The sequence below is a fragment of the Anastrepha obliqua genome, chromosome 1 (genome assembly GCF_027943255.1).
Source record: "Anastrepha obliqua isolate idAnaObli1 chromosome 1, idAnaObli1_1.0, whole genome shotgun sequence".
Lineage (NCBI taxonomy): Eukaryota > Metazoa > Arthropoda > Insecta > Diptera > Tephritidae > Anastrepha > Anastrepha obliqua.
The window spans coordinates 183933486-184005574 of record NC_072892.1 but is presented as its reverse complement, the minus strand read 5'-3'; the positions used below and the strand labels follow the sequence as shown (position 1 = coordinate 184005574).

Below are 72089 nucleotides of genomic sequence, written 5' to 3'. Positions count from 1 at the left end.
ACTTTGTCTAGGCGCGTCTTTTGAAGGACCCTTTATTTATTTAAATTTTTGTTTGAACTTGTAATTATCTAGAGATCAATAAAACAATAAGATATACACATACATAACAATTAAAATGAACAATAAATGTATTAGGAAAAATTCTATAGCCAATGTGAAGAGCACAAGAGGATTTGTGATGCCGTAGGTAATTAGTATGAACATTCCAGTACTCGTTAAGCAATTCATAAACACTCGAATAAGTTTACATTTGCATAAGCGACTTTTTTATATGTAAATATGTAAGTTGGTAATATTTTTTAGCAGACGATGAAGTGGGCGGATTGAAGAGTACCCCACTTCGGAATAATACGTCGCCACTACTCCTGAATAAACAGTGACAGTTGCTTGCTACGTGAGCTTTCAAATCGGTTTGGTGTTTTTATATCCATTAATGCAATCAGACCAATAGACAAAATGCCAACTAAGAAAAATGTTATTAGAACGCCGGCCCAAATAGGTGCTGTGGTAAAGCCGACGCAATCGTAAACATCGCCAAAGCGAGGTATGCCGTTCAACCAGGGTTGCACCTAAGAATGTAAATTGTGCATGAGAAATCATATAAATGTATACTACGCCAATAAAATGTTGGGTACTTGATAGTCGATTATGGTGAGGCTGTCGTTATCATTGCCAAATTGTAGACTGCGTGAGGAGCAGCGGTACGAGAAGCCAATCGGTGCAGAAGGAATGGTATAGAGCGTGCCCACAACAGGCAATACTGATTTGTACTCATTGTACTCCACCTCAACGGCCTTCATGTTCCAATAACCGCGGCTCAATGTGAAGTTGAAACGCAAGAATAGTTTCTGAGTGTCCACCGAGAATATGACATTGAGACGTCCATAGCCTTTTCCCTTCTGATCATCGAAAGTGACATCCTTGTTGTGCGACACAAGCTTGGTGTTGTTGAGCTTGCCGTTGATGTTGATTATCGGAGCAGAGGTCACATATAGTACAGCTTTGTGGCCTACGAAGGAAGAAGTGCACAATACTCAAATGAAATACTTTGTATTGCGCGTTCAAGTGTTGAAATTATGATTCGATAAATAAATAACTGAATAAGAAATAACATAATAAATAAAAAATATGGACCAGTACAAAAGAAATGATTGGGTCGAATAAAATCGAGAGCCTGCAATACTCACCAAGTGCTTCGTATATGAAAGTTTTGTCTTCCTCCTCAGCAGTTGGTGTTTGAGAAGTCGTTGTTGCGCCCCGTTCCTCCTCGGTGCGTTCCTCACGTTCTTTGGTGTCCCTTTTAGTAATGTAATGGGTGTCATCCTCGCGACTAGCTAATATGGCCAATACCTCGCCACTACCGTAAATAGCGACCGCATCGTTGTAGCCGGAAATGAGCGCATCGTCTTCTTCCTCAGCAGAGCCGCTTAAATTGATGACCTTCGGGTGCAGAGAAGAAGAAAAAGTTTAAAAATATTTCATTCTAAACATTCCGGATGATTGGATGCAGATGTGTCGGAACGGGCAGACAAAAATTGATTGCCATAAGTGCATATGCGCATGGATGCACTTATAATTATGCTATTTTATGTAATTATGCATATATGCATGTTTGTATGCAAGTGTGCGTTTGTGTGTGTGTGTTTGTGACTAAACACCCATGCAAAAACACACACATACTTGCACATATGCATGCAAATATGAACACTGCGTTTGCACCACATATTGGCCAATGCATGGCAATGGCAAATCTATGTATGTATGTATGTATTTACTTCTATGTTTGCATTGTAGTTGAAGGGTTCAGCGGTGAGAAAACGTTGGGGCAAGTAGGACCAAGCGTTATTCTTCACCAACTGCTGGAATTTCGGATAGGCCTCGCCATCTAGGCGTCCCGTAGTGTTTCGCACGAATATCACTATAGCTTTTGCGTCCTGGAACAAATTGGTGAGGTCGTCTTCGCTGGCCTCGACAAGTGCACGCGGCTGCAATGTAATGACACTCTGATGACCCCAAAAGAGATATGGGCCACTTAGAACGGTAGCGCTGCAAGTTGTAACGGCTAAACTCAAGCAAAATGCTAGAAAAACGCAATTCATTATTGAATTCAAAACTGTTAATTCTTTGCTATACTGCTGCTTCACTCAACGGCTAGAGAAAATTTTTTCACGACAGCTGCCAGGCAAAGACTTAGAATTTGTGGTGTATAAAAGAAATTGTCCATTTTTCAATCGATACTAAAGGCACATGTTTGCGACGCAGGCGCATTGCATCAGAGCAGCTGAATGCGAGTACATACATACAAACCTACCTACATTTATTTCCACATTTAAGCGCTGCTGCACGGAAAAAGAGAAATTAGGGTGTGAAGAGCATAGGCGGTGCTGCTTGAGAGCGCACCATAGTCGCGGCGTAAGAGACTTGGAAATCGTAAATGCGTTTTGTTGGCAGAGATAGAGAGAGAGAGATAAACAAAACAAGATTCTAAAATAAATTATGTTTATTTATTTATTGTATGAATACAGAAGGTATGTTTATATATACACAAGAAAGTTACATATTTAACAAACACTGGACTATATTTGTGTGCACATCACGAAACATCAAAGCGAAATGTTTATTGACTATACAAACTGAATGAGATTAAAATTGCGAATATGAGATACTTTGGAAGCGATCGATTTGAGGTGTTGTAGAAGCTGCCGGTGAATGATTTAGTACCTGAAAATATACAAACGAATTTATTGATAAACAAATGTGACGTAATTGTATGTATGCATACAGTGGCTAAAATTTTGCAAATATGTGTGTATTTATTACCCCAACAATGTTGTTTTTTAATTTCATATTTTTACATACAGTAAAGTACTTAAGTCTGCATACAAGAGCTTATTTCTTATTTCCCAGAAATAATTGAAAAAAGTATTGAAGCAGCTTTATTTGAAATTCATGTTTATACATAAATTTATAAAAAAATTTTTTACAGGAAACTTGCTGTTTCGATAGGTTGGATCCAAAGAGAGAAGGGTGTTAGATGAGTGGGTTTTATGGGGCATGTGAAAAGGTGGTTAGTGTCGTGCGGGGTGCCTTCTCATGTCGGACATATGCATGTTTGGTATGTCGGGGTCAAATCTGGATAAGTAGGAGTTTAACCTGCTACAATATCCCAAACATAATAGTGATACAATACAATTATAACATTATTTGGTTCCATCAACTCTTTTTTTAGCGACTCTGTGTCGAGTTTTCCGCTCTAAAAGCTTCTAATCATGCTCAATTGGATTTAAATCCGACCTCTGCGGCGGACCTCTCACTCTCAAATGGATTTCAATTCGATAAGCCAGTAAATAAAACTTTACATCAGAAATCCATTCCCTTGATAATATATATCCGCGCAATTGCCGTACAATTTATTTTCTTTTCTTTGCTTAACACCAATTTTCTTAAATCAAACTGCTCGCAAAGTCCTAAGAGATGCTTTTTTTTAATGAACAATGAACGAATGAGACCATGCAGTGCCTGCGTGTATGTTTGTGCGCCCGTGACACCACGCATTTTTCAAAATTTCACTTGAGTCCTATTTTTTTCTCATCATTTGTACGCAATTTGAGAGATTTTGTTTTATTTATAACCGAGATATAAAGTTTTTTTATTTTTGAAAATTCCTTTCATATGGAGGGTGGGCGTGGTTACTAACTGATTCCGCCCTTTTTCAATAGCAAGTTACCATGGACAAAAAGTAAAATGTGTGTCTAGTTTCATTGAAATATAGTAATTTTGGCTCGAATTAACGGGCGAACGGACAGGCGAGATTTAGCCTTGCCTCACTCTTTTCTCATCATTATGAGCATTCGGAATACATACTATACGTGTCTACTTATAGGTATATATTCGATTCCTTTTTGCTGTTTCATATAACCGTAAAAAGTATCCAAAAAACTCACTGATTCAGAAAAACAAACCACGACCCAAAATTAAACTTCCGTGCCTCAACTTTTTATGTGTCATTTTAGCATCCCTACACTGTTTTTTAAAAAAATTCATATCTAGTGCTGAACTGGACTGGTCGTGTGTGTTGATTGTGTATATTTATTGGAAATTGTATTTTTCAGTTTTGAAAATCCTTCGGTAAGTCAATCATAAATAAATACTGTCGGAGGCACAGGGTTACTCACGTTTTTCATTTGGATCTCGTACACCACAAGTCCTATACGATATTGTAGCCTTTCTTTTAGTATTCACGTAACCTGGAACGTATAAACTTGGTGCGTCTAGACGTCCAGCGGCGATTAGTCGTGACATGTCCTGTGAAGGAAGTAAACAAACGATATGAAAATGGTTGGTAACAAATCGTCAGGTTCAAATAAAAAATCTCCGTTCTTTACGTCACACTAACAACTCTCTCTACCTTCTCTTCAACAAAGTTCTATTGACACAAGCATTACTTTCTTACCAGTTCTAAACGATGAGCTATGGGACCCTTGAAATGTATGATCATTTGAATGCAAGCACCGCCATGCAGCTCCTTAGTTTTGCGTGCATCCACGTCCAACATCCATTCGGGTATGCCCATGACGGACCGAAGTTCTTCTAGGAACTGAGCTCTGAAAAGGTGTAAAAATCCAAAGGTGTTATAAGAAAAATTATAAGAAATGAAACTAATATTAATAAATTGCGCGTACACAACAAATCTTGGGGGTTTCTGCAAATTGACATATTTGAAAACATTATGATCCGGTTCAATGTTGGCACAAGCAAAGCGTTCCGAAGAATGATCAGGTCCAAAGAGGACTATAGAGCGTCCAATAGCCCCCACAGGACCTTCGAGAGGAAAGTTAGAGTCCGTAAGAACCACGCGCTCAACGCCGAGGTCTAAGAAAAAATGTATTAGTTAAGTACAGATAAGGTTAGCTCGGAGTTCGGAGTAAGCGATGAAATTATACATACGAGTGTTACATACTTATAGTACCGAGGCGTGCGCCTACATCGCCTACATAACAGCGTAGTGGATTATCGGGACCGCACTCCTGCTCGTATAAATCACGCTATAATTAAGGAAATTCTGGTTAAATTTGTATGTTCAAAATTAATTTATCTAAGGCAAGCCTACATTCAGGGGATCTGCTAGTTGAGTATAGTATGGGTTCCACACATAACCACCGGCAACACATCGCGTTATTGTGGGCTTTACTACTGCATCCACACCTACAGGGTTCACATATATCTGCCAATTGTGATCATATGTCTGGAAGTACGAAACTTTTGTATTTCATTTCCTAGTTTAAATATATCTTTCCAACCATATTTCGATCGTTTTTCCCTGGGTGTCTTAGTTTGACCTCGATAACCGTTTCCGATTGACTCCCGTCGATATGTACCAATTGTGTCATTTTGATATAACCATAAGCATATCCAGTGGGATGATGAAATGATGCAATCGCACGTATCTCCCGCGCCTCGCTAGGGCTGTAGCCGCGCTCCAAAGTGCTGCAGGCCCAACGAGCATTTCGGCGCTTTTTATGTATCACCACTGAACGACCGATTACGCTATTGTAACCAAACAGCGGCAAATTGGTATCATTGTAGGCATCTTCGAACTGTGTGACGTCATCAAGGGTACCGAATTTCCCACTCAAATCACCCATTTCATACTGATCGGTCGTCCCTTGCTGTGGCGGCGGTGAGGATTTCACATTGATGTTGAATGGATTCCAGTGGCCATAAAGGGTGGTAGCTTCGCAAGGAAACTCAAGATTAGCTTCCACTGGGGTCTAAGAATAAATTCAAAATTACCACATTGACACTGATTAAGGATCCAAATAATGTGTCTTACCATATGTATATGATAACCGCTGTTTTCTTTCAGTCCTTTGAACTGCACCTCAATATTGCTAATGTCATATTCCGATTGTTGTGTGATTTCTAGGCGTCCACTTACTGTCAATTCATCTCCATTCGCGTACCATTCTTTCGCCACTACTTTGCGCCGGAAGTGTCCAAAGATGCTATGCGGACAAAAACTCGTTCCATTACAAACTTTTATTAATGGAAAAATCTATTTTATCTTACATTGAGCATGCCAGTCGTTCCCCGCGTGCCTTTGGACCGAAATCATCGTAGACTACTAATGATTTTCCCAGGATGCTATGCCTGCCAGACAATGGCAGATTTGTATCCGTAAACATTAGTCGACTTAAGTGCTCCGCATTTTTCTTACTACCCGCTATTGTCAAAGTTCCCACGCGGGTATCCAAAGCTCCCACACGGCACATTGCCGGTAGATGAGGTTTACAGTAATCGTCAACCGAATGATTTCCCCACTGTACTTTATGAGGATTAAAGACGTTGCCTGCAGAAATGCAACGGTTCTGCCAGTCATAGAAATCCTTTCCGGGCGAGTTACTATGTATGGCCCAACGGTGCTCGAAGGTGTTGTTTTGTGTCGATCCGTCGGCGTGTATAAGATATTCAAATATGACAGTGGTGTCCTGCCAAGGCTCTTCAGCCGGTTGACGGAAAAGTACGCGGCCCACCAACGGATAGCGGAACAGTACTTGCGCTGTAAGCATTGGCTTCTGATAGACACCATTCTTTCGGTATTGCGTTATAGTCGAACAACTCCAAGGTGTTTCTGTTATATTGTCTACGTCGGTACGGTTGTATGTAAAGATTACCATGCCGCGGTGTGCGATACTATTAATACCCTGCAATGGCAAGAATGTGTCCCAGTAGAGTCCACTGAGCTCTGAACTAGCATTTGGTAGTATATAATTATGATAGTAATCTTTATTGCGGCTCTGCAATTTTCCACTCAAATCGCCGATGGGATATTGATCTTGAGTTCCAAAGCCCGGAGGGGGTATAATTCCAGTTTCGAGGGAATGTGGATTAAATATCTTTCCGGTGGACTTACAATAACTTTGTAAGCCTTTGCTGTGCGGTATAGGTGGGAGAGTGTGTATGCGAAATGCCGAGACGTCTTCGGCAAACTTTCGGTTGACAAAGCGTGCTTGCTTGCCAGCTGATTCAATTGTGAAATTCAGGAAGGTGGGATCGAAACGTGAACGTTGAGTAAATGTTATTTCACCTTTAATGCCGCCAGAGTTTAAGAAGGTTCTGCAAAAACGAAAAGTTAGAACGACTACACAAATAAAGCGGAACGTGTTTCAACTTCCAATCTCTTACTTGTATGTCAGTTGCTGCACATGGCGAATTTGTGTGCACGCCAAAAAATTGTCCGGATGCTGATCATCGAATAATACCAAGTACAGCGTGCGATGTGGTATCGATAAATCAGAGGGCAACAATACAAATTTATCATCTCTGTAAACAGCGCGTTGTGCTGTATGTAACGCATTCTTCGCTACATTGATCTTTCCCAATCTGGCGTCGAGATCACCAATACCTTTGTTCTCCCCGTAACCTTGAGGATCAAACACGAGCTGCAGAAAATTGCAATTGTCTTCGGTGCGGTGATGATCGTTTTTGAATATATCCGTAACAAAAATTTTCCAACTGTGACGTGTCATCGGCTTGCTACGATCGTCATTTGCGGGCTGTGCTTGTATATGATAGAGGTCAGAGTAGATGAGTGTATCTCCATCTGCGCCGCCTGATGGCGCCAACCAACGAAAGTGCACTGAGCCCGCTATAGGTGTGTTGAAGCGAGCTTCTGCCATATGCTCTATTGACATCTGGATCGTGGTGATAGTAGAACAAATACGAACATTTGAGTTGACCTCCGTAAGAACGAGAGATTTTCCCCAAATCCCAGATTCACCTTAAAGGAAGGAAGAATTTGATCAACAAATTTTGCGTGAAAATGTGTGTACTTGCCGTACCTATTAGATTCATTTCGCGATGCCATATGGCAGTCTCATTTCCAGGCAATACCAAATAGTCCAGACTCTCATCGAAACTCAAAACCTGAGCACCCAATTTCTCCAAACTACAACGTGTTACTGGATCGGTATCAGTATAGTCTACTGGAAACTTTCTTACGCCCCAACTCCACACTTGGTCCGGATACTGAAGTGTGGTTTCTAGTTTTGCTTTAATTTCCACAAATGTTGAATTGGCTTGCCGGAAAGTGATCTCCCCATGCAGACCATGCTGAGAGATATACGCTATCAGTTGTTGCGCGCCGACTGTTTACGAAATACAGATGCGAAGAGAAGTAATTAAAAAGTAATAAAAAGCGAAAGAAAGCGAAAGAAAGCTGCAGGTATATAACGAATAATGCGACAACTGTACATAAATATAAAAGCATAAAAAATGGAAGTCGAGCTTTTACAAGTGAATTTAATCCGGAAACACATAAATACATACATACGAGTACATATTTGAATTAAGATATCTGCAGCTTTTATCCAAACTTTTTCGAAACTGGCATTCACGTTTACTTACCAATATTTTGCGACAAAATTGAAGCAGCCATGACCAATAAGTATGGAAACTTCATTTTGCTTCTCTGCTCGCCCCTTTGTATTTTGTTATAACAAGAGAATATTCATGCAATACATGCATCCATTTGTACATAACATGAAAAGGTTTCCAAACTAATGTTTCACAACCTCATAACAAAGAAACAGAATTAATTATTTTCACTTTCACATGTTGGTCAAACCACGCACCGTCGCTATTGACTGAGTCACAAAGTAGCGCTTTAACGTTTCTCGTACAACTAAATCTGGTTTTCTTCATCGCAGTCATCGATGGCCTGCAAAAGTTGACTTGAAGGCGTACTTGTGTGCGAGCTGGCAGCAACCGGTGTGGTGAGAAAGAGGTTTTATAACGATTTTCGCAGTCTGCCATTTCCACTGTGGTTTGCTGCATGGTTTCGCCGGCATGGAACTGGTTTGAATTACATCAGCTGACTAAGTTACCTGGCCGAAGCTAGTTTTCAGTGTTATGCCGTTAAATTTGGGCGTACAAGTATACACAAGCAGAGTTCTATCAGGCAATCATAAGCTACAAGTAAGAATTTATTATTGGAGCTCAACGTGTTTCAATGAAATGCTTTAACCCATTGAGCTCTTCATCATTCAAGCTTATTTCGAAAGAAAAATATTGCACTCTTTACCGCATATGAGCCCAAATGTGGTATTGCAGTTTCGACTCAATTTTATTTCCAAATTAAGTAAGTATTATAAAATAGTTCAAATTATTTTAATCTAGCAAATACATATTTAAAAATATAGGTTTTTAACTTCAAATTGAAGTTTTTTAGTATCAAATAAAATTTTTTAAAATTCAAATTTAAGTTTTTTTTATTTCAAATTAAATTTTTAACACACTTTGAGCTTAATTTTCACTGGCTTCTAAAAATCTGATCGACTTGAAATTTTGCACACCTATCAAGGACCGATGACAATGCAATAATTTGATAAAAGTTTTCCATTATCCTTGTTAGGATTGCCAGGATTAATATTTTCTTTTTTTACCTGTGGGCAAAAAGTAAGGTGAATTTGGTTGTAAAATGAAAAATCTTTATTTATTCTTGTAAATCAGTTTCATCCCCTTCAAAACAATCCCCTCTCGATGAAATATACTTATGCCAACGATTTTTCCAATCCCCGAAACATGCCAAATAGTCCATTTCCGGTATGGCCATCAGCACCTTCTTCGATTCAGCTTTTATCTCCTCAATCGACTCGAAACGCGTTCCCCGGAGTGGTCTCTTGAGTTTTGGGAATAGCCAGAAGTCACACGGAGCCAAATCAGACAAATACGGTGGTTGCGAAACGATATGCGTGGAATTTTTGGCGAAATGGTCACGAAGAACGAGTGCAGTGTGAGACGGTGCATTATCGTGATGCAAAAACCAAGAGTTGTTGGCCCATAATTCTGTTTTTTTTAGATTAATTGCTTCACGTAAACGACGCATAACGCTCAAATAATATTCCTTATTAACAGTTTGGCCAGGTGGAAGGAATTCACAGTGCACTACACCACGAAAATCGAAAAAAACTGGCCAATGGAGTGGGGTAGCCGTTTCTCAGGCTCCCTCCACGATACAAGTTCTTCATCCCAATTACTTCTTAACTGCATAGCTTTAGACTCACAGTCGATAAGAAAGGAATTAAATATAACACGAATATCTCGAATCATTAATTCACTGACTGCAATGATAACAACAATTTTCATTCATAATAAAAAATAGTTAAAAAAAAAAAAACTAAAAAACACGCTTTTTTGCTAATTGAACTAAAAAGTAGAAAATAAAAAATAGTTTAAAAAAAAAAACTAAAAAACACGCTTTTTTGCTAATCGAACTAAAAAGTAGAAAATAAATTTTAATGACAAAGGGACCTATAATGAAGTAATAGCAAATCGAACGATCAGTCATAGTCAACTACCTCAGAACAGAATTATAACAAAAATTAAGATACAAATAGAATAATTCAAATTAGAGTTAAAAGCGTGGGATGCATTTTGCTTCACTTTCATAACCTTCTGTACATAGGTAGTTGCTAATAGAATGATTGTAATATTTACTATATCAAGCATCCCACGTTTTTAACTCTATTAGAATAAACAGAGTAAAACTTATGTACTTTGTCGAAAAGATAATGATTTCATGGAGTCTCCAAGGATAATAATTTGCCCGCTTTTCAACTGTTTTCTATACTTTACAACTAGTTTTCGGATATGGTTCGTGAGAAAAGAAGTTCGGGGGTAGTTAGAGATATACATATATGGTAAAATGGTTTATGGAAAAAAATGGATTTGGAAAAATTTTGAGTTGTGATTCTTTTGCATTTATTGTGCTATGTGCTGAGAAATTCACATTCGAATGTGTTTTTTTTCATTGTTAGCGAATGCGGCACCCATTGTGCGCATAGCTTTCTGAAACCCAATACTTCAAAATATTACTTACATTGCCAATGAGATGCCTAGGGCTTCTAAAGGGTTTTCCAATAAAAAGTGTTATGAATGAATGGATTGCGCTATCGATTTTTTAATGCCGGAATTGGATGGTATTGATCTGGACAACGTTTATTTTCAACAAGACGGCGCTACGTGCCACACAAGCAACGAAACCATTGATCTTTTACGGGAAAAGTTTCCGGACCGTGTTATCTCTCGAAGAGGTGATCACAATTGGCCACCGAGATCTTGTGATTTAACACCCTGTGACTTTTTTCTTTGGGGCCACGTGAAAGAGAAGGTGTACGCCAACAGCCCAGGGTCGATTCAAGACCTCAAAGATGGAATTCGTGAGGCTATCGAGGACATAGGGCAGCCACTTTGCCATTCGGTTATGGAAAATTTCATGAAAAGGATATTGTCCTGTAAGCGTAGTCGTGGTGGTAATTAGGCTGATGTTATTTTCCACTATTAACGGCATACCTTCCTCTTTATAATGAAATAAACATCCGACCATTTATATTGAAAAATAGTATTTTTCTTTGAATATCAAAATAACACCTCTTATTGGAAAACCCTTTACTAAATCTCTTTCAGTCACTCGATGATTTTCCAATGCGATATTATGTATTTTTTATTTTCTGGTGTTGTTGTAGTTTTTGGCCGTCCTTGACACAGATCGTTTTCACGGCTTGTACGACGACCACGTTTAAATTCAGCAACCCATCTTTCTACTGTCCTAATTAATGGCGTCCTATTTTATTTAAAATTTAATTACTGTACGATACTTAATTTTTTCTATTGTAGAAAAAACTGGGACGCGCCGATACTGAATGGCTTGTAAACAAAGAATAAATTGACAGATTGAAATGAGGCTTCACATACTCGTACGTTCATATGTCTAGTGTACCAACAAAAGAAAGGAAAAATTATTATTTATATAATAATAATTAATAATTTTTATTAAAATTTAGCTCAAAATGGTTTCATTCAATCATAGAACGGTATTTTTGATTAGTAGGAAAAGGAAGTTGTATACTCACCAAATATTTAAATTAAATTACAGAATTCATTATTTATTTCGTTTTCCATGTTTGCAATAATGTATTATATATTGTATATGTAAATATATAATTTATGCTAAAAAATGGAGCGACCTACGCCATTTTCGGTCGATGGACGATCGCTAATAAAAATCACTTTTTCTTTTATTTGGTGCTTCATGTCCAGGATTTTGAACCCGTTTGCTTCCGTATAATAGTCACACCCCAATCTATTCGGCTACGGCGGCCGCCTAATATATTAAGGGTAATATTAGTCAGGGAGCCAGGGGTCGTTTCTGGACTGCGTTTTTATACCGTTAAATTGTTGCTTATATTTGTGATTTAGCTTTCATTAATAACGAAAGTGAACGTCAGCTGGCGCAACCGCGGTGGGTGTAATTGTGGGAGGGTACGAAACGTGTCGAAAAAAAATTTCTACCAACTCATTTTATACCGGCTGAAATTTGTTTCATGTATATTTTGACATTTAGTAGAATAAAAAAAATAGTCATCTGCGCCGTAGAGGGGGGAAAATACGTCAGCTGAACGCAATGATACATTCTTGCTTCGTCTGACGGTCTTCCCACGCTATGAACGCAGCTGACCATCATTATTATATTTTCACATGTGTCCAAAATGATGTAAAAAAAATTTCAATCGGTATAAGTAGTTTTACTTTTTAATTTATTTTACAAGTTCGCCTGTTCAACTGACGTTTCAAAAAACGACGTTCCACATCCCTTCGTTTTAACTCATAAGGAACCCAAGTCCCCTGTTTCTGAATCATTCCCAAAGCATGCAATCGCTTGGAAATGGATTGGCGGGTAACTCCTAATACTGAAGCAAGCTCTTCTTGCGTTTGACAGAGATCCTCATTGAGCAATGCCTCCAATTCAGCGTCTCCGAAGATTTTTGGCCTTCCTTCACGCGGACGGTCGTCAACATTAAAACCACCGTCTTTGAAGCGACGAAACCAAACTTAAAGCAGCATCTCCATAAACTTTTTGTATCTCTCGATGCGCTTCAGCCGCCTTTTTTTTCGAATGAAAGAGGAAAATCAACACTTCCCGCAAATGACGATTATTCGGCACAAAGTCAGGCATTTTCACCAAACCAAAAGTATATGATACCAAAACAAAATCACTAATGTGTCGAAGCAGTTTTTTTATTATATGTCTAAGCTTTATGTCTGGTTTCTGACGTTTAGGTTATGTTAGAATCGACTAGCACACACTGCTGGCGGCATCTATTGACAAACAGCAGGAACTTAGTTGTGCACCTAATAAATGAAAGAAAAAGCTAACATTGGTCATCCCTGAGCGGCGCATTTCTGCCATGAAATAATTGCTCATATAAAACTGAAATTAAATTCTACTAATCCATGTAGTAGGGTTGTAGTTGCTTCTAGTTAACGTATCTTTAATCGTCATCATCGTTTTTCCGACTATCAAATTTTCTCTACCGGTCAGAGGAACCGGTGTCACGGAAATTAATCCATCGTTCTATTCGCTCAACGCAAATCGGATATGCAGAGCAAGTTGAATGATCTCGCAAAACACTCTAGTGCCGCTGGACTTAAAACCAATGCAAAGAAAACCAAATATTTGGCAGTACACAACAAACGATGCATTCTACAATATCGGAGAGGAAAATATTGAAAATATAATCGTTGGAAGGCAATTCACTGCGGAAAGCGGATGCAAAAATGATGTATCTACAAGATTGCAAAAAGCAAGAGGTGCATTTGCAAATATTCGTCCGGTGTGGCAGTCCAAGCAAATGCACATTACAACAAAAATACGGATTTTCAAATCCAATGCTAAACCAGTTCTGCCCTACGCCTGTGAAACATGGTGTCTGTCTGTAGAAATTGTATAGAAGCTTCAAGTGTTCGTGAACCGCTGCTGGAGACGCATTCTACGCATCTGGTGGCCAGACAACTGGATATCTAGCACCGAATTGCATCGACGATTAAAAACCAATCGCAACTGAAGTAAGGGAACGTAAATGGAGATGGCTTGGCCATACCCTACGGAAAGGTGGCACTGAAATCAGCAGACAAGCGCTGGACTGGAACCCCTAAGGACAGCAAATTTCAGGGGAATACAAAGCCGTGGACAAAACAATGACTTGGCAACAAGTGAAAAATATATCCGGAATCGCACAAATGGAAAAATTTTACTTTGGCCCTATGCTCAGCAACGGAGACTAAGGAATGATGATTATGATGAGTGGTGGATGGTTTCAATTAGCGATGATCAATCAGAAAATTGATATTTCAAAGATGGTATCTGACAATTAAAATATTTAACATGTTTCAGTTTGTTGGGGACTATAAACAAGGATGAGAAGGAAAAGTGTTATCAAACACAACCTGTCACATTTGAATTATTTCAAAGAATAGTTTCAAACATTTTTGTTAAGCACGAAGTGCGTGTGATTCTCAGTTAAAATTAAAGATTATAAAATTAGCAGAAGTTGCCTAGGCTCTGCACATCCTATTTTATGACCATGGACTCATTCGTAAACGCAGTATAAAAGGGTTTGTTCGAACTGTGTTACTTTTTAAGAGATGGCATCACGTTCTGGCATAAAACTGTCAGTAAAATGCTGACAATCTGATGGCGATTGCTAGCTAATCAAACGCAATACACACCTTTTCACCGCGGAGTTGAAATGGAAGAGGAAAAGTAAGTTTTTATTTAATTAATACTACTTTGATGTTTAATATCGTTTATTTATTGTATTTAGCGCAGAATAAAGTTCAACCTGACCTCCTTGGGGTGCTATTGCGGTACATAGCCTTTCCTATTCAAATGTCAACCTCATCTACACGCCGGCGCACCCTGCCAATAACCAAAGAGGCTATGACGACCGATCAAGGGCGGGATAACCCTACCTGACACCAAATTCAGAAAAGGCTATTGGTCAGTCAGTGGTCTAGGGCAAATCTGACTATCTGACGGCAGTAAGAGACATCTGTCCAGCAGAAGTTACGCCGACAATCTACTCAGCGAAGCAATCATGTCATGAAAGCTAGGCAGAAGCCTCGAAGTGATTCTAAACATCTTGAAGAGCTATAGCGCCAAATGATGATGGCGATGCAAGTTCAAATGAAACGAAGCTATTGGCTTATATTTCCATATTTTCAATACGTTCGGCGCGCAATAACTTCTGCAATATTGCGGTAACTAATCAGCCTGGCCATCATTGCCGAATGAGTTGGTGCGTGACTACCATTCGGAATTCAGAGAGAGAACGCCGGCTCGAATCTCGGTGAAAGATCAAAATTAAGAAAAAGTTGTTTCTAATAGCGGTCGCCCCTCGGCAGGCAATGGCAAACCTCCGAGTGTATTTCTGCCATGAAAAAGCTCCTCATAAAAATAATCTGCTGTTCGGAGTCGGCTTAAAACTGTAGGTCCCTCCATTTGTGGAACAACATCAAGGTGCACACCACAAATAGGAGGAGGAACTCGGCCAAATACCCAAAGAGGGTGTACGCGCCACTTATATATGGACCTATATATAATCAGCCTGATACGCAGCCATGAAAACGGGCCATGAACAAGTTAATTGAAATGCAACACTGCTATAATTATTGAGTGTGGTGTTCTCTAATGCAGAATACACGCGCTTCAACCGTTGTGCAATGAGTTAGACGACTATTTAGTATACACGTTCCAACATGATATACAACGCGTTGTCCAACTGTATTATTCTCATATTCGTGGTGTTGAACATTTTGTAAAATGCAGGAATCAAGTGTGTTTGTTCAACAATAATAATTGAGGAAATTTTATTTTATTTATTATTTATTATTCATTGCTTGTTATTTAATTTTTTTCTTGCTTTTCTCAATTTTAATTTTTTTTTAATTTTTCTTTCATTTTTTTTTAATTTTAATTTTTTTTTTGTAATTTATTTTTTGTGTAAATAACTAAAAAGAATAATGTAAGCAAAGTTGGTTGTACAATCTGCGTATGCAGGTTCAAACTCATTGTACAACCGCTAACTCCGCCTCCCAAAAATTAAAACATCTTAATTTTCATGCCTTGACCTTATAAAACCATGTCTATGTTGATACAACAGTTGGAGCATGTCGCTTCAGATGTAATAAACAAGAGAATGGACTGCAATTCTGGTGACTATTCCCTCTGTAGACTTGTGTTTTCGCAGCCAAACCATTCAATTATCTTTATAAGGCTTTTCCGTTGCGAAGCGCTTTCAGTAACGCAGCTGTTGTCGACTCATCGTTGAATTGACGCCTGCTACAGCGCTCCACTGTCAATCAGGAAACGTAACAGACACTAAAAATATATTACTTTGAAAAACAAAAATGGTCTAACGCCAGTACACCAGGCCTGCTACTGACACGTCTTCCGGATTAACCTCGACAGCCCTGTACTGCTGACCAGTCGTCAGAAGCATTTGCTTACTAAAGTTAAATGAAATCTGTGTATGGAGTTGTTACTGGGGTACATTTTTAGTTAGTTTGATGGTTTTTTAGTTTCGAAACTTGGAAAATTGGGTTTAGTAATGAATTGTGTAGCTATTAATAGAGTATGTACAAGTAAGTACCTGTCAAGCAGCAAAAAAAAAAAAACTAAAAAAAAAAAAAAAAAAAATAAATTAAAATAAAAAAAATTGGGAATTAAATAAATTAATACATAAAATTAAATTTAAAAAAGTACTAGATAACCTCTTAAAAGCACGCAAAGGAATAAATGGTTTTTATAAATGAAACAAGCGTTCGTTTTCTTTTGCTGTTCTATAGATGACTTTAGATGTTTTATTCAGCTTGTTTTAGTTTTTTTCTTTTCTTTTTGTTGTTTGTTTTAAAGTCATCTTTTTGTTTTACTTAAAAATTTTATACGTTGGATATCATTTTCTATGTACAGTTGTTTGATGTTTTTCAACTGCTATTTTTTCATAACAATTTGTCTATAAAAATCGAAATTCGGAGTCATAATATTATTTGGATTAATCTCCATTGTCATGATGTTAGCCCTCCTTCTCACTATACTTGTATATCTACAAACTAATATATTCTTTACGCTTAACTTTCGTCGTTCACTTTGGGATTATGTTTAAGATAATTTGTTTTAAGAGTAAGTATATCTAGAGAGATGCCTCTAATTTTCATATGTATATATTATATGTATATATATATAAATTTGAATAATATGTAATTTAAATAAATTCCTTTAATGTTCTAAAAAATCTCAAGCCAGAGCCATATAAATAGACTCAAAATCAAACAATAAAATATGAATTAAATATTGGTTACGTTATTTGATAATTTTCCGTTTCTGTAACAAGTTGTTAATGCAATTTAATCCATTATTTCCATTTCTGTTTTAGGCTTTAGTTAATTTCCTTTATCCTTCATTCTTTCCGCTTGTTTTGCATTATTCCGCTGATACAAATAAAATACATTTTTCCCTTAGTGCATTTCTATAAATAATAATGTATCTGAGCGATGTGTGTGTATTAGTGCAAGAATGTGAGTTTGCATTGCAGATACATATTCTGATTTGGAAAGTTAATAGGGACAGTTAGACAGATAGATAGTGTCAATAACTAGCAGTAAATACTTATATAAAATAGTAAATTTATTAGTGTTTGATACTTTTTAGTAGCATCGTTCGGTTTTGCCGCTCTTTATGTACTTGACGTACTTGCGTGGTGGTTTTTTTTTAATTATTTTTTTATTTTTTTATTTTTGTTTTTGCATTTTACGTTGTTGTTGTTTTCAAATTATGTTCATTGTTTGCTTGCATGTGAGTGTAACATTTGAAACATTTTATTCGGTTAGTACATAAATAAAATATTTTGATACACATTTTGTTAGTAGAAGGGTTTTCAGGCCTTTGTCGAAGAAATAATAGCTAATACAATATATTTATAAGTGTATATATATGCGTATGTGAGTATACATACATATTATAGTCGAACTTTTTCTAGTTGTAATTTCATTGAATATATGATTTCATAAAGTTTTTTCTCTTTTCAAATAATAGCCTATCGCCTTGGTTATAAACGTATATACAAACAAGTATGTAAAAGTATTAGAGCATAAAATCGTGTATGCCTATAAGTTTCGCTTATGTAGTAACTACGTATATATATAATCGGCACAATGGCGCATGTAAGTAAAATTTATGAATCTTGCATATATTTGCGAGTTAGTTAAATAATATTTGCAACTAAACCGGATTTTGTTTTGTTTTTTTTTTTTTTAATTAATATACACTTCATCATAAGTTGTGCAATATGTATGTGAATAAATAAGAGTGTAAGGTTAAAACTTATTTCGTTTAAATGAATAATTTCTCCAAGGGATGTCACTCTTTAAGAATATTAAAGTAAAGTCAAAAATATTTGAATTAAACATCATAAGGATTGAGTTCTACTCATTCATAGTTCAAATCTAACTTCAATGTAATCGCTTAATATTCGTATATATGTATATAGATATTGAATTAAATCCATACCAAATTGAAATATGGACAACATTTTTTCAAAATTCAAAGAAACTCGCAATTGTTTAGTAAGATAATCGTAAGATAAAATCGTCATAATAATGATCGTTGCATAAAATTGGGTTAGGTTTCAAAAACTCGTGTAATAATATCAATAAATATAGAAATTCTGAACAAAAACAACAAATAGGTGTACGGGCATTAATTTCCCTCAATAAAACTGTAAGTACTTATAAAATATAGTTCATGCACAAATTTCGATCCTTTGATTGATTGGTGATTGGTGATTAGTGATCGGTGATCGGTGATCGGTGATTGGTGATGGGTGATAGGGCTAAGTAATATTTATATAGCTGGATGATTGATGAGTGATAGTTGAACGCGTGAGTGATTTTGTATGATTCTTGTTTGTCTATTTTGTGTAAGCTTATTCTTGTTTTTAAATATGTAAGTAGTATAATACACAAACATTATTTACTATTAGTTTCTAATATTCATCAACTTTTGCTGGTTGCCTTTAAATGTCGAAGAAACTTCCGTGTGTGTCGGTGGAAGCCGGGTCCCTAATTGAGCAATTGGTTGCCAATACATAAGAGCTGTTCGTTCGTTTAATATGGCACAAGAAATCTCCTCAAAAAATAAAAATCTCGGAAAGTTCAGTTTTTTAAGTTTTTTTGTTGATTTCTTTCATTTGTTTTCTAAATAAAATATTGTTGGATTTTTTCCTCGTTTTTTTTTTCTTTTTATAAGTTTTAAATGTAAAATTTAATTTATCAACTAGAAAAACTAACTGTCAGCTGTTGGTTGACGTCGCGGCTGTGGTGTTGGAAAATCCGCGCTAACTGGTACATTGCGTACTAGAACTTTCTTGATTTATCTTCAAGAATTTCACTTTGGGCTTTGGTATTATTTACCCCATTTCAAAGCTCTCTAATATAGGGACTACATTTTTTTAAATAATTTTCGTAAGAAAAACTGTTGTTGTTTCTTTAAAAGAATGAATGCGTAAAAGTACACACAAAGTATGTTGTTAATTATTTTTTAAAAAAGTAAATATACATTTTTTTTTTTTCAAAACAGGATCTTGTTGTTTTGTATTACGGTTATTTTGATATAAATAATTTGTTTACTTATTTTTTTTTTGCTGGTGTTTTGCAAGAGTCTAGCCAGTTTGTGTTTATGCAGCGGCTTCCTCCTCCTCTTCCTCACCCTTGCCGGTGAGCATTTCAATAAGGGCGGCGGTATCGATTTGGTTTTTGTCGTCAATGACCATCTGATCCCAGGCATCGTCGCACTCCTTGGCGGTGAATTTGTCACCGAAGTTCATGAGGGTTTCGCGGAATTTGTCACCATCAATGAGGCCATCGATATCGAATGTTTTGAAGGCAGCAATGACAACTTCGTCTTCATCATTGGCACCAGCTTGGGCCATACGGTTGGCGAACAAGGTCAGCAATTGGGTGAAGTTGATGGGGCCGGAGGCCTCACCCAACATCTGGTCCAACTCCTTGTCGGCAGCGATTTTACCAACGGAGTCGAAGGCAGCACGCAGATCGTTCTTGCCAATGATGCCATCCTTGTCGGCATCCATTAGTTGGAAAGCCTAAGGAAAAAAGGAAAATATTTATAAATTAGCGAACAATTTTTTTCGTTGTGTTAACTTACTTCCTTAATAAAAGTCTAATTATAATTATATTTATTGATCGTTGCATAAACTTAAGAATTTCTAGTAGCTTTCGAATCATTCTTTTAACTTACTTCCTTGAACTCGGCAATCTGTTTCTGTGAGAAAACAGAGAACACACTGGAACCAGCGCGCTTTGATTTCCTTGAGCCACGTGAGCCACCTGACGCTCTCTTCGATCCAGTGGTTGAGGCTGGAGCCGGAGTAGCAGCTGGTGCTGGGGTTGCTGCCTCTGATGCGGCTTCAGAAGCGGTTTCAGAAGTACCTCCCTCTTCCTTGGTCTTCTTCTTCTTAACCTTCTTCTTCTCATCGGCCTATCAAATATTTTGAAGTGAAAAAATTATTACATGGAAAGGGCATTACGCAGGTAAAGTAAAAAATTTAGAAAGGATTTATCAGAATTTTTTGCTTTTTATTTAATTAAAGAGTCAAATATTTTTCTAAACACTTATTAAATCATTGAAAAAATAATAATGAAATGCAGTAATATTCACTGAAGTGTTTTTTTCCGTTGCAAAAAGAATTCAATTGTATTTAGTCATTGGCATAATTAGCCGCGTTTTCAATAGAGAGGGCGAACATGAATTTCAAAACGATTACGCAATTTCAAAAATATTCACCAATAAGACCAGAGTACGAATGTATCCCCACTATATCGGATTACGAATTCCATTTATAGTAACGCGAAGTGGCACAATCGGCTAATGGAAGTGGAACGCGTTTCTATTTCGAATTATTTAAAATAGCGATTACTGGAACGAGGTCTGCTTACACATACTTATGTATACCAGGTAGGTAAATGTGTAAATGCTTTCAAAAAGTCCAATTTTTGCATATTATCTTTAGCACTTGAAAAATGTTGACATTTTGCTTGCAATTTGAGTTTATTAGCAAATACGAATTTTCATTATGCATATTTTAATTTGAGCTTTCACTCATTATTAATATTCCTTTTTTTTCAATTTTTCACTAATTTCACTTTCAAAAACCGTGTCGATCCACTTTAATCATTTAACGTTGACCCAATTACTGGAATCATTACTTAATTCACTTTTCTTTTGCAAACAAAAAAAAAAAAAAAATAATTCTTGGTTGATAAATCCTTCGCTTTGAACAGAAGTCCACAAGTTCACAAGGCAACGTTGGAAGGGTCCTTACCATGATGCTGAACTGTTTTCTGTGTTGTCTAAACGGATCGAGCGGTCAGAGCACACTGAGTGGTCTGGCTGATTTTATCGGCAAGACATCATTTCTTTTGTAGAATTTGCGCCTCGAAACTTTCCACACGCACACACTTTCACATGAATATGTATGTTGGCACTCCTTATGCGCCCCCTGTGGGTTGATCGGGCCGTCGGTTGGCGTTTCGGCCTTCGGGCAGCATTGCCGAGCCACGCCGCTGCCACGTCCAATTTTCCGTCCCCAATCGCGTATTCGTGCTACCTTTTTTAGTAGCTTGGTGGGATATATCGGCCACTTTCATGCCTGTGTGGCATACACATCCCCAGACACATAATTTTCTTTTAGATGCGTATGCAAATGTATATACTTTAGTGCCCGTGTGTGTGTGTATGTGTACATGCATATTTTCTGCGCATTTCATCGATGTTCTAAGAAAATCTAATTTTAAAAAAATTCTTCTTCATCGTTTCGGCTTTCATGTTTCACTCGATCGCGCACTGAAAAACACCAGTGTACATAATTTTAGCTTATACGACTGGCTACAAATGTATATGTAAATATATGTGTGTATATATGTATGTATGTATGTATTACATGTTTGTGCATCTTTCGAAAGGATAGCCTGATCGAAAATTCTGTATCAACGAAAACGAAATTTCGACAGCGCTTTTGAAAGCACAGCCAATTCTTATTTTTTAGTTTTACTTTTGGGATTACTTATGTATGTGTTGGTGGTTTGTGAACGAACTCTAATTTCAGCACTGAAATCGCCTACAAACGGAATCATTCCATGGTGCACAAATTTATGTAGATGTGTATTCTTCTATGTTTGTATGTATATGAGTACTTACCTATGTATATTATGTGCTCCCATGTACACTTACGTCTGAATGTTTACACACACACACTTTTACTTTCCGATACCCAAAATGTGTGTGAGATAATACCTGGCGAATGCGTGGTATTTTAAAGGAATTCGGCCGCGACACGCAATCGGTTGAGTAACTATGCATATACATACATACGTGCATATGTATGTGTGCATGTACATAAATACGGATATTAAAAGGCAAAGTGTTGTGCAATAGCAGATTTTTTTTGCATTTTCAAATCAAAACAGTATTTCTTATGAAATGATGTACATCGATGGGACTAAATGGTAACCGAGCCGAGTTATATAAGAAATACATTTCAAAATATTTAAAGTTCAAGTGCGAGTTTTGCTACTTATATTCCAGGTCATGCAGAAATTTTGACTAGTTCATTAACTTATATCTATGTATATATATATATATATATATGGAACTTATATATAATATATATATATATAAGTTCCATATTTTTTCGCCAAAATATTAAAATGCAATGCTCGTTACTTAAACAAATTATTTCTTTCCTGCCAGTTGATATTTTGTTGGATCCCCACCATACGTCGAGACGTCGACTGTGGTATTTAATTTCTGACAGATGCCCTTTGGAATAGCTTTCCACTCCATTGGAATTATCCCTATAAATACCTTTATATACTATATTAAAACTCTGTAATTTTCCGGATTCTCGCGTAAACTGTGTCGGCAATTGTCCATAACCTGTAAAATATTTGGTTTCACTATTCAAGAAATATCAAATCAATATTTATTGAGGTAAATGGCCAACTCAAAAATGCAAACGGCAAGAAAAGTGAATATCTTAATTGTTTTAGGAATTCTGAAAGTGCATTGCACGACTTCACTGCCTCTGTTCACATTTCGTTTAATAATTACGGTCAATAAAGCAGATTGCAAAACGCCGATAAAAACTATGGTACATAAAAATATTTGCTAGCACGGATTTGTCCACAACTATTTCATAAGTGCAGAAGCAAATGCGATTAAAAGAAATATATACAGCAATTATTAGTTCGCCTTCTTTGCCGGGTTTTATTCGGGGTCTTCATGTGAGATGTGTAGATGTAGTTCTAGTTGTCAGTACTGTAAATTCTTATCCTTTTATTGCCTTCTTTGTCATTTTTATTAAGGGAACAGATACCTGTAATCGGCCATATTTTCCCTCATTTTCATTAAAATTATTTCAAATGAAGAAGTCAATATATATTATTCAAAATTTGCATACAGTTTATTTATACATTAAAATAATATAAAATTTTTTATTATTATTTTAATCATTTAAAATGGCGGATGTACACTCAATTCTTCCAGGAAGGTCGCAGCGGGGCTTCTCAATCGGTGGGCATTGTAACATCGGCGTCAGTGACCTGAATACAAGAAACCAAAAATTTTTTTATTTATTAATGTCATAATTTCTATATGAATTGAACAAAAATGGGAAAAAAAATTGCGGAATAAAATGCTTCAAAAATATGAATTTTGGGGCGAATTTTCCTACTACTTTTGCTTCGAAAAAATTATTTTTTCGAAAAATTTTCAAAAACTTGTAAATTCACATAGAAAGTAATATCATAAAAAATATGTGTGCAAAATTTCAGGGAGATCCGTCAATAACTTTTCGAGTTATCGTGTACGCCAATTCGAAAAATGTAGTTTTGAAAAACGCGCCTAAAATTTGAATACATGAAATTTCCTCTCCCAGCGATCGAACGAAAGAATAGAGTCGTCACGGTTGACGATCTATAATACGAGTATAAGAAATACTTAAATTTACGTTCTATACATTTTTTGACATATTCTTAAAGGATTATATTAACATTTTATGAAAATTTTTTTTTTTTTTTTTTTGAAATTTTACAGGTATCTGCCCCCTCAATTGCATATCTGAATGTTTCCATTTCTCTGAGTTTCTTTTATACGTATAAGTCTAAGTCTAATCATTTAATCTCTACTTCATATTTTATAAAGAAGTTGCGTCTAAACGCTCTTAATTAAATTATTGATTTGGAAGCAATCTTTGACTCCATTTTTCGATTTCTTAGTCATTTGAATTTTATCATCACCAATCGTATTCTACACTTGCCTTCATTCGGCTTCAGATTTAATGGATCCACAAACTTTAAAGTCACTATTAACTTCACTCGTACGATCGAAGCTGGAGTGTGCCGTCTTTATTTGGAGGCCATATCGTCATTGCCAATCAGTAGACTTGAACGCATTAAAACGAAATTTCTTCGTTTTGCATTTAGATCTTTAAACTTCACTGACCCGATTCCATCATACAACGCGAGGTGTGCATGACTAGGTTTAAAATCTCTACAAATTAGAAAAGTATGCTTTCGCTCTGCTTTGTTTTCGATATCATAAATAGGACAGTTGACTCGTCTTTATTCTTAGTGCGCATTCATTTTCACAGACCTCGAACAAAACTTCAGGGTAATGATTTGTTCCTCCTAGAGCGGATCAGAACTGTTTGTGCCTCGAAAGCACTCCTTTGATTAGAACATTGAATGGGTTTAATCAGGTTTCAAGTTCCTTGGCTTTTGATTTATTGCTATCGAATTCAACAATAAAATCTATTCAAATTATTACTCAATGAATTTTTTAAATAGTTTCGAAATATGTGAACATAATTGGTACTATTAGTTCTATGGAGTATGTAAGAAACCTTGTAATTCTAGATTTACTAAATGAATAAATCAAATAAAAAATAGACCTTTTTAGTCGTTTTATTCTTGCCGAATTTCCCTTTCCTTTCTCAGAATATACATAGTTTCCTATCCTTACACTTACCTTCCCTTGCCTTTCTCGGAGATTCATGTGTAGATATGTGTGTGTTCTATTTTTATTTACTAATCTCATAATTTTGGCTCAAAAATTACACGGAGATATGGAGAAGGGAAACTTTGTTTTAGCTTGACCATATCCTTCTGAACTTTTGAAAAAAGTCATTCCGGTGAGTATAATTAAAAATCCCGCTTAACTTTCTCTTAGAAGTTAATTTATTTCATTAATTTATTTTCATTTTACTCAAAATACGGCTCGTAAAAATTATATGTGAAAAATGACAACATTTAAATGCCCTCCACGAGCGCGCCTACAGGTATTTTTTATTTATTTATTTATTTATTAGAAATATTATTATGAACAATTATATTACATTGTGAAAGGCACTAGTAGCTAACACCATAGGCCTGAAATAATGCTAATAGATTTTTTACTCAATTACAAAAAATTATTAGAATAAAACTAAATTCTGTAGGAAATCAACAAACAAAGTTATAAAAGAGAAACTAGTCCAATTTGATATAAAAAATAATACGTATTTTTATTATTTGCTTAAGTCTATGATTACAGCAATCTTACAGACTAGAAGCAATACATATATTTACTTATATTTATTTGAAGCCTTGAAGTACAGAATAAAAATTTAGCTAAAGACGGTCTTGATTGCGTGAAGTTAAAATCTAAAGCATTGAAGCAAAAATTTATTTGACATATTTTCTAGAGAAATCTCTTTTAATACATCTGAAGTTGTCCTGCCCTTAAATGTGATGTTTCTGCCGCTGTCTATTATGTGAATAATGGACAGTGGACATTTACACGCTGAACAAGTTGGGGCCGCCATTCCTTTTAGAAGGTCTGGGTGAGTGATATTTGTGTATTCTATTCGGAGTTGGCTGAAGATTTTTGTATGCTGCAGTGTCGCTCCTGTCACTTTTGGGAAAACCCATAGAATATGTAAATTTTTCAAAGCCATAATCTGGTTAATTTACATTTACTCCGATTAAAAAGTTTCAAAACCTAATACCCTTACAATTGCATGAGATATTAGGTGAACCAACAGACAATGAAAGGAACATTAGTGCTTGAAACCAAAATATATAATATTGTACATTTTGTAATACTTAGAAGCATTTCTCACAAATTGTTACTATCAACATGGATTTAATATTTAGCATTTTAATAAGCCTTTCAACTAGATGTCTATTGATGTCCAAGAATATAATTTTGTATTAATTAATTTTCGGTTGACAAGGGTTATCAATGGATAAAATTATATGTAAGTATGTAAGAAAAAATACCAGAAAATAAATATAGAATTTTAATATCAGAAGGGGCAAAAGTCGACTGCATTTTTTAAAAAGAGCCCTTGATGCAATTTCTGATTACTTAGGAAGCAGCATAAATATGTATCACGTACAATGTCAGTCTTGAGATTGCACGAACAGTATAGGTCTTGCCAACAAGTGCTATTTTAAGCTCGCCAGACAGATGCAGGCGATGGAACAATGAGCTGTATGGCCTTTACGGGGACATAGGCAAAGTGCAGCGAATAAAGATCCAGGTCATGTCGGCCGAATGGATACAAACTCTAAACTTTGAGTTAAAAAGGATGGTCTAGCAAAATTACAACCACTGAATAGGCATTTCACTCCCCTTGTACTTCCGCCACTTGACTGCCGTGGTGCTACTTTTAGGCCCAACGAAAGCTATTTAAAAATCTTTAATAGAATTTAATTTTAAGCAACGCAGCCAAATACTTTTATCTGAGCCCAAATACAAATGACAATTCACTATCTAAAAGTTCGAAACATTTTAGGTGTAGCAACAACGGGCGGTGGGTATTGGATAGCCTGATATTGATCAAATAAGTAAAAGTATTCAATTCAGACATGTCTTGCCTATACTTATTTTCAAACTAAGAAAGACGTGAATGCCGTGGATCATTAAAATCCAATCACTTTCATACATAACACCCGCATGTACGTATATATATTTTTTTCGTGCAATTCGGCGATCGATTGCAGTGATCGAAGATACAGAATGCAATCCCAAAGTTTTCACAATCACAAAATATGGCACCTTGCATAAACTACATACATAATTATGTATAGTAAGAGTGTATACATGCATACGTATGTTATTTAAATATATTTGGATTCCTATATATAAGTGCATAACACAAACGTAAGCATTTACTTGTATATAAAATTATTTTTCTAAACGCAAATAAACACCTTAAAATCCTCATTGGCGGGTGGCCAAAATAACTGTTGGCGAGATGATTCAATGGGTATTGAAATATGTATGTATGTTGAATTTTGTTTTTCATTTGATGGTGCCCAGAAAATATTTGAGTGCTACCCATATACAGCAAGCACACCTACAAACATATGGACGCATTAAATTTTCGAAACCACATACGTATATATTTATGGATTTGTACATACATACATATGCATACAGTAGAATCGCGATAATCCAAAAAGTGTTTTGGAGGCCATGTTGACTTATCGAATTTGTCGAAGTAGTGTCGATAACCCGGTCTTTTTTGTAAAAACTTCTCATTCAGTTCGACAAATTAATCAACTCAGAATTAGCAATTGACATTACAAGTCGACCGACACGGACACGGACATATTACCGAGACTCTACTGTAATATTAACGTATAATAATGGTATGTGTTGCCAACATATAAATATACCCGCATATTGGCTTAATAAATAAATATGAAATAAAAATATTTTTTTGCGGTTTACCTCCAAAGGATTGTGTATATGTACACGAAGGTACAAAAGGATTGTGTACATATACTCTATGTATGAGCATTAAATCTAAATTGAACAATAGCAACTTGCCTTTGTGATGTTTATTTTTTGTAAGAAATCTAAAAATCACAGTATCATCCAATTCCTTTTAATTATTATCGAAATTTGTGTATGACTAACGGCTCTTCAAACCTTTAAATGATGCACGATTAAATCGTTTTAGCGTTTCCCTACAAAAAAATTAAAGTATAGCTACAGTAACTCTGCTTGGCGGGTGGCTGCCCTATGCAAAGTGGCTGCCCTATGCAAAGTGGCTGCCCTATGTCCTCGATAGCCTCACGAATTCCATCTTTGAGGTCTTGAATCGACCCTGGGCTGTTGGCGCAAACCTTCTGTTTCACGTGGCCCCAAAGAAAAAAGTCACAAGGTGTTAAATCACCAGATCTCGGTGGCCAATTGTGATCACCTCTTCGAGAGATAACACGGTCCGGAAACTTTTCCCGTAAAAGATCAATGGTTTCGTTGCTTGTGTGGCACGCAGCGCCGTCTTGTTGAAAATAAACGTTGTCCAGATGAATACCATCCAATTCCGGCCACAAAAAATCGTTAATCATCTCTCCCGTTTAACACCTAACGCCTGTTATTGGAAACCTCTTTATTTCATTTATCCTCATTGATATCTTAAAAGGGTTTTTATTGAGACTCCGTCCTTATTAATGCGTAATCTGTTCTTACGGATTTAAAAAAATCCGACTTATTATTAAACATGTCGAACGAGAACAAATTTTATTGCTAAAAGAAAGTTAAAAAACTGTGTTCCATACATTTGATTCGTGGGCACTCCTTTGCCGGGTGTTTCACCGAGCTTGTACGGCGGTCATTTATATAAAAAAACATTGATAATTTGTGGAATTCAAGTCATTTTTATTTCAATTGTATTGTGAAGATGAAAAATGGAACTCCGATATGAAAAGAAAAAAAGCTTGGGTGCAGCGCGGTGAAACTGGATTCGGCTATAAGCAGTCAAAGCTTGGGACAAAGTTATGCTCTGTATCTGAAAGCATAATTGCCGATATCTACCGACAACGAACGCATTTAAAGCGAACTATTGAGCTGAAACGACCGAAAGGCGTGAATAGACGTGACAAGCTGGTTTTTCGCCAATGGAAAACTGATCGGAGGGCCAAAACTGGTATACGGTGCCGCCACTAGACATACAAAATGCAGTGTATACCTCATTGGCGATGGTCGCGGACTTTGATTAGTATGACACCGTAATATACTTGAATGTACTTTTAAAATGAGGCAGTGAAACCAAGTTTAATACTCATTGTATATGTATGCACATATATTTTTCTATGAATACAATTCTTTTTATACAAAAATTAAAAAAAAAAAAAAAAAATGACATGCTTAGCATGGAACTAAACTCAAAATAAAAGCAAAACACAGTTTTCTTCACTTGGAAAATCGCGCCAAATGGTGAGCACAAAGTATAAGTAATTTGAGGAAAAATATAGTATTACTTTTATGCTGAATTACTCCTCCATCACATTAGTTATTCATTTATTCAATTTGCCAGTCATCTTGCTGCGAAGGCCGAAAATAGCAGTCCCAACGCGTACAATAGTACTGCCGGCTTCAATCTGAAAAAGTTAAGAGCATAAAATTAAGTAACATTCGCATTCATTGATGATTTTCAATATACTTATACATAAATTTAACTCATAAACATACCGCTTTTTCAAAATCATCAGACATTCCCATGGATACTTGCACAGCACTTGGTTCAAGTCCATTTTCTGTGCATATTTGGTTGTGCACACTCATCAGTGATATAAAATCTGGATTCGGCCCTTTCGAATAGTCAAATCCAAATGCACCAATGGTCATAACTCCTTCCAATTGTAGGTTCTTCAGATTTTCTTTTATGTATTTGTAGAGTGTTGGAGCTGCATTGGGCTCCACGCCGTTCTTGGCTGATAAAGTAATTTTTTTATTAGCTTCTAGTAATAAACTGCGAAATGTTTTACCTTCTTCGCCACTAGTATTCACTTGTATCAGCACGGGGAGAGGTTTTTTATTATCACCTTGTATTTTCTCCCAGGCGGAATTCAGTCCAGTTGCAAGTTTTTCACTGTCGACAGTTTGAATCATATACAGATTTGGAAGTTTGAGTACCTAAAATTTAAATAAAGCAATTATTGAATTTGCTTCTTCGGACTCTATCTTGAAATACTAATAATCAATAATTAAAAATACAAGCTGATAATTATCAAAACATAAATTGAGCAGTACTGATAGCATAGAAGGATTAGGAATTGAAGGATGGAATTTAGGAACACAAATCCACAGCATACGGCTACATTGTATTTATAATATATGCATATTTTTGCATTTTGGAATTTATTATACGCGAAAAGTCCAGGTGTCCCAAATGGAATTTCTTTCTGTGTAGTAAATTTCGCATCATCACTCGAATAACTTCTTCGGTTCGGCATTTGACATGTCTCTTAATCTAACTCATCTATCACCCCTTGTCCTCTGTACTTACTCCGTCAAAACAGCCGTTGGTTGAGATAAGTGAGATTAAGTGGAGATGAGACGAAGTGGACTCAGAAGTTTCAGTCTGCCAGCCCTTCATCTCACACAATAGCTCTGGTTTAAATCCATAACCTCACACAGTATGTAGATATGAATGTGTTAAAATGAAATCTAGAATATTAGATTTATGTTTTTTCTTTCGTTACTTCAACATCGTTTGCAATAAAACGATCCTTTCGGAATAATTTCGCACTTAAAATTGTATCTTTTTACTTGCAAACATGCTAAATATACATATTATATTTACGCATAATCTAAGAATTGGTTAAGTAATTTCACAATTGATTAAAATGTTTTCACAGGTAAGCATAAAATATTTTTTGGTGTTTATCGTACATATCCACACATATATATATGAAATCTCCTTATGTTGTTTGAATTTAATAATATTAATATTATATTATTTTATAAAGCTTTCTAGTTGTTTACGAATTTTTAATCCCTATATATTTTCCATTCGTTTTTGTAGAATTCGTTTCTAAATAAAACACTAACTCAACACTCAACACAGCCATTAGGACTTTTAGTAAAATGTATATACCTATACAAATATATTCACTGGAGATAATTTCAATATTTTGCTATGGAATAAAAATAATAAAATAATTTATTAGGCTCATCTATGTTAGCTTTTCCTGTACTGATGAATGGCATGTCATGACTTTCGTTTCGGAAACTCCCTGTTGTGTAATGGATCATATAGAATACAATAAAACAGTTTTCTGGTAACTACGAATGGGTAGAAAAATTGGAATTTTTCACCAACTAGTGAATTCATTATATGTTTGTATAGTATTGCGTGCCTCTAACTCATCAGGAAATGCTCTAAGGATTTATTTTACCTTATTGATTTTGTTGTTTTGCAAATGGCCAATAAAATGCCATTTGATGTCCGGACATTGTTGCAAAATATCTGGATGCTGTGTCTTCTCCACCAGTTCCTGCACGTAATTTTCCCCGAAATGCCGCTGACCTGCCCCATACGCCTCGATAATCAATTCAACTGGCTTTGTTTTTCCGACTGCAACCAGTTGCGGCTTAGGCATTCTCGCCAGGTCCTGTGAAAAATTAAATATCAATTTATTATGCTACATCACTACAAAATATATTGAAACAATACCGTGGGCCGACGGGCAAGCGCCTCATCGATGCGCTTTAAAACGCACTCAATGCCTGCCTTAACATTCACCTCAGACATTGCACGTATCATAGAATCACATCTGAACTCTAATTACTTTTTATATGGGGAAAAATACTGGAATAAAAGCGTAGATTATGCCAGATAAGCCATGAAAAATAAACAAACGTATCCGTAAAAATTGATTAGTATTTGAACAAAATATGAAGATAGAAAAGAAATGTCAAAAAAGTGTGTGAATCAGCTGTTCTTAAACATGTGAACTATCAGCTGGTGGTAGTCTAGGACAAAAGAAAAACGTTGCGCGGTTTAATATATAGATGTCGCCGCTGCTTCCTACGTCGGGAGTGTCGTTCCCACGGCAATCAATTCTACGTAACCGGAACGACCCGAATTTATATCCGGCCAAGGACTGTCACTTCAGCAGCATTCCCCCTATACAACAATAACACCAACGTCAAGAGCGTATATAATGAGAACAGGCGAATGAGCGTAAGAATTTAGAAACATTCGAATACAAAAACCACGGTTTCTTGCACGATGTACAGAATAAAAGGATGTGGCCAACACCAAACCGCTAATAGGCGCTCAGCTAATTTGAAGGAAGCAGCTGATTTGCTGACGTAATACAAGAGATGCCAGTTGTTTGTTTATAACAGGGGTAGGAAAAATGAAGAATGTGTCGGTGATATACGAAAAAATTGACGCAGCCACTGCCCAGTTTACTTCGCTGGCGTCGGAATCATCAAGAACCATCCATAACCACATTGATATCAATAAGAATTTGTGTATATTTATAACGATCTCCTACGCGCAATTTTTGTAAAGAAATTACTATTGGACAAGTTTGATGGTGAAGAGAGACTAATTTAGTAAAATATAATAACACTTTACTTATTTTTCCATATTGTTTAAACGTTATAGCGCGAGCAAATATTTATGGATGAAGTAATTGACGAACCCTATGAGGGTTAGTACGTGGAAACTAAATTTTTAAGTACAGGGTGTTGAAATCAATTAACTGGCAGGAATATATTTTAAAGCACTTACATAGATTATAATCACTTTGAATCTGTACCTAGTTTAATATTTTAAAATAAATTTTCATAAAATATCCTCCATTCTATACTTCAATGCGTAAATGCAAATCAGCACCTGAAACGCATAACAATACGAATTAGCTGGGGTGTTAACTATGCTTCAATTTCAGTTAACGGACTTAAGGGGGGACCCTCATTTATCGGGTCAAAAAAATCGATTTTTTGGAAATAATTTTAATCTATTCTACAACTATTTAAGAATATACTTTCAAAATTTCAAGTCGATATCTGTATTTTTGAAGGAGTGACAAAATTTTTAACAGGACGCGACGGGTGGCCTGATCGCCTGTATCCAAAACCTTAAACGCGTTTTTCTCGAAACATCATTTTTCGATTTTGTGTACACAATTGAGAACGCTGTATTGAACCAATCAGGCTTTACAATAGCTCATTTTAAAGATAATTAAATTGTTTTCAATGTGACATTAAGTGTTTTTTTAAAAAAAAAGATTTTCATATTTTTTTGTAATTTTAAAGTCAATTTTTATGCATGAAAAATCACTTTTAACATAAAACTGGGTAAAAAATATCAATTTCGACATTTTTTTTTTAAACCAAAATGTCACATCGAAGGTATTATCCTAAAGTTTAAAAAAAAATTTGGTTTTTTTATTTCAGAAAAAAATTCAGAGCGCTAGAATGTACACAGATAGAATGAGGTGCCATGGACGAGGTGTATATTTCCATACTTAAAATGTTTTTTTTCTTCTCCGAAAATTTTTGTAGACAGTCAAGACATTTATTAAAGTACTTTATGAATTACAAAACGTTTGAAGTTATTTTACCTGAGAAAAAAATTCCCAAAAATGATGCATTTTTCGACCGTCTAAATGAGGGTCCCCCCTTAAATTATTTGGTTTACATGTATTGCATATATTTTAAAATTTACTGCTTAGGAAAAGGGCATATGTGGATGCAAGATTTGAATTCGAAATCAAAAGAAATCAGAACAAAACGAAATTAAATAATTTTTAGAAAAACAAAAGTCCAACAAATAATTTGTCGTCAAAAAATTCGAATAAGTAAATTTATTATTTTTCGGCAGAGTGATAGCCCCAAATGCTAAGCGTGATGGCTTGCGGAATAGAAAAAGTCCTGTGCTTTCTAAGGCTCGTCATAATTAAGTTAACAGTTGGGCCGATTTCTTTTATATTTTTTGAAATTTCTAAGTTTGTACTGGTGTTGGCACTAGCTTTCTGGATCACCATTGGCATATTTTTGATGGTACGTACGGAAAATTCACAATTGCAGTAAAACTTCTGAACGATGATTTGGTTTATTTTTTAGTGGGAAAGCATAATGCCTGAAACAGCTCATCGTCTCTCTGAGGCGGCTGCTGCAGTTATTGCCAACACGAGTGGTCTCACGCCACAAGTCGAGGACAAAGAAAATATTGACGAGTCGGGCAGTTATCCGTTTATTGTAGATTTGCCAAAAACGACATCTTCTACTGCGGAAACGCTTATTAAAGATGTATTATTGGTGCAAACAGCAGAATCCGAAGCACCCGAAGGATCCAGCACTCCTATAAAGGATTCTCTACCCAAAAAGGATACTCTATCAAAAACTCTCTTGGAAGCATCGAAAGAGAAGATCACAAATGAAAAGAACGAGACCTCGGAAGCAGTTGTTGAAAGCCCAGAAGCTCCCAATGCAGAGACTGAACAATTAGACGCAACGGAGTGATTGAATATTTTTGCGGGTAAACTTAAAACTAAATTATATTGCGTGACCGAAGAAACCTAAAAACATACAAGGAAGAAATTGTGTTTGGAAACTCAGAATTTTTAGTAACCCTTTTCAAAAATATACTCAACCAATTGCTACTAAATGTTTTGCAAATATTTATTTGTACTTCGATTGGATTTTTTTCTTTCTATTCCATAACATCCTGTGATAAGAGTGCCAAACATACAAAGAATGTTTGTTGAATAATTTTGCTACAGCAGCAAAAAATGTCATCGTATTAACTTCCGCCGAGTATATTTAGATTGAACTCTTAATTGCCATTTTATAGGATTACATTTTGACTAGTAATAATGGAAGCCAAATGTAATCACAGACTTTCTCAATATTTTCAATGATATCGTTTCTCGCATTGGTATTTCCTTATTTCTTGTTTTAACTTGTAGAATGTAGTTGAATGGGAAAAGAAATGTCCTGTTCAGCTGAAGAATTAAATTTAGGTAGGTATTTTGCGCATGTTTTATACCTGTGTGGCCTTCTTTGTATGGGTCTTATAAATAGCCCATGGAACTTGGTTTTGGCAAAGGAGAAGTAGGTAAGACTCGATTTCGCTCGTTTATAATAAGATTTGCTCCATCGCACGACGTAGGCCAAAATTCGAAATTTGCTCAGAAACCTCTCGTAAAGACGCTCATTTTGGTGCATGGGTGTAGTACAGGCATATGTGTGGGTATATCTTGTTAATGGCCATTGCTGTATGAACGAAATTGTGACACTTCGACATATCTACGCGCGTTTATATTTATTATATGCACTGCCTACATCGACAGACGACATCAACGTCCCGGCGCTAGTGAATTATTGCACAGCTTATTTTGATAGAACTGAAACTTCAAATCCCATCGCCATTGGGGCATCTGGCATATCGATACTATAAAAAAATATTTTTGTACCTTCATCTATAAATGGCATAATTGTCACAATTATGCCCTAAACTGCATAAATATATAAACGAGAAGAGCCACCCAAGCAACATACAATATTTACATACACACACTTGTACTATTTTTACATTGAGGCATTGAGTAAGTAACTGAATTATTACTTGAAGAAAATGAAGACAAATTTGAGAGAGAGTACGGCTATTCGATTGTACGACTGTTACATTCGCCAGACTTTTGCATTTCATATTTGAACTTTGGGTGTTATTTACTTGGGTATGTGAAATTATGTTAAGAAGAACAAATCGCTAATAGGCTTAGCGCTATAGTTTTTGAACACAGATTTTTTCTGCGTTTCGCAAACTTCAATAAAGAGCATTATTGTGGTATTTAGTTTAAAATTTAATATAATAATTAGAATACGAGCAAGATCCGCGGGTGTTTTGCGCTTTAGTCTTCTCGGTTGAAGTTCCATTCCCGGTATTAGTCACACTATTAGGTTTTTGTGCTTTAGTCGCCGCAAGATATGCTTCCTGCTGCTTCGCTTTACTGTTCAGTGTGTGCATGCCGAGGTCGTGGTAAATATTGTCATTTCTTATGTACCAATCTTTACTGGCAGTCCCCCATATTTCTAGTCCGTATGCCCATGTCGGTCTTATTATTGATTATTAAATAAGCTCAGGTTTGAGTAGCCAGTAGGGCTGTTGGAATTTTCTTTCATCTCATTTCTCTTGTTCAATATGTGCTGTTCCATGTGAGTTTTGAGTCAACCGTCTTCCCTAAATACTTTGCACTTAAATGTTTTTCTGTGTATTCTCCGTTAATTTGGATGACTTGGAGATTTTCTCTTCGTGCGATGTTTTGTCTTTATTGACGTCGATGCCCCATTTTTCAGACCACTCCACTACTCCAGCTGTCGCTGACATGATTTCAGAGCAAACATCGTCGTATTTCATGAATAAGTATCAGACAGTTATGTAACTTTTAAGGATATTAAATATGTTAAGTGGTAAGACGTCTTTTAGCCTATGAAGAAGTCCTTTTTGCCATACTCAATTGCTTTTGCAATATACGGGAATGAAATAATTCTTCTAATGGAAGTCATCTGTGATTGTTAACCACTCTGTGAATCTGCTGCACAGTTGAGCGCTGTTTTAAATACATATTTTTAAATGCTCGAAATAAAGTTCTGTTTTGTTTTTTATTTGAGTTGCCACATCTGTTTCATTAGCATTCCCACCATAACGTGCAATAAATAACGTGAAGGTTCCAAAATCTGTACCTTATTTTCAAAAAAGATTATTTCTTTGTAAGTAGATTATAAAAAGTTAACCTTTGTGTGTTTTAGAAAAACGATCAAGATAAAACTCACTTCTTGAGTGAGTTATTAGCAAAATATTAAAAATACATGAATTAACTACTCGCATACTTTTAACATAAAGTGTTTTCCAATAAAAGGTGGTATTTTGATATTCAAAAGAAAATGCTATTTTTTAATATAAATGGTCGGATGTTTCTTTCATTATAAAGAGGAAGGTATGCGGTTAATAGTGGAAAATAACATGAGGCAAATGACCACCACGACCACACTTACAGGATAATATCCTTTTCATGAAATTTTCCATAACCGAATTGCAAAGTGGCTGCCCTATGTCCTCGATAGCCTCACGAATTCCATCTTTGAGGTCTTGATTTGACCCTGGGCTGTTGGCGTAGACTTTCTCTTTCACGTGGCCCCAAAGAAAACAGGCACAAGGTGTTAAATCACAAGATCTCGGTTATTTCTAACAGTTCATAACGACGGATTTTCGACTTAGAAATTACTTTTATTGTTTCAAGTTGTCACATTAATTCAACACAATTTGTAAGCAGCAACAAATCGTGAATATGAAAGTCGTAGTATTTACATATTTTTAAAGAAACCTTTTTTTTGCTTACGAAATATTGGAGTTTTTTTAGCTGCCTGAGAACAGTCGATATTGATAACTATGGTTTAACAACTGAGAATGGCAAACTGTGCTAATATTTCTCTTCAGTAAGGCTTGGCAAGTCATCATGAATCGTTTAACTCCAGAAAATCGCTTCAAAATTGTGGAAATTTTCTTTGAAAAAGAAAAAAACCTGTTCACGAAGCTCATAGAGCACTGGTGGCATCATCGGTCCTTATTTCTTCCGAATTGAGAGCCATGCTGATGAATTGTTTCCAAAAATTAATCAGCTAACATCGACGATATTTGGTGCCAACAAGATGGCGCTAGTAGCCATCAGCGCTCTTAACAATCGATTTATGGCAATATTGAAACCACCATTCACGCCATACGACCAGATTTATTGCGAAAAGTAGTCAACAATTGGACTGATCGCATGGACCAAGAAACTCGTAGCCAAAGCGGACATATGACGGATATCGTAAAAAAATAAAAGTCATGAAATTATCTACCAGATTATATTAAAAAGACAACTCCAAAAATATTTCGATTTTGTATTATCATTTTATTGTGAGTTCTCAAGGTCTTAAAAACCACCGGATAATAATTTTAGCCTTTAACTTTATTGTCCAAAAGTTTTGTACATATATACCGGTACTTTTTGCTCATAGGGTATAATCAAAGGTATAAAAAATGTACAAAACTTTGGTGCAGTTAATACGGAATAGCCCGGTAGTGAGTAACAAATCTTCTTGTGTGTCACAGAAGTAGAATAAGTTCATATACTTATACATGTGTATTTTTGGTCGCTTGCCTAATGACCCCATTTTTGACAAAACAGCCAAACAACTTCAATTAATTTTGCAATGTAATATTAGCTGCAATAATCATATTAGTAAAATTACAGTCGAAAGCATTCAGTGGAAAATTAAGAAGATTTTATGTTTGTCATTCGCGGTTCACAGGCGAGATGATGTCAGCGTCACCTCTTAGTTCCACTTTTGGTTTCACGTGCACGAGCAAATTCTGGCTTGTATTACAAGGTGAAGTCCAAAATATTATAAATAAGACTGGCGTCATAAGAATGCTTTTGATGATGCTATATTTTTAATGGGTTAGTGCGTTGGAAGTTACATCTCTAGCTGACTTCCAGTTACTGCGTCTAAAGTGTCAATATGTTTGCGTCATCGGTACAAAAATGAGTTTGCAACAAAGAGCTAATATCAAATTTTGTTTTAAAATTGGTAAAACGTTTACTGAAACATTTGAATTGATGAAAAAAGTGTATGGCGATGATTGTCTATCTCGTGCCAGAGTTAATGAGTGGTTTAGAGAGGGTGGCGAGGACATAAATCACAATGAACATACGGGCCGCCCAAAATCAGTAATCGCCGAAAACTCCATCGAAATTGTTCGTAAATTAATCGAAAATGAACCGAAATCATCGTTGAAATTCATGGAATCGGAGTTGAATATTTCGAAAACAGCGATTTATCGCATTGTAACTGATCATTTGGGCTTACGAAAGATCTGTGCACGTTTCATTCTGCACAAGTTAACTGAGGACCAAAAACTGCTCAGAATTCAACATTCGAAAGACCTCATTAAAGAGGTGAGAAAAGACGAGAACTTCCTTTACAACATTATAACGGGTGATTAAACGTCGTGTTTCCAACATGAACCTGAAACTAAGCGTCAAAGTGGCGAATGGAAGGCCCCAGACGAGCCATTACCCAAAAAATCGCGTTTGGAGAAGTCAAAAATCAAGTCGATGCTCATTTGTTTTTACGATTCGAAGAGAATTGTCAACAAGGAGTTTGTTGTATTGCATTCGACGAATTCGCCTCGAATACCGCGAAGGAGGAAGCTGGCGTTTATTGCATGATAATGCACGATCACATCGACTGCACCATCTTGTGACTGATTTTTTGACTATAAATCGCATTTTAACCACCAATCACTCACCGTATTCACCTGATATGGCTCCCTCTAACTTCTGGCTGTTCGGAAAATTGCATTTGGCTATGATAGGAAAACGTTTTGTGTCCATAGAAACCATCTAAAAGCCTTGTACAGACATTCTGAAAGATATTCCAGTCAATTACCTGAAACACTCTTTCGATAAGCTTTTAGATCGCGCAGAGGGGACTATTTTGAATAAATAAACTCGAAGTTATTAGAACAAAGCTCCTGTCGTTTCTAGTTTAGCTCAGCCTTGTTTATTTTGGACTTCACCTTGTATATGTATTACACATACATTTACATGTATTTGTTAGTAGATGTTGTGATATGCATTTTAAGACTAGATCTCAGATTAATTTTTTGGTATTTGGCGAGATCTTAGAATATTTGATCTACCATATGCGCATTATGAAAAATAATTAATTGTTAAGTTGGGGTAGGTTGAAATAAAATATTCAATGATGAACACCTTATAGCGTAAACTAAGAAACTTAAGCTCAATTTATGCTCGCTGAACTGTTGATACTCGAATTTCTACTTTTGTCAAAGTAGTTAAAAAACTAAGGAAAAAATAAAATGCGGTAAATATGTGGATAATGAAGTTGTATTCATTTTGTTAGAAACTTAATTACTGGCTCTTTAATATCATAACAAATAAGATAGCCACGCACAATGAAGTTATTAAATATATTATTCTTATATACAGGGTGCATACGGTATTTGAGGACACCCGTTCATTCGTTCATAAGATTCGCCGAGAATAGGAGGGCAGAGCTCCACGTTTCTGAGAGTCTTATCCGTCGAGTTGCCCATGAAGGTCTTCGTTACACGCAGAAAAATACTGAGTTATCGCTCTGAACAAAATTAGACACCTTGAAGCAGCTGAGGTATTATGAGTCTTTTCTGACGAAACAAATTTGCAAATTGGAGGATGTAAGTTACTTGCCTTTTTTGCTTTTGTTTCTGAGTTTTTCCTCTTCCATTTTTTCCAAATTAATTTTTTAATAAACACAAAATGTCACCTATGCATGCACCAACAAACATACATATTTATTCATACATATAGAAATATCTGCGTTAACAGCGCCAAAAGGCAAACTTAAACTATAAATAAATAATTAGTGCGCATTGCACAAAATTTGGCGCGTAGGAGCACAGTGCCAAAAACAAACAATCAACCCAAAGCGTAAATTTGGATGGCTTTATGGTCGCTCGGCAGCAGAGCGGAACTGAGCTGTGGTAGAGTAGAGTAGTGGAGTAGTGCTCCAGTCATGAAACAATTCAATACAATCTTCAAGAACAAGCACACGAAGTTGTGGCTGACAATTGTCAACAACACTACGACACGAGGTGGTGCAAGAAAATATAGAAAATGTCAAAATGCAAAGTAAGAGCAAATGAGTATGAACGGAGCCTAATTACGAGTATATGGTAATTACAGGTAACGCTAAATTATATATGGTAATAAATAGAAGAAGACTAACCCCACTGGTTCACTGATGTGCGTCACACAATGATGATTATGTGAGCAAATAGCATACGGCGATGACACCTACGCCGGTACAAGGTGGCGCAAGCGGAGTACTGGTTCCAGACGGTAAAATGCTTGTAAAGTGCAATAATTGCAAAAGAAATCTACACTACGATATAATGAAACTTCAGGGCGGTGATAAATTACTTTTGCTGTCCCAAAAATAGTTGTGATTATTTTTAAAAACTTTGTCTAACTGTTTGTCTATTTGAACTCAGCAATCTGCGAAATGGTTGGCGAGACTTTCACTGAAAAAATAATGTAAAATAAAATGTATAAGGATGTAACAGAATGGAACAAAAGAAGTGAAAAAGTCTTGATAAAAATTGGTCGGCAAATTGTTCCTTTTGTTTAGCTCCTTATTTCTTAGATATTCTTATAATAGTTGGCTGATGTTTTGTGAAATTATTTGTGTTTAATTGGAAAACAATTATCCGTTGTCAACTGTGTACAGAGAGGTTCTCATCGAAGGTAGCGAACACAGAATTAACTGCCCTGAATTTATAAGCAAGAATCTTTATGCTGAAGCAAATCGCCAGATTCCTTCACATCGTTAGTTTGGCATAAATGCAGGCAGGCAGAAGAATATCAGATTTACTTTTACGAATCGGCGAGCACTCATTTTTATGTGTCGAAAACGCAGGATTTGATACTAAGTATACAGGGTAATTTCAAAGAGTTCAACTACATCTTATCGCTTGTCAGAGATGACAAGGCCTTCTTGAGTAAAAATAGTGCTCCACAGATCCCTCTAAAGGGTATTTCTTCAGACGTTCCTAGATGTAAAAATGTATATTCTTTCAGGTTTCATTATTTTTACTCAAAATAAGTCTCTTAACAACTATATGTGAAAAATGGCATCATTTAAATGTCCACCATGGCACGTCTAGAGGAAAAATCCACCAAACAGTCGATTCATGAATGCCAAATTGTTGAGAACGTCGAGATGTCGATGTTGTTCATGATGGTGGAAGTAACACTTTGGGCTACAACAGCAATATTATCAACAGGGCGACCAGTTTTTGGTTTGCCAGTGCGGTTTCTTTCCTCCACAGGACCAGTTTGCTGAAGCTTTTTCACCAGCCTTTGATTTGTAGTCTTATTCGGACGATTATTTCCACCAAAAAAATCAGGAATTTCGCGATATTTTGTTTTTAAACATCGACAATTTTTATAATTATTTCAATAATTCGAACGCGTTGTTCTCTTGTGTAAAATTATACATCGGCTCACGTGAAAATGTCAAAGATGACATGAAAAAAGGTGACGTCTAGGGATTATTCACTCCACACCTTTAGGCGTCGCTTTTGAAACACCCTTTGTAATTGCAATTGCAGATTGCCCTTTTCATGTTCGGTTCAAGTGGAGAGAGTGCATCCGTTCGAGAAATTGCACTCTGTTTAAGTTTACAATTATATTTAATTATTTTCATCCTTATTTTGTTATACTTCCTTTCTTCAGCCAGTGATTATAATTATGAAAAAGTTTCCAAAAAAAATTCGATTTGGTGTTGCCATAATGGAACTATGGTGAGATATTGCAAAATTATCGTGCTTCAGAAATACCTCGAGTGTTGTATGGAACAACAAAACTACAGATATTTGGGTTTTTTTTTTTGTCGGGACAGACTAATTTTTAATTTTCTTTAAATCTATCAGTTGCACAGAAAGTGGTCCGCCGTCTCATCCTCCTCTCCACAGAGCGCACTGTCTGTAATGCCCACCTTTTCCATGTGCTTTGCCCATAGAAAGTGGCCCGTCATCAGTCCAACCAGCCTCTTATAGTCGCCTCTGCTTAGGCAGGAGGAACTGCGACAGTCGGTCGGACATGACAGGTGGCATCAGTTTTGTCCATCTGCAGCCTGCCAAGCTCGCTTGTGGGTTAGAGTCCCTCGTTTGCTAACCGTGGCTTTGATGGCTGCAGAAGGGAGTGGCAGAACGGGCTCCGGGCCAAAAAAGTTGGCCTCAGAGCCTAGCCTAGCTAAAGTGTCAGAGATCTCGTTTCCCGCGATACCCACGTGTCCCGGGACCCAGGTTAGCAACAGGCTATTATGTTTACCGACTGGATTTACCGGACTCGGCTACGCTTGAAGTGGTTGGGGGGGGCTGTCTAAGGCCATGAACGCAACTTGGCTGTCGCTGCAGACACATATAGATTTGCCTCTCCATTTGTTTTCCACAACAAAGCTTATCACTTCTTGAATAGCATACACTTCCGCTTGAAACACAGATGCATGCATTCCAAGAGCAAAATGCAGTTTTGTCCCGCTGGATTCCGCGTAGACCCCAGAGCCAGAGGCGTGCTCGGTCCTGGAGCTATCCGTGAAAATGCGAAAACAGTGTTTGCCGGGCTCATTTTCTGAGTTTGACCATCTCGTACACAAGTGTTGAACCCACCCCATCAGGGAAAGCCACTCGTGTGATGTCAGAGCTTCCCTATCCACCACCTGGGATGCGCCCGATGGGAGATCAGGCAAATCCTTTTATTTGGGTTACAAAATGTTGAAGCGAACAATTTTAAATTCCTCTACTTCTTTAGAATTTAACATAATTTGTATGCAAGTATTAGATAACTGGTTTTGCTTTTATTCGAAATAGAAAGTGTCAGTTTCAAGAACTACTGAAAATTCTCACTTATATTAGATAAACGACTTGTTTACAAAATATAAGGAATATGTGTAGCACAAAATTAATCACTCTATAGGAAAATTTATAATTTCTGCAAATGGCGTCGTAAGTCAATCATATTTCGCACTTCTGAATTGGACAGCTCCAGTTTACGAACAGAAAAGCAATCAAACGCGAAGGCTAAAATAAAGATTTTCATCATTCAAAATACTCTTTGTTTTCTTTTTTTTGAATTAACGATTCTCATTTATTTTTTGGAAGCGTTGTACAATTGCACCTGTTTATATGAAAGGATACTAATAAGATATTTTCGTTTGATACTTTAACTTGTTTTAAGAAGCTGACATTATTTTTTGGTCGTTGTTTGTGAGCAAAGACAAATTGCGGCGTTACTTCATTCACAGTTGGTACACCAATATCACGATGAAGGTAGTTATTCCTTATATAGGACGGTGCATTTACTATACGAGCAGGATTTCGTTTTGTCGACGTTGGATAGAGTTGATGTACTTTTGACTTTTGACGGATCACCAAAATTGTACACCTTAAATCCAAACCGGTCTTAGTGTTTGTTTGTAAATGATTAATTTGTAGCGGATTGATGAGTTTGAGTGCTTACCAATGAGGTAATACACATAGCTTCGCGTTTTTTCTTGAATGAGCTTTCCAGCGCAGTTTGTCATCAAGTGTTATGCCCAGGTATTTGGTCTTGTCGACGTATGGGATTATCGACGCATCGATGAAGATTGCCTTGTAAGTAGCGTTTTTTAGAGAAACCCCCTAAATATGTTGACTTGCTTTTGGTTAGCTTTAAGAAGTCACTCAAAAGCAAAATTAGCTGTAAAAACATATTTGATTTGTTTGCTTTCTGCTCTTCCATGAAATATTCATATCCACGTGCTTAAGTAATACAAATATTTAGCTACTAATTGAAAAAAAATTCGAGGCACGAGTGAACCTCAGTAAAACCTTGCATCGCTAAGCCAAATAAGAGACGCTCTATTTTTTGGAGCATGCAACTGGAATTTCCGTTTCGAAAACTGTACTGAGTGAATCTGAGTTAGTGCCACATGTTTGACATTAAAAGGCTAACTGAAAACTTGCCAAATAGGCATAAAACGGAAAAAGTTCACATGAAAACAAACTAGTGCGAACCGCCATAACTGAATGTAATATATGCATGAGTATATTAGCAGCGTGTACAATACATATTTAAATTTATCACCATACAATACAAGTTTATATTCCTACATATGTACATATGTATGTGCGCGTGTAATTTGAATTGCTAACTTAGTTCTAATTAAAAGTGTCTTATTCGAATAGTTGGTCGTAAGGCTGGACAACAGTTACTAATTTGTCAGCTATGTATACATACATACATATATGCCAAAATACAAATACATGTGTAAGTAGGTATGCATGTCCAAATTAATTATGTGTGTGTATTGCGAAGAATGTTAATGTGAGCCACCAGCTCTGGTAGTAAGAAAAATGGGTTTACGTCGCAAATGGAATATAATTAACTACTCGATTCGATTTAAAATTAAATATTACAAGGTTTTATTCAAATACAACTATGCGACGATCGGTAACATACAAGTACATACATACATACCTATAAACATAATCTACACACATACAGCATACATTTACATACAGTCCGCGTCATTTGATTAGAGGCAACAATTTGTATGGAAAAAATGGTTATTAAAGCAACCGCATTTCGTCTAGTAACACAAGGGTTTCTGATAATTCAAGTGAAGAATGTACCTTGCTCGAATATAAACATGCATCAAAATACAATTGCATCTAACGGTATTTCACAGCAGTAAAACTTCAGCAGCGCACTCAGTCCGCCTACACTACCTGCGCACTCGTAAAGATGTGAAAATTGATCGTTTCCTAAGCATTCATTGGACTTGGTCGAAAAACAAAGCGCTCCTATGGCAAGAACTACAAAGGCAGAACTGCGATGACTTCGACACCGAAGGAAACCTGCCAAATCCTTAGGATTGCATCAAATTCCGCGCTTTCAACAGCAAAAATTAAAGAAATGGCAAATGTCGCAGCCAGCAACCATTCGAAGGGTTATTCTAAAAGCGCCACATCTGAAGCATATAAAATTACAAATTACAAACAAAAACAACTTTTGAATAAATTTTGCAGAGAACGCCGTCTCGATTGTGTAAGGGACCACAGGGCTAGGAGTTTTGTTACAAATAACGATCGTCGTGAATGGAAGGAAGTATAATAGTATTTAGTGACGAAAAGAAGTTAAATCCGGATGGGTCAAATACTTATAATTACTATTTCCTCGCCTTAAGAAAGGAGGAAAGGTACGTGAGTGGACATCACAGCCGCGAAGGTGGTGTTATGGTATGAGAGGCAATATCGTACTATGGCGTGTTCGAATTGAAAATTTTAGACTACCAAATGTCGGGAAAGAGCTATAAAGCTATGTTGGAATCATCTTTTCTCGAGATTCTTCAAACATTTGGATCTATTAATTGGATCTGCACCTGTACACATTTCAAATGTGGCCAAAACTTGGATTACGTCCCAAAACGGTTAAACCTTAGCAAGGCCACCGTATTCTCTAGATCTGAACATTATTGAAAATCTATGGGGATGGTTTGTTCGTAAGGTTTATGAGATTGGGCAACAATTTGAAGAAAAAAAAATGCTTTAATTCGAATCATTAAAAAGATCTGGTCTGAAATTTCATTAGGATATCTGGATAGTTTGTACAGCCCCATCCATCAACGTATTTACAAAGTAATTTATATCAAGGTGGCAACACAAACTATTAAGCTTTAAATAATAAATTTAAAAAAAAATCCTGTATTTATTATTATGTCTTCTTATTTGGTTAGTGCCTCTATTCAAGTGAACCCCACTCTATGTATTTATGTAAGTATATGTGTTGCCATACCTTCGACATTTTCGTGGCGTCTACAAAAATGTGCAAAAAAGCACCAGAAAATCATAATATATTCCGACTTTTTTCCTAGAGATTGCCTAGCAAATATTTCTGTTGGACGTGGTGGCCTACGTGCAAAACTCACGTACGCATGCGTCCGCATAAACATTGCAGAAGAATGCATCTGGCAGATGCGTAAAAGGCCTTGAAAAAGTTCTGCCCACCAACACGCAGTTTTATAGCTTCCGTACTTGTGAATTTTCTGGATTCCTAAATACATACATATACATGCAAGAACCTACTATATTTGTATGTATGTACATACATCCTTTTGCAAAATTGCACTTGTACTAGTTTCATACTTGGCGGTAGTGATTATCTTCTGCGGCACGTACGCCTAGCACCAATTTGGTCTGTTGCTCTGCATTGCCTCTTCAATTCATCAATCATTATGGGCAATTTGTCAAGTATGCGCCCAGGGCAGTCATAAATATAAAATTACAAGGAGCATTAAATAACAACTTAATTGTTGGATTACGAGGGTGCAATTTTGTGTGGGACATAGTGCATAAGCACACATAGATATTTATGCCATCTTTATTCCACGTTTGGCTGTTATTCGTGCAAGTCTTGGACTACACGTACAGATGTATAGTACATATGTACGTATGTCTATATTATCATTATTTCCTTTAAAATAAAATCAAAATGCATTTTTTTCCAAAACTTACCTTATTTCGATAATTTTTAACATTCACGTTTACAAGATCAGCCGAAAACAAACATTTATGTATAATAAAACTTTCCTAAATTTACTTTCAGGTTTTACTTGTAATTCACATTCGCAAAATCTTTGCTGTTTAAATATGGTTATCTCGCCTTTGATGTACGTTCGTAAAGAAGTCAAGGGCAAAATTTTGTTGCTGAAATATGGTCAATCCACATTTTGGCCCACAGTATTTATAAATCTTCGAAAACAATTTATTTTCCTTCGTGCAAAAAATAACATCCATTCTAATAAGTACATGGAAATATTTTTTAACAAATGTTTTATACAAACTTATTTTTCGGTGCAAAATGTAAAAAGCCTTTATAAAGGGTTATTAAGATTCAAGGTCCGGTGTGGATTTTGAATAAAATACAATTTTTTTAAGAAATTATTGTCATTTCTCTTTTTTATGATAATATTGGAATGGCTCAATTACGTATGGAACAAAATATCGGCCAAATGGAAGCCGCGGCCTAGGCGGCACACCTCCATCCGATGCTCCAAATTTTCGATGAAGCTGAGGCATAATTGAGGTTCTATGCCGTTAATGTGCCGAATTATCTCATCCTTTAGCTCTTGAATTGTTGCTGGCTTATCGGCGTACACCTTTTCTTTCAAATAACCCCAAAGAAAAAGTCCAACGGTGTTGTTGACGTTTAGGTGTGGTTCACATTCACCATCGGCCCTTGAAATTTAACTACCCTTTAGTATCAAAAACAGATTTTCATAGAGAAGCACATGAAATCAGTTGCAAGAGTGGAGTTGTTATACTCGACTACGATAAAAATATTGAAATACTGAAATATGGTCAACCAACTGAGACATTGATAATGAGGCCATAGAACATAGGCTGGAGCTTTACAAAAGCACCGTACGAGTGCACATAAAACTATTCGTTTAACGAAAGTGTAATCACAAACAAAGCAAACAACAACAACAACAAACTTTACTTAACCTTCATAAAAAAATTCTTACGTTTGATTTGCCGATGTTGAAAATTTTTGAAAAAATTGTTGGTAATTTTTAACTGATTTTTAGTGTTTATCCTTGAACTCTATTTAGTTCCCTTGTATAGCATTAAACCAACGAAAACACTTTTGAGAAGATTTCATTGTATTGGGCATGTGAACGGAACGAAAGTTTAGACAGCTGTCCAAGGCCCAGGGCGTACTTTTATTTTATTGTTGAATAAAAAAAAAATAACTGTAAAATAAAAATTAGATAAAAAATTTCTTCATAATTAACTAAACAAGTTTACAAGCTTAAGTCATGAGCCTATCCATTTCCCGTTTTATTCTTCTTATCGCAGTCTGATTTTGCATCTCAATCTTTTTAACTCCACTTTATTTCTTTCTCTTTCATTTTCAGATTCTAATTTTAGTACTTCTAATTAAATGTTTTTTCTTGAACGGCAATCAAGTAGCTCATTGCGCTGGAGGTTGCAGACTTTTTTGATTGCGCTTTTTTAAAACTACTACCACAGAATGAAATGGGAATTGGGAAATGGAAGTTTTGCAGGCGTCCTTTTGAAGCGTAGATGCATGCGTAGAAGCGGATTCAAAAGCATCATCTGAATACTTAAGATCGTATGATTCGGCTGTTTCATTGAAATAAAAGCTTTGATGAGGAAATTGGTCAAGGTTTGGAAGCTATTCGAGCTTTCGTAAACAATAGCAGGAGTTATATTCGTTCGCTGGGCGAAAATCTTTTTTAAGAGATCTCAGTTAGAGCAAATGCTTTTTATGTTGGACATTATACTCTCCTCGTTCCCATTGGCTAACAGAGAGTCTGTGCCCTCTTTCCAGGTAATGACAGATGAATACCACGATATCCAAGCATTTGGCTCTTTTATTGGTGTCATCACTTTAATTTTTTCATAAAGCTTTTGTAAAAATCGAGATGGTTACGTTTGCCAATTACTCTAAGCTTTAAATATTTACCCCGAAAGATTCAAGGTTTTACTCAACTGAATCGGACATGACTGCGAAGTATCCGAATCAGTCCACCGGTGGCTAAAACAAATCATTCTTTTGCACTTTTTGTTCAAATTTTTAAAGATAAGAAAGGTATTTAATGAACAAAAGAAAGGACACTAAAGTATTACAATATATTCGATACATCAGCTGAGAACTCGGCAGAGTTTCTTGTTTTGATGTGCACCATTCGCACAACGAAATCAAAGAGCAAATCTGTCTCATTTTTATACAAGTTGTGACAGCTGGCTTATACTGCGGAAACTTATACAATTTATGAGGTTTATGTGCTTTCTATACGCTTAAATGAATACCCTTAGGAAACATACATATACGGCAGTGAATACTTTTTTGGGAAATAAATTAGAGTAAAGGAAATTATAATATAAAATAATAAATTTAACCCGCGGCCCCGCTCGCGTAGGAGTAGTTTTGAGGGACTTAGGATATGTATATAAAAGAATTACAAACAATAATTTCATAGAAAATAGTTTTTTATTAATAACCATAATATTACAATACCCGGCATCCGTTGCTATGCCTCGTTGAATAAAACCAAAACAATCAATCAGAAAAATATCAAGCAAAATTATTTTTATTAATTTTCTATCTCGAACCGTTTTTGAACTTTGCATTTGGGTCACAGTTGAACAGCTTATGCGGATTATGAAGTCTAGAGTGTGCTATAAATGGTGGGAAATAGGAAAAACTAAGATTTTTTAGATTAAATTTAAGCAAATATTCGATTATTAGTGACGAATGAGAGTGGTGGCGCGGCCTGGGGGCTGTGGGAAGGGAGTTCCATCATAAAAGCATGCCTATAACCTTCATTGGGTGAAAATATGAATGCATAAAAATGTTTACGTCATTTGGTGTTGTCGTTTCGTAGTGATGCGCGGACAACGTACAGACAGACATTCACCTTTATAGTATAGATGATGTGTAACATATTTCTCTTAATGGAAATTTGGTTTATTTCTAATAAAGCCTCAGTATAAAATGTAAAATATTTACATATTTATAAAAACATACTTGCGTTTGGGACGTTCTGTATACTCGTTTGTTGACGCTGGAATATCTCTAACATTTTTCTGAACTAATGGATTTCTGTGCCTCGAACTCTTGCATTTCATTACAGAATTCGTCTCCAAAAGCCAAAACAAAAGCATCACTATGTCATGTGACCTGCTCCCATTGTATCGGCGGGGGGTTGGAGGGCTACCGATTTATTATTTTGATGTACATATATCTACATATATGTATGTGTATGGATGTATATGGATGATATTTTTGAATTAAATCAAAATCAATAAACACTGTTCACTGACCTCAAACGATGCGAACAAATGCAAAAACATAAATGGATCTATGGGTTGAAGGTTAAAACAAGTTTAAAGTCTTCCCATTTTCGTTGAGATTTAATTTCGCAACAAAATAATCATATTTGTGTTTTAATGTGACACACTTTTTGGCAATACCGCTATCCAAAATGGGTAGGCGTGAAAAGGTAGGTAAATTTGGGACGAATCGAAACTGATTTTATATTGAACAAATTTAATTTCCTAACAATTAAAGTAATGAATGTAAAACGGCATTGAGATGCTAGTCGAGTATACAAAAATATCAAATTGCGTAGCACATTTGTATCTACATACATATAGACTATATTTATGTATCTCACTTTGGTATGTATTATATGTTTGTATATATGTACTGGAAAAAGATCTAGCGATTAAACAAAGCAGAGGTATTTCTGCTAAGTATTCATGCACGAGCACAGCATTCAGAAGTTATTACAAGAGAAACGTAGCAGTTTCACAACCCATACTCCACCGAATGTACCTATGCCGCACAGTATTTCAGCACACAAAGCTTTCATTCATTCATTTGCTCAATGAATGTGAACCCGGATAAAAAAATCGAGACAGGTGAGAATAAATATTAAACTAGAATTTGCAATAAAAGAAGTTATGAATTGTTATGAATTGTAAAAAACTTGGAGACACTTCTATACACATTAGAGTGGTAAAGCATTTACGAAAAATTATACCATATGCTTTATTTAAAAAAATTTACTAATTCTTATAGACACCCTGAGAGCCACCAAAATTTAGAAATATGTTACAAATTAAATAAGAAAATATTTAACTCGTTTTTTTTGTACTTTTGAGAATACTTTTTACGTATGTGAAGAGAAGTTAAAAGAGGAAGGTACAGTCTGTCTAATAGAAGCGCGACCGCCACAACTTAGAAACTGTTTCACCAATTTAATTCTAAAAAAGTGCATTGTATATATATATATATATAATATAATTGGCGCGTACACCCTCTTTGGGTGTTTGGCCAAGCTCCTCCTCTTATTTGTGGTGTGCGTCTTGATGTTGTTCCACACATCGAGGGACCTACAGTTTCAAGCCGACTCCGAACGGCAGATATTTTTTATGAGAAGCTTTTCCATGGCAGAAATACATATTTGTTATAAGCAAAATATTCAATAAAATGTATGGTCACCACCATTAGGTATAATGGCTGCACATCTCCGACCCATATTTTGTGGTAATTTCTGCCCAAGTTGTGGAGGCTATCAGCTCCAAATCAGCCGAATTCGCCTCCGTGACTTTTTGATCGTCCATGTTTGTTTTCCTTATCCAAACATTTTAACAGAGTTGGCATCAGGTGACTGTGAAGGCCAGTCCAACCTTTCAGTCCCATTTTGCTGTTTCCACTCTACACACCTTCGGCTTCAAGCTTGCGAAGTCAAAGGTTTGCCGGATCTCAAAAACATCTTCACAGCTGACAGCAGCTGACGATTTGGTAAACTCATCAAATTTGTAATCAATTGGCGATAAACACAAATAACACACCAACACCTTTTTCGGAAAAGCATCCCGAATCATGAATCTTAACTGGATGCTTAACAGTTCGTTGAAGTTGTCGAGAATCGATACAATACCAGGACCGACGTGTGCAACTATTCGCCCAAAAGAAAGATTCATCGTTGAATATTACGTCTAATTTCGATCTGAATTTGGCTTAGCTCATGCAACCCCTTCCTCAATGTGTGATAATGAGAGCAGCGGTTTTTTCAATGTGCTTCGAAATTTGAGACCTTCTGCCCGTACACGTCCTCGGATTGTGTCTTTGGGTTCAATAACACCACTTTTCTTTCAAATTGCATCAGCTTTGCCACAAACAAATCAATTATCTTGTAGGTTTTTTTTTTGGGCCTCGTCAGAGGAAGTCTTTAAGGGGGGGGTAGGGTCACAAAATCGAAATTTTTTTTCTTCACTCATCTTATAGTAAATCATTTCAAGAATGTTGTGTTAAAATTTTAAGTGGATCGGAGCAGAATTCTCAAAGTTATAGCCTTTGTAGGCACTCTACCTCGAATGCGTTTTTCCCGAAACGACTTCTTAAAAGTCGGTGCCAATCACAACTCCGAAACTATTCAACCGATTTGGCACACGTTTTCTAAATCAAAAATACCTCCCCCCTACACTGTTTTTTTTTATTTTTTATTTTTTTAAGGTTGTTTTTCACTTACAAATATGGCGAAATTTTTCGCCAAAAATGCTCGTTTTACGTTTTTTTGCCACCAAAACTACAAAAAAAAAAAAAAAAAAAATTTATTAATGTAGGGGGGACCATTACGTCATACTTTAACTGAAAAATTCGACTTTTTTAGTTTCGACTAAAAAAAATTCGACTTTTTTTAGTTTCAGATGATTCTACGACGAATGCCGATTGGCACCGCCGAGCACCTCTCGAAAAACATATCTCCAAAAAAACTCTGTCATGGGCTTATTTGTCAATATTTTATTATTAATATTTTTTAAAAACTTATTGAAAAGATGTACAATAACATGCAACTGATTTTATTAAAGTATCTTAAGCCATATTTTTGTAAAAAATTAAAAAAAAAAGTGTTTTTTTTTTTAGCGCTAAACCCTACCCCCCCTCTTAATGTTTTTAACTTTGGTAAGCCATTGCGTCAATTTATTTATGAACATCTTTGCCTTCTGCAAATATTTACATTTTTGGATCTATAGAGTGCGTACATCAGAACTCTGCTTCAAATACTTTTTCATACGTGAAACATATTTTGTAAAACCAACGGACGCTTTCTAAATTTCTCACAAAACTGACAAGTTGCACAGCGCGTATTGCGAAAGGAATACGCCTATCAGCATTTAAGTTTTTGTCGGTCACGTGTCTAGTAGACAAACTGCACATAAATAATAATGGTATGTTAATATTTGACACAAAACTGACGGAATTCCTATGACAATCCCGTGGTAATATTAAATAATGAAAAATTGAATTGGGTTTGGACAGAGGGGGTTTAGAGGGGAACAGCAAGAAAAACAAATGTTTTTGTGGGCCATGCTAATGCACATGTGTATATGAGTATGCGTGGCTAAGTAGACTTATAATGAGACATCTTTGTTTTCTGTGGAAGCGTAGGAATACCATTAGCGTCAATACACCAACGATAAAGCCATAAATGTTTAACAATTTGACCTTCAATTGAGTTTTATATTAAATTTGCGAATATGTGTTGCTGTCGCAAAGTAACGTAAACAATTTTACGATTTTACCTTGATGAAAAAATATAAACTAAATAATTAAGCTAAAATGCTGATGCTATTGTTGTGCTAGCATGGAACGAGAATTCTCGCTGCTTGTGAGAAGCTTAATGAAGTTATATGAATGTAGCACCTGGGTGTTTGAATTGCAAATGTAATGACTTCCCGCAAGAAAAGTGGCTTACTTGGTTCTTTCTTTCGTTCGTCCAAAAGCCTGACAAAAAATATGTACTCAAAAATTATTGCTTTCAAACAAAAACAGGAGATGCATTCTAGCATTTCCCAAAGTCGCATACGCTCAGATACTCCATGCAAAAAATCCCAAAAACCTATAAAAAATCTAGGGAGGTATTATTAAGCAACATAAAACAATTCATTTCCTCACTTCAGCACTTATTTTTCCTTTGAAAACTAAGCAAAACTACTTTTTGCTAAGCATAAATTAAAAAATTAAAATTTTATTCGTACCAATCACAAAAAATCCCTCAATAAATTCTTGAAGTATATAAGGACACAGAGACGAATTAATTATCAGAATCACTGCTAATACGCCATATATTTGCGTCGTTCAGTTACTGGAGAGCCGCTGTCATCACATCGCAGGTCTTTCCACATTAACATCAGCAGCCTTGTCTGCTCTAGTAAGAAATGGTATGCCTTTAACTGTAGTTGTATTTTGCAACTGTTTTTGCTGCCTTCGACAACCAGACATGAAACATGCACATCTATAATTGGCGCTTTACTCGTTCTCTGTGCACGCTGCTTCAGTAAGTTTTCAGCCTAAAGTGACAAAAATGTTTTGAAAAACGCACAAATTCAAATCCGCCCAAAAAAGACCCCAAGAATCTTTCTGAGATTTTCACTGCCCTTGTATGTATTTATTTACAAGAATATCTCAATTAAGAGTATTATAGCCTCGACAGATGGTGGCGACGGAATTACCGGCGCAATTACTTCTGATTAAAATTGTGGTTGTTACGCGGATTAGTGGCTAGCTGATTTGCTTATTGGTTAGTTTTGTCAGTAAAAGATGGATCGTAGGCATCAAACACGGGTGTTAGTTGCCCTGATACTAAGTAATATTTATTTATTTAAAGAAAATCTTAAATTCAAGTCAAAAATCAAAACAATAAATGTAATTTCGAACGTGTGTGTGCAAACTAGCATTGCATCCAGTATTCTTGTTCTTCTCTTTAAAAGTTTCATTATTTAGGCTATTAGGCCGCACTCCGAGTAGTATGAATTATATCATTTCTAATTCATTGAGGTACAATAAAAAAACAAAAAAAGAATTAATAAAAATTATAGTTAGATAAAATTAATTTAAGTCGAATAAAATAAAACTGCCTGTGATTGGATAGAGGCATAAATAAATAAATGAATTAATAAAATTAGATAGATTAGGCTTATTTTATATCATCACACACAGTGATGGAAGCAACAATAGACCCAAGCGAGATGTCGGTTGTAAATTCTTTTAGCAAGGGTATACAATTTTTTGTTGTGCTGCACACTGGAAATTCTTACTCAATGTGAACTTCCTGTTTTAAATTGTAACTAGAAGTAATACTGAATGCTATTTTTATTTGATAAAAAAAATGCATGGCCTCAGCACATGGCTTTGCCGCAGAGACTATTATTTCGGCTCTGAGCGAATTTCACAGAATCAGCTGATGGGCTGACGTCACTTGGATTGTGTTTAACAAAATTTAGCTTGCTTAGTGAGCAACCAAGTACACTTCATTGCCGACGAGTTAACGAGTGTGTGAATATATGTATGTGAAATGATCGTGCAGAATTCGGCTGAATCTTCCAAGTGACGTGGCAACCAAAACTCCTCTCACAATTTTTTTTTCACCATAGCTAAATAGCAAATTTCATCCTCGGTCACGTTGTTATCTGAGTTCTAAATTGATTGTATATGCATTGACTTTTTCAAAGCAGTTGACAAAGTCTCGTATTGCATTCTATTGCGCAAGATAGCTATGTGTGATTTTCACTCTATATTTCAGAAGTGGTTAAACTCCTATTCAACTAATAAGAGAGGGTTTCTTCTACTGCCTTCATTGCTCATCTTGCACACCTCTGGGCGGTATTTTAATACCTTTTCTCTTTGTTCCTTTTATTCATGATATAGGCAGCTTGTTTTCGTTTTCTAGATTCTTACTCCACGCGGACGACCTACAAATTTTCTCTTCGATTAAGGATTCTGAAGATGCTTCTGGTGTTAAATTAGGGATCAGTAGATTGTATAGGGGCTTATGTTGATGTCGGCCTCACCGAAAGCATCTGTTACTCCCATTCAGTCTGTTGGCGAGATCAGAGACTTGATGTAATCTTCGATACCTCTTTATATTCAGTAATCACGTCAATTTCATCATATCTAAATCATATGGTTGGATTGGGCTTTGCTCGTGGAAATAGTTCTAACTTCACAGATCCCAACATCTTGAAACTACTCTATACATCTTTTGTTCGTCCAAAGCTTGAATATGCTGTATTTATCTGGAGACCTCAACACACATTTGCTATTGATAGAATTGAGCGTATATCTTAAACATGTCTAAATTTCTAAACGAAATTTCTCCACTGCTATTCTTGCGTGCAATTCCCACCTCCTTTTAATTAATCTTAAGACTCTCGAAGCAGACGGACTGTTCTCTGTAATCGATTTTCCCGCATTATTGATAGCTATTCAATTTCTCATTCTTGCGAAAACACTTCGTTTAAATTTTCCTTTTTACCTCAAGGCCCTCAGCACGAATTACGCAAGAAATGTCTCATTAGTGCGTTCACTTCGAGAAGTCAACGAGATTTCGAATTCCATTTTGCTTTGATTTTTCATTGTCCAAGATTGTGTTATCTAAACTATTGAATTCAATTTTATTTTAGTGCTTCCTGTACTTTAGTTCCAAGTTGTCCTTTTAGCCAGTAGGAACCTTTGTAGTTTATTGAATTTTTGAAATAAATAATTAAATAAAGAACCTTATCTTATTTTCATTTTACCTCAATGCATCTACGATTCATGATTACCATTGCTCAACGCTTGTTTCCACAATTCTTCTTTATTCCATTCAGCATCACAGAATTCAAAATCTTTACAGAAACTGTATTAAACCAATTGTTTAAATTTTGTAGAAGGAACTTGCTCTGAAAACCTGCTACAATATCCTGTAAATCACCGCAATTGCCCAGCAGCTGGTATGACTGACCGATCTCAAGGTCTCCGAGTGGATTTACGCACACACTCGCATGTTCATAGTGGTAAGCCAGTTTGTGAATAGCAGGGCGCATGTCACACACTCCAGCCGCATACTTGATTTCTATAAGATTACAACAACTTGTAAATTAGTGATCCGAATTAGAATACCAAAAATGCTAAATATTTAGAAAAATTTAAGATAAACGCAAAAGATAGACAAAGACAATCTAAGATGTCTTCAAAAGCCTGTATAGCAAACTAATAATTTATGGACGAGCTGAAGTTTTATTTTAAGAACGCCTTTTCTTCATGAATTAGCATAACAAATTAACGAATGTAGAATTCAACCAGCGATTTAAGTTATCTATTAAGAGAATCCAGTTATTAAAAAATAAATTCCATCAATCAAGCTGTTGAATCTTTCTGCGCATAGATAAAAGCCATTTTTTATGAAATGTAAACTGTTTATTTTAAATATTATATTACGATGCACGCACGCCGTTATTGGTAACTAAATTGAATTGCACACCTGCATATTCCAATGTTCATTAAAGATTTTGCAAGCCGTACTAAGCTTTGGATTAGTGATAATTGAAATCAGCGAGATTTTTAAGTTTTGTTCGTTAATTTCAAATCTATTTAATGCTTTACACATTTTCCACTTAGCAAAGTGAAGTGCCAGACATGTCTATGAGTAGTAATAGCAGTGTGAGAGGCTTCAATCGGAAAATATATGCATATAGTACATATGTGAATGTGCGTAGATGAATGCTCGGTGCTGTGCATTGTAAATATCAACAATATCTTCGGCGGATGGGCTTGTGCTTGTGCTCTGTGTACGGTTCGAAGCCAAGTGAGGACATGGATGATCAAATGATAGCAAAGGTATTGTCTGATGACGGTCGCCATGTAGTGAACGACAAACAATGGGAAACCTTTGAGTATAGCTCTGCCATATAAAACAGCATCTGTTGTATGGAGATTTCATGAAACTGTAAGACAAGACGCGCACTCCAAAGTAAAGGAAAAGCTCGGCCCAATATTTAACAATCAATGTACGCTTCCATTTTATGTAAATGTAAATTATGGAATGAACTTTAAAAATCTTTGTCAATATCTCACGCAGCGGCGACATTCCTTTTTAAAACATTTTTAAGAGGCTAGACCTACTTATGGAAATACAAAAATCAAGTTCTTGGCTGAAGTCTTTCGCAGCGCCTCACAGTGGCCAGTTAAGGCTACCTATACAGAATTTTGCAAATTTCATTATCTCGGTGAACCATAGTCGTACCAGATCATCCCTAAAAAACATATATTAATGCCACTGAAAAATAAAACCATCAAGTCATATCTAAATAAACTGCTTCAAAATAATAACTGTAGTTTTCTGAAATATTGGAAATATTCATTAGGTTATTTTACTCAACTGTATCTTTGCTTTGCAATCTTTTGACAATTTCTGGGCCTTTTAATTAATGTAACTATGATTTCTAACTCGCTAATGCTAAGCGAGTTTCCCTCATTATTGATTTGTGGTAAGGGAAAAGAGCTGTGCCACTTCGAGATGCGACTATCAATTATTGCTACGAGAAGTTCGATTTAATACAAAGATCTTATGAAATAATAATTAAAATTAAAATAATTTCTGTTCTGTGACTTTTAAGTTTCAGCTGAAAACTTTTGAAAGCTTTGGTGTTTGACGGATCGAAAATGTAATCGCCTTACTCTGTGGCGCAATTGGCCACACAAATTATTCATTTGATTTTTTGAAATGAAAGATATACGTCAACAACAATTTTTAAAAGAACAAATTGCTGCTAACTCTCTAACGTCAATCAAAATTTCGAATATATGTATATAACATGTTAAGGTACTATATACAAGGACATAAAGATCCATTGGAAGATCGGCACACTCGCAGAAAAGCTGGGTTACCATTTAATCCCCATTATAGAAGCTGTGAGGACCTTTCAAGAAAGGAGACTGTTGAGCACCTTCGTTGCAAATGCCGGTTATTGGCAGCCAGACCATTAAGGTTATTGAGAGCTACTTTCTTCGACGTCGTTCCCACGACAGTCGTTTCTACGTAACCGGAACGATCCGAATTTATATCCGGTCAAGGACTGTCACTTCAGCAGCATTCCACGTATGTACATATATGCACGGGGAATGTTTATGCTGCTATAATAACAACAACAACAACGGCCTAGGGCAATGCTCCAACCTAAGTCCCATCAACCTTTTCCGTTATACCAACAGCTCTGGTTGGCTGTAGGTACCTGCCCGTTGGAGACCTCAAAATGGATCAAAACGGCGCTTTAGTACTTCTTGGTGGTGCCAGACTGGTACTTCAACTATTTCACCTACTTAGTTATGATATTAAAAGTCATCAATGTCTACACTCTTCGTTAAACTAAAAAATATCAGAAAGTTTCAAATAAACTCGCGATTTTTCCCATTTCCCAATGGCATTTGCTATATCGCTAAGCCGTTTGAATATTCTATACAACCCTTCACGCAAGTTCAACTACTTAAATCATAAGGAAATAACTTTAAGCCAAAATAAAGCAGATATAAATCTCAATAAATTTACATTTCAAGGTCTCCAATCCAGATTGGGTGTTGTTGTAAAAGTCGCAGCATATTTATACCATTTATGTATTTAAAGTTGTTAATAAAATTTGTGCAAAAATCGACAAATTAACGAAAGTTGAAAACCAGTAGATTTTACCAAAATTAGTAATTCATATAATTTAAGCTTAGTTTTATAATTATCTCTGCCTTACATATTTATGAACGTATGTATGTATGTAAATTAATTCAAAATGTCCCCATTTCAATGTGTTCACACACCCATATACGGACATATAGACACTTTTATCAACAGAGCCTCTTTTTAGCATTTCAAATGTACTGTGGCACACAACCGTCGGCACGCGTTGCGGTGTTGGTAGGCCTACTTATACCAATCACGTGGCTTCGAGCTCCGTGCAGCATCTTTGCGTATCCATAAATATGCACATATATAAGTGAATATAAATATATTTTGATATGCAAATTTCGCGAATAAATAAAAATATGAATAAACCCAATGCCAAGAATAGAAATTTGATTCTAAATCATTTATCATGATTTCGTTTTTTTTTTGTTTTTGTTTTGTTTTTGCTTTGCCATCCATTGTTGTAACTTTCATTAAAACAAAATTATAACACTCACTCACGAACGTTCAGTTCGACCACTATCACGTACACATACATGCATACACTTCTACAATTCCCTATTTCTCCTGAAATTGTGAAGAGAGCTTAATGTTCTTTGTGCAGGCTAAGAACCTTTAACTGTGGGGTATGATAATACTTTTTAGGAAACGTGGCCGCAGTGTTTAGATTTGATAAAGCTTATACAGCCTTCAACTTACTTAAGCATAAACGCGGTTTCATTTAAACTACGTACATCTAGAATCATTTTAATTTAGGCAACCAACAAATTACGTCGACGTTTTTCCATTTCAATCATGGGAGGCATAAAAATACTCGTTTAGTTAGACATCGAGTTTTGTATGCTAATTATGTTAGTTTATTTTAACTTAGCCATGAAATCAGTTACTGCCTGGTTAAATGCTGCATTTGGACCATATTGGCATTTGTTTGATTGTTGAGCCAAAAATAGATTGAGTGGCCTTGCAGTGTTTTACATGAATAACCCATTTGTTTAAAAGATATTTAACGTTTGTTGGAATGAATGATTGCCAATCTCACATATTGATAAAAATATATGCATATATTGGTGGATAGATCGAAGATCAAGCCTATTATGCTTTACAATGTGAAAAACAAACTGGCTGGCTAAGAAATTTATCGCCAGCCACACCAATGCTTCCGCTATTTATAAAAACTGACTGGCATAGATGAAAACATTAAGAATATCAATGTTGTGATATACCAACAACTACAACTGCATTCTTTTCTTCTTGATTGGGGCGGTATCCGCTTAAGCAATTTTGGACGAGTTTAACAAGCGCGGCAATCGTTTCTTTCTCACGCTAATCGGCGCAGGTGGACAGTTCCATGTATAGAAGTCCAAGCAAGCGGGGAAAGTCCCTGATCGCTCTTCATTCGGGAGTGGCCAGGACGATTCTTCTGCTTCAATCCAAGCAGCTCACAACTTCGTAGCGTCACCCAAGTATCGTCTGAGTAGCTTCAGAAGATCCGTTCGAGAGTGCGTAAATGTGAGAAGGTGAAGCAGTCCAGGGTATCTGGATCTGCCCTAGGTTTGACACCCGCCCCGTAGAAATCGGAAACAAACTGCATTAGTAACTCAAAAACCAAAGAAATTTCAATTAAAGGCAACAACATTTTATAACTTATCATAGGAGTGGCGGTACACTGCTAGTTCGCACGCAGGTGCAAATAATGGCCGCGTAAAGAAAGTTTGAATAATCATTTAAATCAATGCAATTGATGGGCTTGCAGTGATAGGGAAAAGTTAATTGTTTCATAAAACCCTGTGGCCCTTTTCAACAAATCACTATAGACACATTGCCATGAAAAAATCTATCACAATTCTACTTCAAACGTAAAAAAAAATCAATCGAAAAATTAATCGAACTTCCAAGTGTTACATTAGTAATACTTGCTGAGTTCACAAATTATTATTACATCCAAGCCTGGAGAAGGCGCAACCTATCCTTATTTTATTAAGAGGAACAAGTTCGCAAAGGATAAGGCAGTCCCATGAGTGAAGAATAAGTGACACCTTTAAACTCTTCCTTTGTAGATTACTGTTCATTTCTTCCATAAACTGTTGGAGCCAATTCACCTCCCACGTTCTCTATGATATTGAGATCTGTACAAATTGATGGCCTCACAACGAAGGGGTACATTGTTCAGCAAGCAAACTCATAGTGCTATGAGATGAGTGACAGGCCACATTAACTTGCTGGAGAATAAGTTTTCGTATGCCTGTGTACCCTTCGGAATTCATGCTTGCTGATGGGAAGGGGATATTGATCTGTCCAAGTGTACTCACAGCTCCACATAGTGTTAGAGTTCCATCGCTCTTGACTCTAAGCGCTAATCACTCCAATACTTAATAAATCTATCTGGCCTACTTAAATAAAATTTCTTCATCTTTCCTAAGAAAAGATAACCTTAGAAAATTGCTCACATTTGGAAAACTTATACATTTTTGAAAAGCTTTTTAATTATTTTAAACTACTAGATTCCAAAGCGATCTTTATCAAAAGAGCGAAGGCTTTCCATCTCGTTTTTGGGTCAGCGGGTAAGTAGCTCTGTAGGTAGCTTCATTTTAGAGAACTTGCGCCACGCGAATAACTATTCGCACTTTTTTCACACGCTGATTATTTGCAGATCCATACTTTTCTTTCTTTTCAAATTTCGCACGATTCTTCTTTTTTCCTCCCTTCTTCCTATTAGACCGTCTATTTCCCCAATTGACATTTTTAAATCTGAAGATTTATTTACGCTCATTTTCAAACGCCAGCTGCGAAGCTATTTGGATATTTTATTAGATACTACTGTGGACAAAAAGTAAGGTGAATTTATTTGTCAAACTTCGCGGGATTAAAATTTCGCTCTAGTTATTTTTTTCATGAGTTCACAGCACTATTAATAACATCTGGGCCAACTTTCATGTGAATGTCATTATCAGTAATACATTTACGCTTGTGTTTACCAAACGACCAAAAGTGCATTTTTCGATTTTTACAATGTCTGATTTGATTGAGCAGAGAAGTGCCATCCAACGTTTAGCATGTTGCAGAAGGCATTTGGTGATTCGACCATGTCGCAGAAAAATGTTTATAAGTGGTACAAAGACTTCAAAGAGAGTCGAGAACGTGTTGATGACTTGGAGCGCTCCGGACGACCATCGACGTCAACAGATGACCAACACGTCAATAAAGTGAAGGAGTTAGTGCTCAAAAATCGTCGGTTGACTGTTAAAGACCTTACTGATATGATCGGAATATCAGAAGGATCTGTGAAAGACCATTTGGGCCTACGAAAAGTCAAATCTCGTTTGGTACCGAAAACTCTCAATTTCTTGGAAAAAAGTCGTCGCGTTGATGTGTGTGAAACAATGCTTTCAGACTATCAGGACAAGCTCAAATGCATCATTACGGGAGATAAGACTTCGATTTATGCTTACAACCCTGAAACAACCGTCCAATCAAGCGAATATCGTGCTAAAGGCGAGGCCAGACCGAAAAGAGCACGTCAAAGTCGCTCAAAAATAAAGGTCATGATGACAGTTTTATTCGATTTTCGTGGTGTGGCGCACTATGAATTCCTTCCACCTGGCCAAACTGTTAATAAGGAATATTATTTGAGCATTATGCGTCGTTTACGTGAAGTAATTCGTCTAAAAAGACCAGAATTATGGGCCAACAACTCTTGGTTTTTTCATCACGATAATGCACCGTCTCACACTGCACTCGTTCTTCGTGACCATTTCGCCAAAAATTCCACGCATATCGTTCCGCAACCACCATATTCGCCTGATTTGGCTCCGTGTGATTTCTGGCTATTCCCAAAACTCAAGAGACCACTCCGGGGAACGCGTTTCGAGTCGATTGAGGAGATAAAAGCTGAATCGAAGAAGGTGCTGATAGCTATACCGGAAATGGACTATTTGGCATGTTTCGGGGATTGGAAAAATCGTTGGCATAAGTGTATTTCATCGAGAGGGGATTATTTTGAAGGGGATGAAATTCATTTACAAGAATAAATAAAGATTTTTCATTTTACAACCAAATTCACCTTACTTTTTGCCCACAGTTGTATTTCTTTCAATATTTAATATTTCATCTTTAATTTGAATTTTTTATTTCGATATGTCAATCCATTCTATGTTTGCAAGTAGCAAATGGCTGACTTGAAGTCCCCGTTTCTTTGACAGAATCTCATTAAAAAATAGTGAAATTGCCAAAGGAATCTGCTCCTTCACTTTCAACTGTTCGAGTCTATGCGTGTTCGTACAAGCGTTGAATATTAGCCTCGTAGTGGACATCCAAAGAGTGCAACAGCGCCTGAAAGATTCATGTTTGACTAAGTGGGCTTGCAGAAAATCATTACAGAGGTGATATAAAATTATTGGATTTTGAAGTTGAGGGTTATAAGAATAATAAAAAAAAACTAATTTCATTTAAAATTGATATTTTTTCTCTTTGCTTTGAACACTTTTATTTATAACGGTCGAAGTAATTTATATATGTTAGTAGTTTGCTTCCACTGACCCATAGGAGGCAAATGAGATAAAAGTGCCTAAGAATTTCAAGTGATATTTCAATCAAATGCGTTTGAAATAAAGCCCAATTGCGGTATTACTTCTTTTTCGATAACATGAATCTCATCCGAAATTTGGGTTATTAACTTCAGTTTCGAATAATATAACCTGAGATGTACTTCGCAAAATTCATCGACCTTAAGAAACTACGTCTGAACTCGAACGCTTGAAGCAGAAAAATCGTTCGGAGTGAAATGATTCACAGAAATGCGAGCTGTGGACGGCATTTTTTTTCTTTTTTGCAAATTCGTCGCGTGGCACTCAAAACATCGAGTAAGCACATTTAGTGCTGTTGCACGAAAACACGAATTTTGCGGTATTCGTTATTTAATTTTATATTTTTATATTGGGCAAAATATTTCTTTTCCAATTTATACAACTGGAAAGTAGTTTTATTCGGGTAAAACTATTGACATTTAATGCAAATTTTCAATTAATAATTCAAACGAATTGCCAAATAAGCAGGAATACATTTTTTATATTCGCTACTTGGCTTACTATATAAACTCTGAGTGATGAAGGGAAGAAGGATGGTAATAAAACATCCATTTTCCTTATTATGTTTTACTTACATACTTCAAATTTTGTAGTTCATCGAATGAAATTTTTTAAAGTTAAAATTTGAAGTTTATGTTTAACGTAACATTAACGGTGATAACGGAGGCAATATTGTTTGTTGGAAAAACTGTTTTTATTATTTGTTCGAGTCTTCGTACTCCTGAATGGTAGTCACGCACCGACCAATTCGGCTAAGGTGGCCGATTTGATAGTTTGCAAGTGGGAAAATTCTAAGTATTATCGAACGGGTTGGTGTCGAAATTCTGTATGTACAAAATTCTAAAAACAAAATTCTGCTTTTTAAAAGTCTGTTTTTTAAAATTCTGCTTTTTTAAAATTCTGCTTTTTTAAAATTCTGCTTTCTAAAATTCTGCTTTCAAAATTCTGTATTACAAAATTTTGTATTAAAATATAATGTTAACAATGTTAAGGAGGTAATGTAATTATTTAATTTATTATTATTATTATTTTTTATTATTATTCGAGATATTAAATAAAAAGTAATAATAATAATAATAATAATAATTTTTTCTTCAGTTTTGATAGAATCCACAGTATTTTTGCGTAGAAGTCTTCTAAAAAAAACGAACAGCTGCGAAGAATTATTAAGAAAAGAAATGAATTAAGTCACACTACATATTTAAAAAGAATTCCAAAAAATATTGTAATTGGCTAAACTAAAATATTGTTATCGCTTAAACATATACATTTGTATATTTATGGAATAAATGTTTATTTTGTTACTTCTTGTATGACGAAAATCACAAAACTCGAATAAAGCAGAATTTTTCGCATTAAACATGCAGAATTATGAAAAAGCAGAATTTTATAAAGCAGAATTTTAAAAAGCAGAATTTTAAAAAAGCAGAATTTTTTTGCAATTTACAGAATTTTATCACCCAGAATTTTGTAATACAGAATAATGACACGCTCCCTTATATAACTTCAAGGTGTATACATTTGAAAGCTAAATTTAGCTGGGCTAAAGATGCAAGACGCACGCCACAAATAGGCCAAGCACCAAAAAAGTTTATAAGCGCAATTAGCATAAGTGCATATAAATATATATATATATATGTAAATGTAAATATATATTAAACTTTCATCACACAGTAGTATATGTAACAGTGCCGTGATAGTCGAGGTGCCAATAATTATGATATTTTTGCTTGGCGATTTGAATGGTCTCAATTATGTCTTAATTCATGTTCGGTAAGGTTCGAGTTAACAGATAGGAACGGTCAGTGGCTTAACCATTTCATCAGCTAACAAAAATAGTGCGTAGCTACACCGAGTATAGTACAGGACAAAAAGGCCTGTGAGACAACAGACACAAAAAAAATGTTTGTGGGCGCAGCAGGTCGAGTAAACTAACTCCAATCTCAAACCAAAATCCTCTAAAGCAGACTTACCCAACCATTTATATCTGAGCAGGTTCCAATGTATTACTTTTGAAGCTTTTTATCGCTTATAAGTACGCAGCTAGTTTCGGCTTTTGTTTGTAACTGTATTTGCCTAGTAAGCCTCTTTCTCAAATGCCCAATTAAATGCTAACCTGAAATCGTACACTCCGTTCACACTGCGCCCCAAGGTCTCTACACTAAGAGTGCATATTTACAAGAATTCCTAGACCACAAAGCTCAATATGTGGAATACAAAAAGTCCAATAATGAAAATTCATTATTTTTACACTGGTGGATCTATAATTATGAACAGTGTATAATTTCACCATTCGATAAATCTTCCCCTGAGTAGTTTCAGTTTTTGTGATTATTTTCTGTTTTACTCATTCCTAATTATGTATACCTCAAGCAGACCTTCTTATGAAACCTCTTTTCCTTAATTGATTTGTGAGAATAAAAACTCAAAAAAGAAGCATTTTTCAAAAAGTGATGGAATAGAATTTCAAAATGCAGAATTTGATATCATCGATGTAGCTTACACCATTGTGGTTCCACCTGAATTTTCTGCAAATGTAAATTTTGTACGAGTATGTTGACTTTAAAGAGGAAATTGATACTCCCAAAGTGCTTTTGCTTAGAAACCTACGAAAGAGGAGGGAAGACAAATGAGTTTGCTTATCAAAAAATTTTAAAGTTTAATAATTGAGTTTCTAAGGGATTTTGAAAGAACAGATTTTGAGGACTGAGGGGATTTTGAGGGACTGAGAGAAAAAACAATTCAATCCAATTATTGACAACGACTGTGAATACAGACTTATAAGAAATAAAATAAGTCTACACATCAGTTATACATATCTGTACGCTGCCGAAAATCCTCAATTAGTTGAAGAACAGCCTCTCTTCGATCAAAAAGTGACTGTGTGGTGCGGTGTTTGTGCGGGAATGGTCATCGGACCGTTCTTTTTCGAAAATGAAAATGGAGCCTCTGTCACCATCAATGGAGAGCGTTATCGTGCCATGATACGCGATTTTGTTATGCCAATCATCGAAGAAAATGACATGGAAGGCTACTGGTTCCAACAGGACGGGGCTACATGCCACACTTCACGCGCTACAATCGATTTTTTGAAGCCATTGTTCCCTGGAAGGTTGATTTCGAAAAATGGTGATTTTCCGTGGCCACCGAGATCACCAGATTTGACGCCACCGGACTTTTATTTGTGGGGTTATCTGAAATCCAAGGTATACATCAACAAGCCAAGGACTCTAACTCAACTTAAAAACAATATCCGACGCGAAATCGCCGCCATACCGGCCGAAATATTGGCCAAAACGATGGAAAACGCCGAAAAAAGGACACATTTGGCCATCAAGGCCAGAGGCAAACATTTGAAGGATATCATTTTCAAAAACTAGCTGGAACAAATCTCCTTGAATCAAAATAAATGATTTTTCATATCAACACAAAAAAAAATGTTTTTTTCAATGTTTTTTTTCAGAAACAAATGGACCCGCTTTAAATGGCCTACCCTGTATCTGTACGTAAATTTGAGTTGAAAGCAAAGAAAACCTTAAGTCTCCAAAAATAATCAACACAGGCGCAAACTCTTAACAAACTTTAATTGTTTGAGTGTAGGAAAAAAGGTTTAAACACCGGACTGGGTTGGACGCTGAAAAGAAAGCGATAAAAATAAGCAAACAAAGAGCCAAAGAAACGAGGTGAATGTGTTTGTATTGATTTCACATACATATTTACGCTCGTTTAAGAAGACTTGGAGAAAATTGGGAAGAAACCTGTCTTCTGATCATTACAGCAACGCACTACTGATGTGTATTGGCTAGTGGTCAATACCCGGGCGCCGCTCAGGTTTGACCCACAAATATTGCATTATTTGAAATTCATTGATTGGAAGAGCATGACGTAATATTTTCTGCTTCAGCTTTCGTCATCTCACATCACAGCATGAGATTGGCTAAATGTTAGCCAAGAGAAGGACTTGCTTTTGTAAGCATGAACAAATTTATATTAAAGATATAATGAAATTTTATCACCGTTGTGCACAGAAAGCGTTAAAATATATAATTTTTTTTGTTTTGGCACCGGCAACGCACAGTGTGATATTTCGACAATGTAGGTGGAAAAAATTAATTTTTTTACGCTTTTGGTCATTAAAGAGATCACTTACAAATAAGTCATACAATTCGTTTTTTTTCTAATACAATTTAGAAAAATATTGATATTCAAGGCATTTTAGTTTAATGTAAAAGTAGCCTAAATGGAAAAAAGCGAAGAACAATTTACGTAGAACTGATAAAAGTTAAATAATAAATAATAAAATAAATGAAAATTATAATAAAGAATAAAATCACATTCAGAAATATGTGCTTTCCAGTCACTGGAGGAGATGTGGTAGCCGCCTTCTACTGGACTACTTATTTGAAGTTCTTCTAATAAATTGAGTAGTTCAGGATTTATTTTGTGGCGTTCGGTCTTGGGATGAAATAAGATTATCTTTGATAATTCTCTTCAACACCCGCCTATGCGTACAGGATCTCCTCCACCAGGAACCTATTCCCTCCCAATACCACCGGAACTACAGGGGCATCCCCCGGGCATCGGCTTGGTCGACTTTTACAACTACCATTTCGAAGCCAGCTCCGCCTACGGCTTAGATCCCTTCCAAACTTGCCCCACCAAGGCTATTGCAATGTTAAAATAATTTTGGTATACCACATTCTCCGATTCCTCCAAAGAAATAACCCTTCTACTTATACATAAACATATTATTTATTCATATACAGGGTATTTAAAATTGGTTTTTCTTTGCACCTCTACACCTGTTTGAAAACGAATAGAAATGATGAAAGTTATGATAGTTGGCCAAACGACCACTTTATTTCAAAGTTTCGAACAAATATAAAAATAACAATGAAAATAAAAAGAGTTTTATTATAATATTATACAGATAGTCCACACCATAATCCCAACATTTTGCTATCTGTTCATCATTTCTACAAAAATGTTTGAAAAAAATAAAAGAAATAAGCAAACAGCTTAGAAAAATCCAAACAGCCAAAGTCCTAAGAGCTGATGCGAGCTGAAACAGAATGTTTTTTTAAATAAATGGGAGCTATGACGAGTTATGAAGAGCTGAGCATCAGTGGTTTAAACGTGTGAACGCAAGCAAACGTAAAACCGTTTTATGAAAAGTATTTTTGTTTCAATTTTAGTGCGAATTATATCTTAGACATTTATTTTCATAGTTTAAGCTTACGCTGTGGAAATTTTATGTTCTAGAACTTTCCAATTACAGCAGTTAATTATTGAATGAAATTTAGAGAAAATAGCCCAGCACCATGGCATTTTCAAATTATGATATACATTTAGTTGCTGTGGTGTTATATGAGCCCCTACTTATCCTTTGTTATACCGTTGCAAGTAAATTGATTTTAATTCCCCTAAGTCTCCATTGACTACACCTTCGTCGAAACTCGAAACCTTGTCTACTATGACACCGCGTTATTTCCCCTCTTATATAAAAGTAAAGTGCACTAGATTTTATCAGCCTCTATTTTTTCAAGCATTCCGGGATATACTTTAACTTTTCCCTTCTTAAAACTTACCACGTTATCTCGTATTTCGTAGTTTGAACCTAATCAGAACAGACTAAATCTTGCTCTAATTTCATTTATCCTTGTTGCCTGTGGTACAACAGGGGAAATCTGTCTTAAGACTCTACAAACAAAGTACACCTGGTTTAATAATTTTGTCGAATATCTGTGAAAGTTAATTCTGACCGCTGCTATTGGGTATCGATTAGCCATGGTTCACTCTCCTTATATTAGTAAGCTGCAATCGAATAGAATCTTGTCTTTACCACCACCTAAGCCAAAGTGATGTCTATTATTTCTAGTGGATTATAAAAACAGAGTTTCTTTCATACTCATACTACTTACATATTGGAGGCGCTGACAAACGCCGTTTTCGAAGCTCCTGCATATTCTACTGGAGTGTAACTTAACTCCGCTGCATACTCTATTGATGCCTTCGCTTTTGTTTCTAAAGAGTGATCAGATTGGAGGAACTTTTTCAAATGGGGGTTTTTCGACTGACCACGCGTGACTATTGTCAAATTAAATACATAATTTCATCGTGGGCAGACTTACAGTGCAACAACGTTTATACAACGTACGACGCTCTGTGAAAAGTGTTCATCGCGAAGATCCGCATTTTGGGATCCGAATTCTGTTCAGCGATGAGGCCTATTTTTGGCTTAATGGCTACATCAATAAGCAAACTTGCCGTATTTTGGCTGAAGAGCAATCTGAAGCCATTCAAGAACAGTTTGGTGCGGTCTATGGACTGGAGGCCGATATTTCTTCAAAGACGAGGCTAGCGCAGATGTAACAGTGAATGGCGAACGCCGTTACGACATGATAAATGACATTTTGATGCCAAAAGTTGAAGCCTATGATCGCCACAACATTTGGCTCCAACAAGACGACCCTACTTGCCATACAGCCCATAAAACAATTGATGTACTGCGTCGTCTTTTGCGTAAGCAATTTATCTCTCGTCTCTGACTAGTGGATTGGCCACCAAGGTCGTGTGATATCATATCTTTGGAATTTTATTTGAGAGGGTATCTAAAGTCGAAATGATTGGTGAATAATCAACTGCAATTGAGGCATTGGAAGCCAACATTACTAAAGTTATGTACGAGATACCAACCTCCAGCGAGCCATTCAAAATTGGTGTTTACAGACGGCCGAATTACGCCGCAGTTGCGGCTAACATTTGAAAGGGATTATTTTTAAAAACTAATGATATGAATGGTTCTACACAAAAATAATAAAGATTACCCCATCCATTTGAATTTGCGTTGTTTTATTTCAATTTCCGATACCTCTAAGTTGATCAACCTTTATAATGGTGCGGGCAAGACGTTTTAAGGCAGAGGTTTCCTCCCATAGCCGGCATCGAATTTTGGTTAGCCCCCCAAGCGATGAGGGCGATGTACTGTTAAGAAAGTAGCACCCAGTAAAACTCCTACCGAGTCAGTGTCTAGGAGAGCCAATATATGTTGTGAATATTAGCCCAATCGGGCATAAATGGGATTTTTAGAAATGTTTCGAGGTCTAGACTATCTGGAGAACGCCTTTTGACTTTTTCGTTGGAGGAAAAGTAGTCAACTGTCAACGAAATTCAATATTGAGTTCAGTGCTGCCAAATCAATGACGTATGGAAGAGCGAAAGTCGCCAAGTGGTTGGCGAATCGAAAAGAACTCCAAGTTGATTATTTAGCATTTCGTTAGCATGGAAGTGAGATTGGAAGCGGGAGAACCGTTTGGGCGAAAATACTCGCAACATTAAAATTAGAAAAAAATTAGTTTTTAAGGAAAGCCAATGAAAATATTTCATATGAATTTTTTGTCTTATTTTCGTATGTATTATTTTATTGGACATAAAAATTTCGTCCTCGGGCGAAGATACTTATTAAAATTAAATTTAACATAAAGTAATTAATAAATGATTCTTATTTGAGAACGCTGACTTAACTTACTATATAGTTTTGTAAATAATTTGTTGCATGATTATCCCATTTGCGTGTTTACATGGTAGTTCAAAAAGATTCAAGTTCTTACACTCTAAGCCTACAATATTTCGTACTCGCAAAGTATTTCATTTTTTTTACTTAAAATAAAAGTTTTCACTTTATTTCTCAAACAAAAACAATATGTCTGCTTGTGTGTTTGTGTTGGTGTGTAGTCTTAAGTGCACCCGCAAAAATATACCAAGTATTTAACTTTAATCCAAATAATTAGAGCAAAATAATGTATTTATATATGTAGACGATACACCCAGTATTTATTATACGCATTACAAGAAAAATAAACAGCCACACGTCCAAAGTTTTATGAACTCCGATGTCCCCCGCTCACTTTAGCCAACTCAATAGTCACCCTGTTTAACTGGCAACCATTCATTTGATTCTACGTTTGCACTTTCTTTTTCAAATTCTCATTTTCATCTAATTTAGTGCTCTCCGTACTGCTCGATTCTGCATCGGATGCTTCAAATTCAGGATCGGGGATTTCTGAATAATGAAAATTACCCACTGATGTGGTCTCAGTAGCTGACTTGCCACACGA

The 72089-nt window shown here is 36.0% G+C and overlaps 6 protein-coding genes, 1 long non-coding RNA gene and 1 pseudogene across 9 annotated transcripts in view; 2 read left to right on the top strand and 6 right to left on the bottom strand.

Moving 5' to 3' along the window:
* The window catches only part of LOC129235620 (uncharacterized), a 2223-nt gene extending 1 nt beyond the window's left edge, over nt 1–2222 (bottom strand). Inside the window, exons 1-4 of the mRNA XM_054869550.1 lie at nt 1776–2222; nt 1188–1440; nt 636–1009; nt 1–569 (exon numbers count right to left, since the gene is read on the bottom strand). The exon at nt 1–569 is cut by the window's left edge and continues 1 nt beyond it. Of these exons, the coding sequence (XP_054725525.1) occupies nt 360–569; nt 636–1009; nt 1188–1440; nt 1776–2099 (1161 nt within the window). The 5' untranslated portion in view covers nt 2100–2222 and the 3' untranslated portion in view covers nt 1–359. The remainder of the gene's footprint in view (nt 570–635; nt 1010–1187; nt 1441–1775) is intronic.
* Nucleotides 2223–2482: 260 nt separating this feature from the next.
* On the bottom strand, nt 2483–9071 carry LOC129243740 (uncharacterized). 2 transcript variants are annotated; one of them, XM_054881002.1, is made up of 12 exons: nt 8407–9068; nt 7842–8147; nt 7186–7780; nt 6070–7116; nt 5834–6005; nt 5301–5771; nt 5111–5245; nt 4961–5045; nt 4683–4872; nt 4454–4604; nt 4176–4305; nt 2483–2721 (listed from the first exon to the last, which is right to left on the bottom strand). In XM_054881002.1, the coding sequence occupies exons 1-12, from the start codon at nt 8459–8461 to the stop codon at nt 2618–2620; spliced, it is 3441 nt and encodes a 1146-aa protein (XP_054736977.1). In that variant the 5' UTR covers nt 8462–9068; the 3' UTR covers nt 2483–2617. The 2 variants fall into 2 exon arrangements, with proteins under 2 accessions (XP_054736977.1, XP_054736984.1); XM_054881009.1 differs by lacking the exons at nt 2483–2721; nt 4176–4305; nt 4454–4604 and having other exon boundaries at nt 4761–4872; nt 4948–5045; nt 8407–9071.
* Nucleotides 9072–19049: 9978 nt separating this feature from the next.
* On the bottom strand, nt 19050–21345 carry LOC129243733 (myosin regulatory light chain 2). The gene is made up of 3 exons (XM_054880989.1): nt 21237–21345; nt 20153–20392; nt 19050–19997 (listed from the first exon to the last, which is right to left on the bottom strand). The coding sequence occupies exons 1-3, from the start codon at nt 21237–21239 to the stop codon at nt 19572–19574; spliced, it is 669 nt and encodes a 222-aa protein (XP_054736964.1). The 5' UTR covers nt 21240–21345; the 3' UTR covers nt 19050–19571.
* A 7736-nt stretch (nt 21346–29081) lies between these two features.
* On the bottom strand, nt 29082–31661 carry LOC129243726 (pyridoxal phosphate homeostasis protein). The gene is made up of 5 exons (XM_054880975.1): nt 31425–31661; nt 31147–31362; nt 29734–29881; nt 29438–29679; nt 29082–29346 (listed from the first exon to the last, which is right to left on the bottom strand). The coding sequence occupies exons 1-5, from the start codon at nt 31512–31514 to the stop codon at nt 29263–29265; spliced, it is 780 nt and encodes a 259-aa protein (XP_054736950.1). The 5' UTR covers nt 31515–31661; the 3' UTR covers nt 29082–29262.
* Nucleotides 31662–33504: 1843 nt separating this feature from the next.
* LOC129235619 (uncharacterized) lies at nt 33505–34404 on the top strand. The gene is made up of 2 exons (XM_054869549.1): nt 33505–33766; nt 33830–34404. Exons 1-2 carry the CDS (start codon nt 33602–33604, stop codon nt 34226–34228), a joined length of 564 nt encoding a protein of 187 aa, XP_054725524.1. The 5' UTR covers nt 33505–33601; the 3' UTR covers nt 34229–34404.
* A 5370-nt stretch (nt 34405–39774) lies between these two features.
* LOC129236169 (uncharacterized) lies at nt 39775–40805 on the top strand. Its single transcript, XR_008581631.1, has 3 exons — nt 39775–39992; nt 40126–40446; nt 40501–40805. It is a non-coding gene; the product is annotated as an uncharacterized LOC129236169 (long non-coding RNA).
* A 7404-nt stretch (nt 40806–48209) lies between these two features.
* On the bottom strand, nt 48210–48770 carry LOC129238932 (uncharacterized; annotated as a pseudogene).
* A 22582-nt stretch (nt 48771–71352) lies between these two features.
* Nucleotides 71353–72089, bottom strand: part of LOC129243715 (acyl-CoA Delta-9 desaturase) — a 17756-nt gene continuing 17019 nt past the window's right edge. For both annotated transcript variants that reach the window (XM_054880965.1, XM_054880956.1), the window contains one exon: nt 71353–72089. This exon is cut by the window's right edge and continues 241 nt beyond it. In XM_054880965.1, the coding sequence (XP_054736940.1) occupies nt 71931–72089 (159 nt within the window). In that variant the 3' untranslated portion in view covers nt 71353–71930.

Excerpts from the sequence above, each read along its gene's own strand:
- LOC129243740 (XM_054881002.1), bottom strand. The coding sequence starts at position 8,461 with ATGAAGTTTCCATACTTATTGGTCATGGCTGCTTCAATTTTGTCGCAA. Across the intron at positions 5,772-5,833 it reads GCGGTTATCATATACATATG|ACCCCAGTGGAAGCTAATCT; the intron begins GTAAGACACATT and ends ATTTATTCTTAG. Across the intron at positions 4,873-4,960 it reads CGCACGCCTCGGTACTATAA|ACCTCGGCGTTGAGCGCGTG; the intron begins GTATGTAACACT and ends ATTTTTTCTTAG.
- LOC129243733 (XM_054880989.1), bottom strand. Across the intron at positions 19,998-20,152 it reads AGATTGCCGAGTTCAAGGAA|GCTTTCCAACTAATGGATGC; the intron begins GTAAGTTAAAAG and ends TTTTTTCCTTAG.
- LOC129243726 (XM_054880975.1), bottom strand. The coding sequence starts at position 31,514 with ATGATACGTGCAATGTCTGAGGTGAATGTTAAGGCAGGCATTGAGTGC. Across the intron at positions 31,363-31,424 it reads CGCTTGCCCGTCGGCCCACG|GACCTGGCGAGAATGCCTAA; the intron begins GTATTGTTTCAA and ends AATTTTTCACAG. Across the intron at positions 29,680-29,733 it reads GAATACTAGTGGCGAAGAAG|CCAAGAACGGCGTGGAGCCC; the intron begins GTAAAACATTTC and ends TTACTTTATCAG.
- LOC129235619 (XM_054869549.1), top strand. The coding sequence starts at position 33,602 with ATGCTAAGCGTGATGGCTTGCGGAATAGAAAAAGTCCTGTGCTTTCTA. Across the intron at positions 33,767-33,829 it reads CCATTGGCATATTTTTGATG|TGGGAAAGCATAATGCCTGA; the intron begins GTACGTACGGAA and ends TTTATTTTTTAG.